We start from the raw sequence: 70481 nt of genomic DNA on the forward strand, positions 1-70481 counted from the left end.
TGCAGGGTAGACCCTGCTACGAGACTTAGATTAATATATATACCCAAGAACACCCCCACTCCCACACACACATACATACACGCAGTGCTGGCGCTCCAGATCATGGCTTCATGGTCCATGTCATGGCTCGTAGGATGGATTGACTATGACATGTGAATGTGGAGCAGCCCTAATTTAGGTGGCCATGTTTTTAAGCCCATAATGGCTGCACTATAAGAGCTAAAAGAACCAGCCAGAGACACTCCAGAGCACTGCAAGCTAGACAATATTTCCTAACCTTCATGTAGAATCAAATATGAAAAGCCAATCTGTTCTTTGTGCTGTATAACTGTATAAACTGTAGTCATAACTTTATTATTACAGTAATGTGTGTCTCAGTCAGGACAGAAAGACTATAGATGCTTCTTAATTAAATATTATTCAATTAGATTTGAATTTAAAAAGAGAGAGGCAGTGAGTAACTTCAGTGTACTTCAGTAATAATTGAAAAGTTCGTAAAATTTGCAGTAGGCTTCCAGACATATCTTCATCACCCTGTGGGTTTCACCACCTACGGCCTCAAGAAGCACTTCACTTCCATAGTTGAGGAAGGACTTTTATACTGCGTTGCATTTGTTCTCATCTCTATGCTCATCTGTTAGACAGGTACAAATGAAATACCTTAATGTGTCTCAGTAAGGTGTTGGGCCACCACAAGCCACTAGAACAGCTTCAACGCACAGATTCTACAAGTCTCAGGAACTGTACTGGAAGGATTAATACCATTCTTCCACAATGACATTCTTTCAATTAGTGTTTTGATGATAGTTTTGGAGGGTACTGTCTAATATTTCAGGTTAAAATCTCCCAGAGGTGTTCAATTGTGCTGAGATCTGTTGACTCTGAAGGCCATAGCATATGATTTACATAATTTTCTTCCTCATTAAACCTTTCAGTGAGCCCTCAACCCTGTGGAAGGAGGCAGGGAAAAGATCCAGTGCCATCAGGATAGAAAATTTACATCATAAACTGATCAGTGAGTAAAACTTTGTTTTAATTTGCAGTGACCCTTCTCTCAAGGGGATAAGTGGACCCAAACCAAAAATGTATCCAAAATGACCTAAAAGGGAGGCAGACTCATTAAAGGAACTGAGGGTGAAATTTGAGTTTCCACCAACCAGCCAAAAAAGTAAGACAGTTGTAGGAATGCCATGGAGGGCCACAGTGAAAACTAAACACAAGGGTCAGAGGAAGTGGTAGTAATCAGGAATGATACACAGTGGTCACAGTGCAGCAGTTCAAACTACAAACGATACAGTCTACAACATGAAGTCAAGAAACATGCAAAAGAGTAATAAACATAATAAAATGCAAAAGATTTATAAACGTAACCATGAGCAACAAACAAATTAAAACAGGTGGTGTAGAAATTTCCCCAGTCAATCTGTCATTATGTTTTTCATCAGTGTTGGGTTCGGTGTTGAAATATAGGAAGGGCAGCAAATGTAATAGTCACGTACAAAGCCTTTCCCAAATAAAAAAAACAGCTTATTTAACTTTTTTTCATGATCTTATATTTTATCATGTAAAATATAAGATCACAAAAAGACATCTACTTCTATGGTTCTTGGTATTTCCCAATTACTGATTATTATTGCTTTTTTAAACTTACTATTTTTATACAATTATACAGACTAAACGATAAGGAGGTTACACATACACAGGGGCGTCAAAGCTTTCGGAAATCCAAGGCTGAACAGTGGCTGAGAGGAGGGCTGTGGCACGCCTGTGTGTCAGTCAGTAAAGTGCTTTGGCCTGTGTTTGTGTTTGATAGGATCAGTAGCACAGTGGGTGGCAGAGAGTCTGATGACTTCAGGGCTGAGCCTTTTAAAACTGCTCTCTGGTTCACAGGCTGATCCTCACTGCCTTCTCCACATGGCTGCCTGGGCCTGAATGTAAACAACCAAACAAGCTTGTGCTCTTTTAAAGACATGCTTGCAGCTTCCAGGCTTAATTAGAAACAGACTGCAAAAAAATCCTCCACTCTGAGATTCTGCTTTTTCAAATGCAAATTTCTATGATACCACTGTTCAGAAGTGGATTTAAACTAAAAGTGTTAGTCATTTTGTTATACCAAAGATCTATCTCTGCTATGCATTTATGATTTTACTGATTGCTTGAAAAAGCATCAAGTCACATAATCATGTTCTGAAATGTTTAGCACTTTGGCTTGACACACAGTTGAAATTTTTGATTTCTGTGAGGCTTGGCTGAAGGAGTAGGGAAATAAATGTGTGGTATAGCTGATTATACTTGGCAACCAACTCAGTGTGTGCGCACACACACACACACTTTTGTAATAATATCCTTGTGATGACCTTCCAGTGCAATTATTAATTCAGCTAATTATAGCTATCCTACACCTAAATCTAACCCTAACCATAAACTCACATGTTGCTCTTTTAAAAAAAATAATAATAATAAATAAATAAATAAATAAATAAATAAATAATAATAATAATAGCCACAGGTTTTTGTTGTGAAGGGGAAGGAGTTTAACTTGTGTGGACCAGTCAAATGTCCCCAGAAGGTCAAAACTGTCAGATATTCCTATCCTTGTGGGAATATTCGGTCCCCATCAACACAGAAAAACATGCCCCCACACACACAGATACACACACACACACACACACACACACACACAGTGTTGAAGGTCATTATAAAAAAAGTGAAAGGGAAGAGAGCGAGTCAGTCCTGGCAGTAGCACTAGGTCTGTTAGTTATGGCTGAATGGAAGAGAGCATACAGGAGGCTTAATTGGTCTAGTGTGTGTGTGTGTGTGTGTGTGTGTGTGTGTGTGTGTGTGTGTGTGTGTGTGTGTGTGAGCGTTGGTGATAATTGTGGTTCACAGGTGGCCACAGTGGTTGCCTCACACAGTCCAGACTGAGAGTTCACATCAGGGCCTGGGACAAAACACACACACATTCCAAAGCACAAATCTTCAGCCATGTTGCTCAGTTGCTCATTCACTCTGACTCATTATTACCGTCATTTAGGCTTAAGTTATTTTCATAATTGCTACAAAGAAGCTTAATGACTAAACTCATTCCGTCATCTCATCGGACAGGGTGTATAGTCAGTGATATGTCTATTCTATTCTATTCTATTCTATTCTTCTATGTGTTTCTCCACAGTGCAGAAATACGTTCAATCTATTTCCTGTTGAGGTTTCTGAAAATGTAGGTTTGGCCTCATCATGGAGCCTGCAGCCTCCCGAGGCATTTCCTTTCTCTGTTGGCTACAGAGCCGAAAGCATGTCGTAACAAGACGCCACGCCGCATACCGGCTTGTAGCATCAAGATTTTCCTGATAATCATCCTGAAATAGCTTGTCAGACATGCAGGCATGTGCATTTAAGCCCTGCAAGGTATTTTCTCGTGAGATCATCTGTAATTAAATCTCACCGTACCCTAGACGGAGCTGGCTGAGAGAAAGCATGCAAGGGCAGTGAGATCTGCTATACCAGTATCAGGGGATCTACAGCTAGAAAATAGGTATCTGACAGGATGGGTGTGGCAAATGGGGATAAAAACCTAGTGTAATCACTGCACAATGGTGCAGATTGTCAGTACACGGCGTTGAGGTTATCCAAAGGTGTTTCAAATACGTTTTGCAATTTTTTTGGACATTTTTCACAAACAAATGTTTTCCTGAACTGAAATCTTTTGCATGTATCTCAACCACATGTAAAGTTAAAACATTTTAAAGTCTGATTAAAACTAAAATGTGGAAAATTAGAAAATTGCATTTATAGATTCTATTTTTGACTCCACTGACCTAATAACACTTGTGACATGTTACCAAAGATTATAGGTTTTATGGTGGAAAATGTGTAATTGCTCTAATCATTAGTATCTTCCACATGAGTCTTTCAGGTCTCATGTTAACATTTAAACTGGCTCCTTATTTACCTGTCATGATGCATTCAGAGGGGGATTAGTGGCTAGTACGTTTGCCTCGCACCACTGAGATTGGAGGTTTGATTTCTGCCTCCAACGTGCATGCGGAGTCTGCATGTTCTCCGCATGTTTTGGGGGTTTCCTCCAGGCACTGTGGTTTCCTCCCCCAGTCCAAAGACATCCATTTTATGCTTGGCATCTCCAAATTGTCCATAGCGTGTGTGCGACTGTGCCCTGCAATGGGTTGGCACCCCGTCCAGGGTGTCCCCTGCCTTGTGCCCAGAGTCCCCTGGGACGACCCTGCGTAATATAAGCAATACAAAAAAAATGGATGAATCTATGCAGAAAGAGTATACAAGTTTAGAAGGGTAATAAACCGTGATTGTTTGATGGCATCATCATTTTAGGGGAAAATATATTCATGTTTTCTTAAGATAGAGGTGTCAAAGTAGGTGTCAAGCCTCAGAGACATCTGATGTGATTTCTCAGGTTGCCACATATACAATCACCATCCACCTTATTAGGAACACCTGTACACCTGCAATTATCCAATCAACCAATCATGTGGCAGAGCTTCAATTAATGTTCACTGACTTTGACCATCCAGTGGTGGTTTTGGGGTCAGAAATATATTGCTGATAAGGAAGATCAGAGAAGAATGGTTTGAGCCGACAGGAAGGCCACACTAACTCAAATAGCCCCTTTTTACAACTGTGGTAAACAGAAAACACAATCTCATCTCAGAACACACAACACATCTCAGAACACACAATATGTTTTTTGTTTTTAGCACCATTCTTTGTAACCTCTAGAGACCTAAAAATCCCAGGTGATCAGCAGTTTCTGAAATACTCATTTCCCCAGTTTGATGTTTGTTGTGAACATTAACTGAAGCTCTCGACCTGCACCTGCATGATTTTGCAGATTAGCTGACTGGATAATTGTATGAATGAGAACATGTATAGGTGTTCCAGTGGCCAGTGATTGCATATGTAGGCACATTCCCGAAACCTTCTTTTCTGCTTCCTGGAATCACTTTCATCATCAATTTTGCCTCTTTATTGTTTTAGAACTAGTAGATTTTTACATAAATAGTGTTTCCTAATATAATTTTCATCAGTAATATATGAGTATATTCTTCTATACAGTTATTTCCCAAGCCTGTTCTGCTGATTTATGTTCTTTTCTGCAGTAGGCTGTTTGGGTATAACTTCTATTTTTGTGTTGCTTTCTTAATAACATTTTGCCCCATCCAGTGATTTGTTACAGTTAGAATGGATGAAATGTTAACAGTAATGACAGTCATTTTACAAGAACAAGCTTTTTCATCTCTTTATGACAGTGGCTGAAACTGAGGCTGCAAACCTCAGTATCATGGAGGTGCTCGTTTCCTCCTCCAGGCAAAGCAAAGCTGTTGGAATTTCCCAGTTTAGGTTGAGCTAAAAATTGGACAAGGCGTCAGTGTTTTGTTTGTGCAGTACTTGAGAGTGTGTGTAGGCTGATCAGAGCTCAGGCTTACTGCAACACTCTTCACACACACACGACAAAGTCCAAGGGTTGCACTTGGTCTGCGAGTGTCAGACCTCAGATGGGGGAAGCCCTCTGGAGGATTGGTTTTGCCACCGTGCAACTACATTCTTCCATCCTGTGACAAAAACACAAACACAGTGCATTTAAAACATTGTGAAATGCTGTACCACACAGTATTTGGAGGTTTGTTTGAATGTTTGTTTGAATTGAAGTGTGTTGAGTGTGGGCTTTTGTGTTGGGTGATCAAACCTGGGCATGGACTTCAAGAGTCATTTTGCAACTATGCAGTACTTTGCTATGCATATAATAATGCAAGCTTTTTAATGAACCACTTAAGCAATTTACCTCTCTGATTATCATGAGATTAAAGGGAAAAGTGGCTGAGAATTTTCAAGAATTCAGTCAGGCAGACTGCATATCAGGGTCACGTTATTTAGATGCACTGATAACACAGATGTATTTCTCAGCCAAAGCCTAAGATCAGTGGCCACCCAAAACCAAGCTAGCTTACACATGCAAACTTAAAGTAAAAAAAAAAGTTAACACCATTTCTCAGCACTTCTGTAATAAGACAGATTTGAGGAACGCTGTGCATAAGTCAGTTTGTAACGAGTAGGCTTAATCCTATAGATTGCACCTATGAGGTCCAATATGCAAAATATTAAAGGATGAACACTAACATTTAACTACTCTAAACCAAGAATCCTAAACTACTCTAAACTAAACTCTGTTAACTAAGAAACCTAAGATACTCTAATCTAAGAACCCTAAACTACTTTAAACTAAAAACCCTAAACTACTCTTCACTAAGAACCCTAAACTAAGAATTCAAAAACAAACTAAGAATCCTAAACTCTTCTAAACAAAGACCTCTAAACTAAACTAAACTAAACTAAGAAACCTAAAGTACTCTAAAATAAAAAACGTAAAATACTCTACACTACGAACCTACATGCTAAGCTAGTAAGCTAGATAGTTTAGTAAATGTTACAGTGTATTTTTACAGGCTTGACTACTGGTCAACAAATCCCTTAGAGACCTAGATGCTGAAGTGCCACTAAAGTGTGACAAATGCTAGCTACCTTACTAACAGTTAACTAGTCAGCTAGCTGATGAACAAAATCTTGGGTGGCATGTTTGTATAGGCTTGGCTACTCATAAAAAAATCTCTGAGAATATGACAATTCAAATCTAGACTCTGGTACTAAAAACCATATTATGAGCTAGTTTACTAGCAGTTAGTGAGCCTCTAGCTATTCTAGCTAGATTGAGCTAGATCCCGTGTACAGATGTTAATAAGGATTAATGTGTACAGAAGGCCATTTTTTGTGCATTAAAACATACTGTATTAAGTAATTTATTGTTAGATTGTTTTTAATGATTTAAAATGACATTATTTTAAACACACCCCAAACATTTTAGCTCCAAAACCTCTCAAGTTCAATGAGCAAGGATTTGTATTATCTTAGGTGATTTTGACTTGACTTTTGACACCTAAATCAAAGCAAAACACAAAAAAGGATGTTGCCTCCCTGTTAATGAATCGAAAAAGGGGAAAAGGGCAATGGGTTGGAATTCCTCTTAAGGCTTGCTGACGTTTGGAGGCTTAAAAAGAGGCTCTCTGGTCAGATTGAACTGCTTGAAGAATATTGACAGTGGCTTATTAACTGAAACCTATTGACTGTGGCTGACTGATGACAGCTTGTCAGGGAGTGTGTTACTGGTTGAGACATAAATAAGTGACCACTGGTTTTACTGAAGGTCAGCTGAGGTAGAGCAGCACATCTGACCACGTAAACACACTGTGGTGAAGGAGCATCTGGGGGATTGAAGGTTTGATGGATAGCATATGAACTGTGGGGTTTTGTGTGTGTGTGTGTGTGTGTGTGTGTGTAAGGGTGAAAGAGAAAGAGAAGGAGTGTCACGGAAATCATTCATAACTGCTTGTAGGTCAGGAAGAATGCAGTGTACGGGTGGTCATTTAGTTTACAGATTCGACTGTGACCAAATGCCTTGCAGAGAAAAACAGACAGGAACCAGGAACCCTCCCATCCATCTAACCGCATCATATCCAGAGCTAGTTCTAACAGAAAAATCATACATGTGTGGGTGTGAGAGAGATAGAGAGGGAGGAAAAGAGAGAGAGAGGACAAGTTTTGTGGGGCATTTTTAAAGTTAAGACAGCAGATCCACATAATTTTTTTCTGTTTAAACCGGTTGCCTCAAACATAAAGTATGTGAGCCTAACCACAGCTTTCCACTGCTAATGACTCTCTCGTTCCCTCTTTTCTACCCATGTTCTTTCCCTATGGCCTAAACAAAACCCAGAGCTCATCAAAGTTGTGTATAACGAGACATTACAATACTCTCTGTGCATCTTATGCAATGTTCTGCATTACTATAAACCACGCTTCGGTAGTGTACAAGATCTGAATTAAGATAGTCATTCTTTCAACTCTTTCCCCACTTCTATTACTCAAAACTTACTCTCTGTGAGAAACTGAAAAACGGATATGTGACTAACGTAAAGTGCCACATTCCTGTCTTCCAGTCCTGCATTAATAGAGGCATCAGCTGGCATTAGCTTGTATCTCAGCACTAGTACTGAAGACTGGATGAGTGGCTCAAGAGAGAGACGGATCCTGGTGTCATCAGACCAACAGAAGGAGAGCAACTGTTGCTCCCACGGCTCACAGAAATACCACTTATGTAGCCTACACGGAGCAGGACCTAGCATGTGTGTAGGAGCCAGAAGCCTGCCTTAAACCCATGTGAATTCCTTATCGTATGCTCTCATGTGCACAGAAGTGCCTACAGCTGTGCTTGAAGCGTTTAGGGCATTGAGGACTTAAGCTCTTTAAGCACTGCTCAGGGTCACAGGGTGAGAACAGTGAGTTTATAGCCCACTGCCAGAGGCCCATAACAACTGATGCTATCAAGATTACGGTCAGTAAGATATGCTGATAAATTCGGATATGCTGTCACACATGAATTATTAACCCTTATGTGCATGCATGGTCTTCATCCCAGCAGATGGATAATTCATAGAAGTTAGCTTAGCAATTGAAAGTGCTTATAATAGTTTCATGTAGCAGTAAAAATTCACACTTGTACAAGACTTTGAACACTTACCTTGAACTTAAAACTTCTTGCACATATATTTTAGGTAAATCAATATGAATTTTCATTCACTCATCTTCATTAGACACTATGTCCTGGTCAGGGCTAAGGTGTATCTGGAGCCTATACCAGGAACACTGGGAGCGAGGTGGGAATACACCCTGGATGAGACGCCAGTCCATAATTTTTCCTGTCAATTATAATAAGCAAGATATCTATTAATACATAAGTACATAACTACATATATTAATACATAAATCTCCTAGAAATTAGGGCTTTATTAAGTCGTTTGTGTTAAATAAGGAATGGTGCTGTTGTGGGGATGTAATCCAGCCTGAAAATTAAATCTGATCAGGTAATATTTCATTAACCTTGCCTTCTTAGCAAAGCTGGTCACTTGAGGTGTGTCAGATATTTTGAAAGGAATGGACCTAGAAAAATATGTCAAATCTAGAACCCTCAAGGCCCTTGACTTGTCGCTTTGGTGAAACCCCTAAGAGTTGTATGTATAACTGAGTGCCTTTCAGAAAGATTTCCAAGCCTTTAAGAAGGCAGAGAAGCCTGAACTATCCAAAGGACCTCTGAGTAACCCAGTTCTCTAAAAATGTAGTCAGTGATGGTTTCCAATGGAACTGCTTCAAATCATCATTTTTTATACAAAAGCAAAACATCTCACAACACACCACAAGGGGGCACTCAAATGTGCATATGCAGGGGTTTCCAACTCCAGTCGCTTATTATCAAGCTGTTCATGTTTCATGCTCAGCGCTCTTTTTGTTTAAAAAGGAACCACAAGATGACCATGTTTGTCTTTTTCATAAGTTTATTACTAAAATAGTTTTTTCTGCTGGGATGTGGATTGCTTGTGGCTTGCATGTTGAGTGTAAAAATGTCAGGGGGGTTTTGGAGGGATTTTACAGGGTTAGAGTACAGGGTTAGGAGGAGTTCAACTGAAGCGAATTCTGCGCATGGAGCCCACAGCGCTGTTCTGAGCTCCCCAATCTGAGAAGCTGTTATAGTCTTTACTCTCCAGGATATAGTGGGATCCTCTGTAATTGGGCTCCTGGTACAGCACCCAGCTACACACACACACACACACACACACACACACACACGTTTAAATGAGACAAACCGAGTAATAATGCATATCTAGTATATTGAAAAAAGATAAGTTTTGATTTTTTCACAGAAGCAGCAAGAAAGTCTGTATAATTTAAATATTTTCAATTTTAAATGATAAATAAAAACAGATTAGAATTAGAGACTCACGCTCCACCCAGCACCCGGATTGAGAAGGCTCTGTTCAGGTTATATCTTGTCATGAGGTTAGGGACGTCGTCCTGGAGCTCGGTCTTTCTCCCAGAGAAACCTTGCCTCTCAAACAGCTGAGCACGTGGAGGGTTTGGATCCTGCAGAGACCACACATTCACTCATTGCTTTCAAGGAAATTTTGTAAAACAGTTTATTGAAACCACACATTTTGAATGTATTCATAAAGGATCGAGTGCGTGTCTCACCTGCTTCACAGAGCGTACAGACGAGATGTGGTCACCCTGGCCACACCACCTGTCTGTGCAGTTATATTCTCCCTGATCAGACATGTCCCACAAATACTGGCGCCCACGGAAGTACTCATGCTCATAGCCCACCCAGCTGCTCACAACAAACACACCCACATATTAGCAAAGTTTATAAGGACATCTGTAAATATGGCTATAATGGTTTAGAGCACTTCACTAAAGAGGGCTCAAGAATCCAAACATATCTTCCAAAGGACAAAAGCAACAGATTCGATCTGTGCTAAATTACAGGCAGTCATCATTAGATATGCCCTTGGAAGTCTTATTAACCACCAGCAAGTATCACTTCCTTGGTAAATTACTGGTTTAACTAGCTTTTAACTGATTAAATTTGCAGCAATTATGAACAATGTGGGTGTTTACACATACGCGACTGACATGATCATTATTTGATTTCAGCTGTAACCAAAGTACTTAAGTCATGTAAAAAGCATGCTACAGGAATTTTACAGTTTTCAAAAAAATCTGATAATCACAGCTATATTTTAGCCAAATTATCAGGTTATTCTGTGAATTTATACCACAAATCTTGTTTTTCATTTATCTATATTGCTGCATGTGTGCAAACATAACTGGAGCTGCCCCATTAGTAAATAAAGAGATTCAAAACAAATTTTTAAATTGTCTTGCCCTTCATCTTCAATAGGTTTGCATGTAGCCTTGTTGATCGTTATCAGATTTTTGTAAGTCCAGTACATGTATCCTGTTATGATTATGAGCCTGCAATGTTTAGTAAGAAAAACATCTCGATAAAGACATGATTCTGTTCAGGTGGTTTTTAGTTGAGACCAAAGTTAAGACAAGTTCTTATGAAATTCAAGCCATGGTAGTTATATGTGAGCCAATTACAGGATGTGTGTGTGTGTGTGTGTGTAAGCATTGTATACTCACGCTCCACTCTCCACCTTCACAGAGTTACATCTTTCAGGGAAGTTCTTGTCACTCAGATTTTGGCAGTCTGAGCTGAGGTCCAATCGCTGGCCGGCAAAGTTCCTCTGCTCAAAAAGGGTCACCTGACACAGACCATTAGTGCACGCATTTTCCTTCTATTCAATTCATGCTTTAGAAAACATTAAACAATGGTCTTTCAATAGATGACTATAAATGACTGGAGTGTTCTGGAGGCACACAGATAAAACCTTCCTGACTAAGAGTGTTGATCTACAATTTGTTTATATATTTCTATAGAATATACTACCAACAATACATCTTTTAGTCATAAACTAGGAATAGCCCAAGTGACCCTACAAGTATTTATTTCATGCAAGTACAGTGTAAAGAAAAGACTCACCTTCCCACTGGACCCGTAAAATGCACGTTGGAGCACAGACCCCAGCTTGCTACAGAGGGATAAAATCACAGTCAGAGCACATTTATACACAACACCATGCAGGGACAGATACATCTACATGGGTATATTAATCAAAGAATAGGCTCCATCTAGGCTCCTACTACATAGTCACTTTGTAGGTGACAAATAAACAGAGCACAACAGGAAAAGATATCTAGAATATCTGGACCAGATTTTCCAAAAGCTCCATAAAATAAAAATGATTCTACCTGGTAGAGAGAGAGAGAAAGAGAGAGATTGTGTTCAACGCGATACTCACTCTACCACTGAACAGTGCAAAGTGCATTTTGTGCTGCTATGCATTTGGGAAACTCAGGCCTAACTTTATTAAGAATTGATTCCTTCGATCTTGCAAATAGTGCAAAATGAAAGAGTCAAATATAGTACATTTTGTCAATTTGACCAAATGAATGTCCTGGCTGTATCTGAGTTGATTAGTTATGACACCGCAAGGCAAATTCACACATGAATCCACTTCAAATCACCCACATACTAGTGTTATTATTATTTAAACTCATTTGGACATCAGTACACATCCCTGCTCATGGGCAGAGGTACATACAGACTCAGCCTGCAACTTTTGGTGCTGCTCTGGCTTCTGAACATACGCAAACATACCTGGTTTGTTGGGCTATTCCAGGGACTTTAGTAAAAATGTTTATTTCAGCTCATGGAGGGAACAAAAATGCTCCTTAAATACAGCAGCATGAGAGAATAAGGAAGTGCCAGAACACTCATTCTGTTTTCATCTGTTTCTCTACAGTTTCTCTGTATTGATATGCTAAACACATACAGAGGACTGTTTTAGTGTTGAAACACACACACACATACACACGTGCACACGCTCACACACACACACACACACACACACACACACACACACTTTACTGCATGTGAAAGAATATAGTGATATGCTTACGAGCATTGGGGCATAACCCTTTCCACACACACACACACACACACACACACGAATAACAGAGTGCAGTGCCAACACTTTTTCAAAACAATTCAGCATGTTTTCTGCACTGCTACAATAATTCTTCTCTCTTTTCAAACAGTATTTAAGCGTTAATGCACAACTTGGGAACATGTAAGGTTCACCACAAAAACATTAATATTACCATATGTTTCAGTGGACATTTATTAATTAAACTAAAATAAATGCTTATCAGAAGCAAAAAGAAATGAACTGAGAATTAAATCAAGAGAATATTTCATGGTCTTGAATTGGATTGCTTATTTGTCCATTCTCTATATTTCAATTACTGACATTTCAGTAAACACCAGTCAAACAGTGACAGACACACAGGCGAGATTCTTTCATATGACAATTTACCAAAAAAAAAAAAAAAAAAACATATGAAATGTATCTTTATGCTTTTAATAAACTCAGATCAAATCAAGACAACATTTTAAATACAGTATTTGATTTTTTTAGTTTCTCAGAAACAAATCGATGTAAAGGAATTTTCATTGTATAAAATATGCAAGTGCAGTATTAAACACCAGTATAACTCAGATATCAATAAAATATCAACCACTGAGAGGTTCAGATAAGTAGATGACAAGGGTTTTGAGAAGGGTTCCAGGGTTTTGTTCAGTAACATTTCAGAAGTAGTGAGTAACTTAAAACGTCACACTTTATGTTTCCTTTCTCTTAACTAATGTTAATATTAAACTATTAATATAAAAATTATTAATATTAAACTAATCACCTGCATTAATTTAATATTAACAGATCATAGACAGCATTAATAAAACACTGTCGATGTTAACAAAGTAAGTTAACACATAATAATTAATGTTTTTTTAAATGTTAGCTAAATGCTCCTGCAATAACATGTTTAATCTATTCAGGCTGAAAATAAATCCACATAAATATGCATAAATGAATTTATAGCATGTTACTTAATGATGGCTGTACTCAGAGTCTCTTTTGCACTCCAGCTATCAGCCATTCATTTAACTACTGCAAAAAGATTAGCAAGGGCATTGGGCTTATTTTAAGTCATTGATGAATGAAATTTTTGTTAATGGATTAATAAATACAACACTTAGTAACTTTAACATTACTCACTATTAATAGTTTATTAATGGTTTGTTAACATTAACTAATTATTAACTAACCTTAAGCAATATTATAAAGAATGTTAATGTATTTACTTACATACATTATATATGGGTGTAATTAGTATGTGTATATTTTGTATGCAGAGGTTTAAATGAATAGAAATTGTCAGTACTGTAGATAGTGTAGATGGATACCTTTGCAGAGCTACCTTATGGGAGATTTATGTGTGTGGGTACAAATATTGGTAATCGATTTTCTCTGGAAAGTTGTTCAAATGAATGCTTTATAAATCATTTTTTGGCAGATTGTACAGTATGTTTAAAGCTTTTACTCCTCATCTCTAGTGGAACCCTGCCAGCTGCTGGATCATCCTCATTAACATTACTTTGCTTACAGCATCAAATCTGTGTTTCTATTGAACCTGTTTGCACCAGCACTTTTCCCTTTTCACCCCACTGTGCGTGAATGGGGGGTATTTGTGCCAGTGTGTGGGTCATGAGGCTCCTGAATAGCATCAGGAGCTGCTGGATGTTTCTCTTCTACTTTGTGGTGGTTGAACAGCACCTTTGGAGTACAATGTGAGGCTGAAATAAGTCTAGAAATTTGGGTTACATTCTGGCATTTTGGGACAAATGCAAGGAGCAGAGCAGGTATGGCTGTATATGTTCTCTCAGATAGATAGATAGATAGATAGAGAGAGAGAGAGAGAGAGAGAGAGAGGAAGGGGATAAATCCTGACTTTGGCAATAACTACTTGTGCTAAAAGAACGCATCTAGATAATCTTTAATTGATCTCTAATTCAAATAGGTTTTGGAGATGTGTTTCATATTGGCAGCTCTGGATAAATTGACTTACATTCTCTCTCTGATAGCATTCTGTGTCAGTGTGTCATATAGCTGGCTGAAATGAACACATGGTAATTTGGTCTAATCTGTGTTTGGAATATGTTTTGCATTTATGAATGATTTCATATGAGAAATAGTGGTCTTTGGCATGTGTGTTTCATATACCTACAGGTTCTGGACCTAAGTCAGTTACAAAATTGAAAAAATCACAGGATGTTTCTAGTGCAAGTGGTGATGTTTTTTTGTGTTTTCCTGTTGTAATAGATGGATATGTACAGTAGATAGATATATCTGAAAAGTTTTACTGTTTTATCTATCTGATAGGTACAATTATTGACACCATAAGAACACAATGGCACAGCAAACTCTTCTGAGTTTGTGCCATGTTCTCGTGTTGGCGTTGTGCGTTTCTGCAGCTGAAGAGTTTGACTGGACCAAGAATGAAAAGGGATCCTTTCATTATGGCACTTTCCCTACTGGTAACACTTTACATTCCAAGGAAGACATAACACAGATTCAACTGTAGTGATTCAGTAATCTATTAAGTGATCACAGATGTGAAATTATTAAACATCATTTTTAAATTAATCTATACAGTGAATTCAGATATTATGCGAAACATCTAGATTTTTTTGTCACTGAGATGTTGTCTCCTTGTGAGTAACTTATCCTGTGTAATACTCTGTCAGCTGGTAGCACAGTGGTGTAGTCAGTACCACTGGCACCTCACAGCTCCAGGGTTCGATACTGAGCTCAGGTTACTGTCTGTGTGGTGTTTCTGGGCCTCCTCCTGTCCGTGTGGTGGTTTCCCCTCTTCCCAAAAACATGCCAGTATGTGGATTGGCTACACTTAATTGCCCCGAGGTGTAGGTGTGTGTGCATGGTGACATATGTCCCCACTTTGCACCAAGTAATCTAAAATGGTTGTAAAATTAAATGAACCAAGGAGTACTCTATCAAATATAGAAATTTAATTTTTATTTTATATTGGCTCCCTCTAGTGGGAGAATGTATTCCTACTCTGTTAAAAAAAAAAGAAGAAGAAGTAGAAGAAGAGCTAATTTGGGTGCATGTGTCTAATGATATCACAGCATTCTCTTGGGGTGCTGGCAGCTCAGCATATCAGACTGAGGGAGCCTGGGATAAAGATGGCAAAGGGATGAGCATCTGGGATGTGTTTTCACATAAAAGAAGCAAAATCCACCTGAACGACACTGGAGATTCTTCCTGTGAGGGCTACTACAAATTCAAGGTGATGTACAACGTACATGTACAGTCTGTACAATGTCTTTATGTATAATATGTACAATGTAATATTGTCTGTATAATGTAATATAATGTCTAATCTTTAATGAAATAGATTAAGGCCTAATGTACATCATGAAATCGATCCTTTTACATATAGGTCTGTGTGTGCAGAAGAACTGGTCCACTACCCTAAATGACTTTTTTACTCTTTCTTTATATTCAGGATGACATCTTGTTAATGAAAGACCTGAAGCTGAATCACTACCGCTTTTCTATTTCCTGGCCAAGGATCTTACCCACTGGAATTAAGTGTAAGACAGATAAAATAAATTATAATTTACCAAAATTACTAAATTGCCACTAAATAAAGAGAAACCCGGAGTAATTACAGACAGGTTGTTCTGTTTAATAGCTGACAAAATCAATGAGAAGGGAATACAGCACTATGACAGTCTCATCAATATGCTCCTGGAGAATCAGATCACGCCCATTGTAACCCTTTATCACTGGGATTTGCCTCAGGTGAGTATTGCAGCGAGTTTAGGTATCCCTGTTTTAAAAATGAAGCATTCTTATTCAGGATAATAAAGATTCAGAGATTATTTCCTTATCCTCTGCATAATCCGTGGTGAAAATGTGCATAGCCGTATTGTCTGGGAATAGAGATAATGATATTTCCACCCAGAGCTCTGATCAAATTTGCTTCCTGTGTGATTTGGAGGGTCAGGAATTCACATGTATATTTTCAGGTTCTTCAGGAGAAATATGGCGGTTGGCAGAACAGCAGCATGGTCAATTTCTTTGATGACTATGCCAACCTGTGCTTTGAGAGATTTGGTAATCGGGTAAAATACTGGATCACCTTTAACAACCCATGGGTAAGCAAAACAAATATCGTCCCTCTGAAGCTGAACTATTTTAACCATGTCTATACATTTTTCATTTCTTTTTTTTCATATGTAGTTTGTTATGCAGCGCTTTTTGTGTATATAGAAATTCCAGGGCCATTCATGGAAATTTGTTGCATCAGAAAAACTCAGGGGCCACCATTTCCTTTAGGCCTGTTCAAATATGATGAGTTCATATCACAAAATCATTTTTCAAAATGCACCTACTGTACATGATTGCAATCTCATTTTCATTGCAGTCAATTGCAGTGGAGGGATATGAGATGGGTGACCATGCTCCTGGAGTGAAACTGAAAGGCACTGGTGCCTACAAGGCTGCCCACAACATCATTAAGGTAAACACAAACCTATAAGTTCCCATTTCTCAAAGCAGGAATACAATCAAGCTACAGATACTGGAAGACTATTATCATACGGCTATTATAATGTTTAAGATTATAAACTAAAGCTGAACCTGAGTCTTTTCCTATTTAAACCTGCAGGCTCATGCTAAAGCTTGGCACACTTATGACATCCAGTGGCGAAGCAAACAGAAAGGTAAAAAAAAATAAAAAATCACTTCATCAACAAAAACTGAGCAATGTCTTACTGACAAGGCTACTAAAAAAAGAGTAAACGTGCAGAAATCCACTGTTAATTTTGCTGGTCAATCTCTAGATATAATCAAGAAAAAATCAGAGGGGAGACTTTTTTTTCTCCGAATTAAAATATTCAGTTTTAGTTGACTGAAATAGTTTACCTATACCTCAGTACAGTAATACAGATGGTTGCACTTAGAAAGCTCTGCTTGACTGCAGGAATGGTGGGCATCTCTCTGTCTACTGACTGGGGGGAACCAGTGGACATCACGAATCAGAGGGATATTGAAGCAGCCGACAGATACATGCAATTTTACCTGGGCTGGTTTGCCGCACCGCTCTTCAGTGGAGACTATCCTCAAGTGATGAAGGAATACATAGGCAAGTTACAGTATCGAAACACATCTTTCTAACAACTAACAGCAGGAAAATGCATAGAGACCATAGCAAATCTAAATATGTGCCATTAGTATTGTTTTATTTTAACTTTCTTTCTTAACTTGTCAACTCATCTGGATTACTGTAATGTTCTTTTATCTCATTTACCAAAGAGCTCTATTACTAGTTTACAGAGAGTACAAAATGTTGCAGCATGAATCTTGACACGGCATCAGGATGAGGGATTGTATAAATATTACACTTGTTCTCATGCATTGGCTACCAGTGTCTTTTCATGGTCTTGTGCCACTGTAACTCAGTGAATTTGTTGTTAGACATATTCAGATATTTTGGTCATACCCACTCCCCTGGCTAAATAGTGGCGAGGCAGCTATTTGTTATTTTGTCTACCCCTGATGAGAGCTCTTGATGATCTGGCCATATTTAAGTAAGGACTAAAACATGACAGGGCATGCTGTTATAGGAAAAAATGACACAGAGGCCATTCATTACCTTAACTTGATTATTTTGACTATAATGTGATTATCTACCAAGGAAAGCATGGCCCAATGTTCCTTAGCAATTTGCTAATGATTACAATTTTAATATTTTTTTATAGTTCATAGTTAGTCTTAAAATTGTGGAACATCCACAAAATAAGGTTTTTTTTTTGTTATAGCAACTATAAACCAAAGCCCATTCCCTCACCAGCCTCTTTTTTTTCTCACTTGAATAACATAAAAAATGCAGAATGTAATCTTACTGAGGAACCAGAAAAAACTCCTCTGTCCTGAGGACCCTATGATGGGGAAAACTTACTGACTCACCAAAGTACAGACACCTGAGAATCCTAAAATAAATGTTACATAAACGTCTTGTCACAAAAAGCTTTACATATATTTTTTTATAACAAGTTATAATACGTTAATTATAACATATTTGAAAGAACCATTTGTAAACTTTGTTGTCAAATAAAGATCTATATAAAGATTATTTTATTCTCCAGGCAGGAAGAGTGCACAGCAAGGCCTGGGGAGTTCCCGTCTGCCCACTTTCAGCCCACATGAGAAAAGCTATGTCAGGGGCACCTGCGACTTCCTGGGAATCGGCCACTTCACCACACGCTACATCACACAGAAGAACTTTCCCTCAAACCATGGAAGTACTTACTTTACTGATCGGGACCTAGCAGAGCTCGTAGACCCGCTCTGGCCTGATCCCGGCTCTGAATGGCTCTATTCTGTGCCGTGGGGCTTCCGTCGGCTGCTTCACTATGTGAAGGTACTGATAATTTTACTCACATACTAACACTAAAGATGTTAGTTGAGCAGAGACAAATTCAAGATGTGAGATATGTGCAATGACGTAAACCTAGCCTCATTTCCTTTCTTCAGATGCAGTATGGAAACCCTATGATATATGTGACAGAAAACGGCGTCTCCGAGAAGATAGTGTGCACTGACCTGTGTGATGAATGGAGGATGCAGTACTTAAGGGATTACATCAATGAAATGCTTAAAGGTCAGTGTGAAATTAGAAGATACAGATTTTACACTTGACTTATTCCAGCTTCAATAATTGAGCTAACAATTCCTATGTTCTTCTCCCCTCAGCGATTAATGATGGGGTGAATGTGAAAGGATACACTGCATGGTCTCTGCTCGACATGTTTGAATGGGATGAAGGCTACTCTGAGCGATTCGGCCTGTACTATGTGGACTTTGGAAGCAAAAATAAACAGCGTTACCCGAAAGCCTCTGTTCAGTTCTACAAGCGCATCATCAGCTCTAATGGCTTTCCCAATCAGAGAGAGGTATGATTTTTTTTTTTTTTTTTTGCAACAGGTACTGACACAGTGCTAAAACTAGGATAGGAAATGAAGGTGTAGCCACAAAAGGAACATCTGGTTACATTCATGAGCAGAACAGCTCCAGCTGGCTGCTACTATATTACTTAGCCCAGGGATTAAGGTGGAAAGAAATACTCATGACATCCTCATTTTTGCCCATTTTTAAACCCCTGCTTTCAACGTATGTCCAATATCACACTAGAAGATGTGAAAACAGACCCCCTAAATAAGTACTTTTATTCAGTTTTATCTGAGAAAAGATATGGCATGGTGTTGAAAAGATGTGTGCTATGGCGTGCACTTTAAGTTGAACTTTAAATGACCGTCAACATAAGATTTGCAGTGAATTTCCCATAAATTATGTGAAAGCCGCTTTACTAAGAAACCCTCCCCACCAACATAAATATTTTTGCAAACATACCTCGGCTTTAAAAAGTACCTCTATAAGATAAATATGGTGACAGAGAACATTAATCTGTGTTAGATGTCTTAATCTGTCCTTTACATAACAGCTCCAGGGTTTCATTTCTGTCTGCTGTCTTTTAATGCTGTTATGTTTTCATGTCCATCACAGATTGAGAGCTGGAAAAGGAAAGCGACAGAAACCTGCACCTCCAGTACCCAGCTTCTAGCAGCAGGTCAGTAGCTTTAAGAAAATATCTTTTTTAGGAATATGTAGGAAACTTACAATAGCCAAAGTAGAACAAAGAACATAAACATTGAAGAATTCCTTTCAAATCTAGCTGGGGCAAACAAAAGAAACCCTTTTTACATTTTTTTAGTCATCCTGGTAGGAAAATTTTGCCTGTTAAGTGAGAAAGAAATGCTTAATTAATGAACAATGAAAAGCAGCAAGTCACAACTATGGATTTCTGGCTTAGTGCACAAATTTAATTAACTTCAAAAAGAACTAAATCTAACAGGAATTTTCTTTTGTTTGCTCCTCCAGCTAGAAGAAAAGCCAAGGAAAATAAGGGGCATGCAGAAATGCCAAAGGTTTGGCCTGCACATGATGAGGTTTAGGTACTAGAGAACGCTTTTGGTATTGCAGGGATTTGCTTGCATCTTGTCCTGTAAATGTTATTGGTTGCACTGATGCAAGTCTATTTTCTTTCCTTGCATTTTTTTTTTCAATCAGTTTTAACGCTGTGATGTTGTGTTTTAGATCCACTGAGCAGCCACATGGAGCTGGTGACGGAGATTGTGGTTCCTACTGTGGGTACCGTCTGTATCCTCCTCACTGCCGTATTCCTCATGTTCCTCCTGAAAACTCGCCTCTGAGGCCTTGAATTTTGTACATGCCAGTCCTTCCTGTCCTTCTTAAGTACATTCCTCCCTTCTTCATCTGTAGCCTCCGGAGTTATCGAATACCGTCTGTACAGCAAATAAAAGACAGTTATGTCATTATACAGTATTACTAACAGCAAAACTATGACAGGAGTCTGCTTGTCTGTATGTTAAATACACAGCTCTCAGCAGATAACTTAAAAGTTTGCTGTTTGATCTGAGGTGAAGGGAGAATTTTGGGATCTCCATGTGGCTATAGACTTTCTGGATTAATTTTTGGTTACTTAAACTTAAAAAACATGCCTTTTTTTTGTTTCGTAATTCTCTGAGAGGTCATATTGAAAGTGAATATACGGGAATACACAGTGGAAATGCGATGTGTAACATTCATATCTTAAATAAAGATCATAACCCTGTATTTTGTTTCATTTTCACTTGTTATATGTCTACAAACAAAATTCTAATCTATCGATCAGTGAAACTAAGCTCAAATAAACAATATGACTACTACACTTGTAGTAGAGACTCCAGTAAAATAAAAGAATTAGCAAAAAAAAAAATCAATAACATTACACATTCAATACACACACTGTGTGTTTGACACAAAGTACACAAAAATAAAAACAGTAATTTATCTAATTCATTTGCCTCCAGTAACTGCTTTATCTTGGTCTGGGTCGTGGTGGATCCAGAACCTATCCCAGGCACATTGGACAGAAATACACCCAGGACGGTGTGGACATCTACTAGCATGTGTAAACTGATGGTGCAGTCAGTAGTGTTGGGTTTCCTCTATACAGTGTGATTTTCCTCTCTAGTTTCCTCCGAGTTCCCAAAACATTCCAGCATTTGGACTGGCTGATAGTGTGAATAAGTGTTATAGTGTGAATAACAGTTTCTTCTCTGAGGCAGTCAGATTACTCAACACCCTGTTGTCTCCCAAAGCTCACCTGGGCTAGTCAAACACCTAACCCAGTATGCCTCACTACCACTGCACACCGCACTTCACAAAGCTGCATCAGACTCCTTATGGAACGCAAAACTTACTGCTGCTACAGATCTACCTATTGCTGCTACACTACCAGATAGTTTACATTTTACAGCTTATGATCTGTATTTTTAGTGTCCTGTGTATTTATTGTTACGTTTTGTGTATTTATTGTCCTGCACTCGTCTCACACTGTTGTGTATTTGCACTGTTGTGTATTTATGTAGTCTTGCTTGTTATGTGTTGCATCATGGTCCTGGAGAAACAACATTTCATTCCAATGTATACAAGCTTTATAGGGGAATGACAATAAAAACCCACTTGACCTGAAGTGTGTGAATGTGTGTGCGCATGATGTCTGTGATGGACCCCAGGGTGTATTCCCACCTTACAGTGGGGTAGGCTCCAGATCCACCACAAGCCTGAGCAGAATAAAGAGCTTACTGATGAATGAATGAATGAATGAATGAACCCATAGGACATCCACACAGATATCAGAAGAACGTGAAACTCTGCACAGAGCGGATAACACCGGGGCGTGAAGCTGTGAGGCAACAACGCCACCCAGCAATAAAGTAAAGTAAAGTAAATTAAATCTGTATCTCAAGCACGTGTTGCCATATTGTCTTGATATGGATTAGAGTTACTTATTTACTTATCATGACCTGATTGCAGACATTTTCACATGACCGGTGTAACAAAACTGTTTTACATTTAGCCATAAGTACAAATGTATCAGATAATTCTCTTCTAAATGCTGAAGTAACAGTCTATAAGGGAAATTTTTATATATTTAAAAGCCTTTTTAAAAGTTTTTTTGTTTTTTTTTTAATTATTATAAAAAATAACAAACCCCAGCCCCTTAGCAAAGTGTAAGATATGCTTCACTAGGTGGCGCCATTAGCAATGAGACACACACTGCGGAATAACAGAAGAAGTGCTCCCTGTGAATCTGATTGGCTGAGAGAAAAACCCGGCAGAAACAAGGAGAAGCTGGACTGGACTGAAACATCCTCTGGCTGAGGTGCGTGAGGTTTGTTTTCGTTTGATTGAGATAGTTTATAAAGCTGTAAATAGCACAGTGTGATTACACGGTGAGATCGGTGCTGCTTTTCGTGCTTACTTCACCTGAACAAACTGTGGTTAGCGCATGATTTGATATCTAGCAAGCTACAAAGCAGCAGCAGGGGTTTTTATTTTCCTACCCGTATTCCGAAAAACCCCGCCTTCTGCACGCGAAGCTCGCTCTCCCAAGAAGACAGCTGATTGGACAGATAACCTGTTGGCGGGACCATTCTGGCCAATCCTAGCACAGGTGACAGAATACAGGTGGGAAAATAATGTAGACTGGTAGAAATCGTATAACAGGAAGGTTTAATCATAGTTATTATTAAGTTAATTTATTCTGAATCACGCCTGATTAGCATTTTTAGCTACAAAGATAACGGTTACCATAGATACTGTAGAAATTGCTCATAAATTTAGATTAAGTTAAAGACGTAAGATGCAAATAATGCATTTTAACACGTGAAGACTAGTTTATTTGGATCACGTGACTTACTCTTCAGGGCTTTCCAAGATGAATAAAATAAAGTTTACTTTACAGCTTGTTTGCTGCATTAAAGTCAATTCTGGTTATGTAATGTAATGTAATGTAATGTGCTTTCCTCTGCAGAGTCCCTGCATGATGTATGATCCATCAGAAAATGGTCAGTTTGGCATGTCTGACTATGACCAGATAGAGGACGAGTCCTTTCCCCCTCTCCCACCACCGCTGTCCCCTGGAGAGGGCAACTTCGATGAGGAGCATGCGGCCAGTGGAGAGGGTAAGATCTGTACACACACAGCTCTCCTTTATTCAGATGATCCTGTACTGAATTCACCAACTGTACTGTGTATGTAGGTGAAGAGGGAGAGCTGTCCAAGCTACCTGATGTTCCTGTAGCTAAAAGGCGAACTGTTAAGAGACCTCAGCCTAAACTAGACTCTCAGAGGTAATTATTATTGTCTACATGACCTCCATAAGCACACAGTGTATCAGGGTTCATGTTCATCACTTTTCTCCTCTTCCGGTTATAGGCTGCTGTCTGAACGAGGACTTCCAGCCTTACGTACATTATTCAGTGATGTCAAATTTAAAGGCAAAGGCCATGAGGTGACTTAACCTTCACTGCAGCGTTACTTCATATATTACAAATCAGTTATCGGTTATTAAATGTAGATCCTCTCCTTCTGTCTGCTTTAGGCTGAGGATCTTAAGGTTCTGATGCAGAAAATGGAGAACTGGGCTCACAGACTTTATCCCAAACTACAGTTTGAGGACTTTATCGACAAACTGGAGGTTCTAGGAAGCAAGAAAGAAGTACAGGTATGTCTGGCAGTCCATCTCCACAAGCACATGTGATTTAACTTTAATCAAAATGGCAGTTAGGCACATGTAGTATGTTAGTACAATACTGATTTTTCCCTGAATGTAAAGTCCCTTTAAAAAACACAGATTATTGATTGAATCTCTTTGAACAGTTAAAGAATCTAACCCATAATAAAGTCATTGTTAAATGACTCTTCTGTTAAAGTTCTGTTAAATGTCATAATGCAGTGTGTGTACGTACAATTGTACATACAAAAGTCACATTACACCAACAGCTTTGGATATACAGGACCTAACAATTAAATATAAATCAGCTCAAACATGCCTTTATTATTCATTATTACACAATTCAATTAGGTTAACATAACAGAAATATCAAAAAGTCTGTGAGTAAGCATGTAGTATGTCAATAAATGCAGAGAGTATAAAATCTATATTAAAATTATTGTCACATATTTTTTTTACCATTACAGGGAGGAAAAATGAAATTTGCTCAGTAACATAATCAGAAACAAGGAAACATGTCGTTGTATCTCCAGAGCCAGGAGTAAATATAAGATGAACAATACTATTAATCAAAAAGCCTTCAACGACCATGTCCTTTTCGAGTAATGGCATGTTTGAAATTGTAAACTGCTACATGACTTTACTCTCCTTTAGACATGTCTCAAGCGAATCCGACTGGACATGCCTCTGACCCACGAGGATTTCAATGGAAATGATGGCGGTGAGAAAAACGTTAAGCTTTAGCACACAGTGATTTCTCTTAATGCACGTGGTTTCTTGCAGTGCAATGTAATTATTTTCTTTATTTTGTGTTTAGATGAAGCAGAGGTCCGCTTACAGGAAGACGCAGACCCATTTGAAGATAGAAGCTTCTCTGAAGATCCGTTTATCCACTCCACTCCTGCTCCTGCACCACTCTCTCTTACAGAGGAACAGCAGCAGCGTATCGAGCGCAACAAACAGCTGGCCCTGGAAAGAAGGCTGGCTCGACAAAAGCAGCTAGGTGACTAGTTACAGCATAAACGTGTGTTATGTTAAACACTGTGTGATGCAACATTACGATATTATATAGTTGCATTGTACGTGACATGTTATAGGCTGTATTACTACATTGGTATGATTTGCTACATAGGGTTAATGTTTTGTTTTGTTTTGTTCACTGGCAGTAAATCATTTATCTTTTATTTTGAAATGCTTTGAACTAATGAACTAATTTATCATTTGTGTTTTCTCAGAGTCGTCACAGTCAGCTTTCCCAGATGAACTTGCTGCAAGTCCCACAGCACATCACCTCAGCCAAGACGACCAGAGAGAACTGGATCAAACCACAGGAAACACTGACACACTTTTAGAACAAGATCCTGTGGCGTCTCAGAGCTCCCCTCAGTATGACAAATGTGACAGTCCAGTTCCAGAGATAACAAATGGAGATAATGAGAGCGATTGATCAGTTTTACTCTCTGATTGCGCCAGGAAGTTTTCATGATAGACGCAAACTAACTGCCAACAAATTGTTCAGAGTAAAAAAAACGTTCAGTTGTAGCTGTTAGACCATGATATGCACTTCCTCTGATAATCCAGCCAAATGCTAATAAGCTGCTTGTATTGTTCTTGACATCCTCTGTGAGGATCTATAATGAGAAAAGACTGGCTCGGTTTATGCTTTCCTTACTTCCTATAATTAAATATAACCATAATTAAAATGCAGAACTATTCAGAGAGAACCAGCTGCTGTAGCTTACTTCCACACAGCAAGGTCTAAACTGATGGAGTCTCACCTAAGTCTTAGCAGCTTTATCCTATTTTATATTAAAGCATAATTAATCCAACTATCACTAACAAAGGGTGTTTGATAAAGAGGAGAGTAAAGAGTTTGTAAGCTTGTTTAGGAATTTGCATTTTCATAATTCTCATGCATTTTCTTTACATGGTTTGTTTTGGGTGTTCTTTTTTTAGTATAATTTACCATTCTTATTTTATTGCAATATTCTAAATAAAGTGTTCATATCTTGTTTAATGATTGGGTGTTAATGTCACCATGAACTGAAAATTTTTATTTGCAGGGATTTTGGTATGTTGCTACTTTACACTAACCACTCTATCCTGGTCAGGATTGCAGTGGATCTAGTGCCTATTCCAAGAACACAGGGAGTGAGGTCACACCCACCCTGGATGGGACACCAGTCCATCACAGGGCACCATGCACACACATTCACACACTCATTCACACCTAGGGGCAATTGATAAATCAGAATGGATTGTGGGAGGAAACCAGAGAACCGAGAGGAAACCAACACAGTCATGAGGAGAAGAAACAAAACTCCATACAGACAGCAACCCAAGTTCAGGATTGGACAGAAACCCTGGAGCTGTGACACTGCATTGATACCCACTTCATAACTATGTCATAACCATGCCACCAAGCAATTTGGTTGCAAAATCTGAGTTGGGGTTGGGGCTGCATATTCATAGCACCTAGATTCTTGACATGTGTAAACACTTCTGTTATCCAGTGACGTTGTTTCCCAATCCTGTTTTTCCAGAGAGTCCATTATTTCATATCGCAAAGTAGGAAGAATACTTTTAACCTTAAGTGGCACGTTGTTCAAAATTCCTAGAGTGAAATAAGAAGTTTTGTGTCACAAGATTATATTTGGATAAAGGGGAACAAAAGGTCACTCCATACAGCTTATGAAAATATTTTTTTAATAAAACATTCCAGTTAGACTCAGTGCAAAATATCAAAGTTGTAAATGTACAATTTATACATTCTTGTACAAAATACATACTGAACAAAACACCACAACCAAACCATAATGTTAATTTGTTAATCAGTGCCACACTAAAATCACTAAAATGGATTTAACCAATTAAGGGCCATTCTTTAGCTTAAGAGCAATATCCGCGTAAATCCTTGGCCAAAACACTCCAGTGCTACCGTATAGTCCAAACTAGAGTAAATAAAAATAACATTTCATAATATCTAAGCAATAAAATCCAAATGTTGGATTCCGGACTGAATTGAATTTTCTCAGTAAACCTAAGCTGAGGTTGTGCATGTTGGTAATTCAGTGTTTTGTATGTGACAGAAAGCTGCATCAGACAGGGCAAGTTCACTGATCTCCTGCAGGATTGAGTAGAGATTTGGCCTTTTACTCTGTCTGAACTCCCTCTCCTCTTTGCTCAGTCTTGGTCTCCTCATCTTCTCTTCTTCTGCCTGAAGAGACGCCTCTTCCCTGCGCACCACCTCCTCAATCAGCTCAGACGGGACCCGACCACTCATCCGAGACTCGGCCACGCCCGAATGATGGGGCTTGTTCCTGATGAGTTCCAGACGCAAGTTGTCAGAATGGCAGCGGGAAGTTTCCACAGAGATACGCACCTGAAGAGCATAGGAAAAAATGATTAGTATGTCAAAGGGTTGTGCGATATCAGTAGGTGGTGACTAAAGCCTTCATGGCATCAATTACATGCATGTTTACATGTACTGTATATTAAAGTATTGAAATACCACTGCACTTAAACATGTGATGTATAAATGGTTAGCTCCTCTTGGACAGGGACATTTCCAATTTGCATATCATGAATATTCATGTCTTGGCATTCTTTGTCATTTTAAATAATTCCTAAAGTATTAAACATGTTAAAATGTACTATTCTATATACATGATTTTACATTTAGAGGTACAAAGTTAACAGGAGTGTGTGTACTCACTGTTACATGGTCAAACAGGTGAAAGGTGTTTGTCCCTGTGCTGGTGCAGGAGCTGATCCTGTCTGGATACCTCTGCAGTGTCCCCACCTGCCACACACACCCGCCGTCATCCCCCACACTCACCACCTGACTCTCCCGATTCTTCAGGTACGCTGCACCCTTCAAACCATACCTGCAAACACACATACTTAGAGGGCAAATCTTCTAGGGCTCTTTCTTACAGCATATCAGGTATTTGTGATGGTTTATTGGGAAACGGGTTTGATTATAATACTATTACAAATAGAAAGTAAACAACAGTCGAATAAAGTTTACCGTGGGACAAAGACCAGTACGCCGTTGGCCCTGATGGCATAGATAATAGCGTCGGCCACGCAGCGCTCATCAGTGAGTGGGTCCTTATCTCGAAAGTAGAGGCACTGGAAAAGCTCTGTGGACTGCTTCTGAGTGTGCTGAGCTGCCTACAGGTTACAAAGAAATCTGCTGTCACTCAGTGTTATAACTAGTAATTATCTAATAGGCTGAATATAATATATTTTCAGCTGGTGTCATACAGTGCTGTCATCTATCTATTATGTCATACCTAGTCATATTGGATTTTATATATTTAATAGATAGAAAAAAGTTAATAATAAGAATGATTATACAAGGCCTTATATAAGGACTTTATAAGATCAAAAACAGTACATTTGTATCCATCATAAGGATGATGTTGGATTACTTTGAACATGATGTTAACTCAAATACACCAGCCCTTGTGTAGGAATCTAAACAATTTACTCGGTTTCTGTTGTTGATATGATGAGCAATTTCCTCCAGATCCTTGTTGCTAGCTAAGCTCTTGTGAAAGCACTCCTCTTTCTCTGATTGGACAGCAGCCATGAGAAGACGGTGCACTATGATGTCAGCATAGCGCCTGATTGGAGAGGTGAAATGGGTGTACCGATCCAGAGCAAGACCTGCCAATAAGAAACAAACAGAGCAAGTAAGAATCAGATGTTTCACTCTGTGTCTAGATTATATCAATATATGGATTCATTTCCTGGACAGGGACTAAGTTACAAAATAGTCCAAAAGTTTGAGTCCACTGCCAAGAAGTGTTTTTCATTCCTAAACCTTCATTTCTAAGGCGAAAGTAAGACATTATTCATTATTGTTATTCTTTCATTTAAATGCATTTAAATAGCCTAACTGTATAAGCCATTTGCTTTATTTTCATGTAATAAATTTGATTCCACTTAACATATGTACATTCATGACACAAAAAAGCTTTTTTCTTAATAAATGTAACTGACAAATATGTTATTCACTGACAAAATAAAAGTTATACTAGACTATAAATTGTTGTTGAGGATGTTTTTGGAGCAGCTTTTTAGTCAACAAAGATCAAGACCTTAAAGTTGCAGTTTATAATGTTTATTTATTTATAATGATTATAGGCCAATAATAATTATATAGAAATTTTAAAGATATCCTAGAAAACTAATTAGTGATATTGACATTTAATGAATTTCTTCCTTCATTTTGGTCTTAATTTAAGTTTTTCTGCCCCAGAAATCAGCTCTGGTCCTCGGCCGCTCGGCTTCACCACTTTTTACACAAAAGGCAATTTATAAGGTTTATGTAGTTTCAACAGATAGGGTGGAGTCAGTCAGTCATGGAGAGAGGAAGGCATGTTAATGGTTTTACTGCAATTGCAATTTAACTTTCAAGTACCAGAGAGCTCTGAATATTACAGACTGCTCCTTTAGTAGGTGGAACCTGACCTTTACCTCAACTATCAACTATCAGTTTATAAAGAATGGGGGTCTAACTAAAAGTGAATGTATGAGGTTTACCATAGTGGTAGTACTGATCCTCTGGGCAAGATCCAGTGGAGAAGTACAGGGCATTAGACATGGCCTGTGTGGCCATCACCCTCAGCAGCCGGTTTACCAGGGGGTCCTCTGGATCCACTGCCTGATCTAGAGAATCAGCCAGAGCCTTGTTCGACCTAAATACAAACATGCATCAGTTTGCAAAAACATTAATAACACACTCCAGTTACTTTATGCAGCTCTAATTTTCCAAATCATTATGATAAATTCTCTACCTTGTATCAATGCCAAAGCCACGGCTCTTGGCACTGTCAATCAACTGGTTGAAGAACTCCTGCCTGGGTGGCGGGTGACGCCTCAGCAGTGCCTGGTGTGGGAAACATTCCTGGATCTTACGTGCCACCCAGTGATTGGCATAGATCATGCACTCTGCCACTGTCTCATGCACCTCCAGAGGTTGCTTTGGCACCAGAGCAGCGATGTTCTTGTCCTCATCCAGCTGAGCCCTGACTTCAACACCCTCCAGCTCCAAAGCGCCGCCCTTATCCCTCTGTGACCGCAGGTGCCTGGCCACTCGAGTCAGCTGCTCCAGGGCCTGCAGGAGCTCAGCCAGTTTCTGGTCCCGTACAGAGCCCTCGAGCAGGGCCAGCTCAGGCACCTTGACATTTTCCCCATTTAACAGGCTCTGGGCCAGCTCATAGTGCAGCTGGTAAGAGGACCGGATGAGTGTTCGGCCGTACCACACGCTACACACTGCCAGAGACTCAGCATCCAGCTCCCATATAACACTCATGGCATATCTATAGGATTATGTAAAGCATTAGAGGATAGTTTTACATACTTTAGTAATCCCCATATATTTACTGTATATACTTCAATAATTCCCAAATTGTTGGGTTTGTTCACAGTAGTGATTCTGCCAGTCTTGAGATTTAAACGTACAGATCTCATCTACCACTGCCTCTGATTTTTAAATATAATAGTACTATAAAATAATAGCATTTTTATTATAACTGAGTTTCAAAGAGGTTAAGGAAATGTTAGAGGATTCCTTTGAAATTCACCCCAAGGTAACTGTCCAAAAGTCTTCATTTCTCAGAGCCTACATTCATGATTCCTTGATGGACCATAGAAATGTCTAACAGATGAAGGTGTATTGTCTGACTCACCTGTCCACTCCCCCAAGCAGTGAGCAGAGGTCAGCACTCAACACCGCTGGCAGCATGTCATACCTTCGGTCAGCCAAGTAATATGTTGTGGCTCTGAATCGACAAATAACATGGAATATAAAATAGTCTAGCATCTGATCAAAAGTTGATTTACTGATGGTTCTTTTTTGTTAAGGGAAATCAAATGTTCAATAAAATGGGTGCTATGTTTAGCTACAGTCCCTCAGAAATGGGTATGGGACAGCTATGGGATATTAGCCAGATGTTCTTTATTTGAGATGTAATTATTATCACAAATTCACAATCTCATCACCTGGAACGAGCCTCCAGATCAGTGAGAGAACCCTCTTTAACAAAGTGTGTGACATCTGCGATGTGGACTCCCAGTTCCAGACGCTTCCCCCCTGGCAGGGTGCGCACTGACAATGTGTCATCCACATCCTCGCAGCCCAGCGGGTCAATACTGAACACCAGGTGTGTGTCACGCAGGTCCTTCCGAGAGCTTATCTCAGCCTGGTCCATCTGCCAAGGCTGCTCCTTGGAGTTCACAGGCATCTCTCGCAACTGGAAAAATACAGGTACATGAAAGAAATAACAAAATGTAAAATATTATATAGTTATATATGCAAAAAAAAAATTATTCACACCTCCACCTGTGCACACACGTCATAAGGAGAATGCCAGTCATTTCTATGTCTATTTTCATAAATGGTGCATATATTGCTAATAACTAAGATAAATATAATACATATCCATTATTTTAAAGTACAATGGACAGTTTTATTAGTGTCAAATCTATTTTATTTTTTCACCCTAATACAATCACTAATAATAACATTATGGCAGTATAATCATTGATATCAGGTTAAAGGTTGGACTGCGTGAGCTAATTAAAACATTTCAACTACATGTCTTTGTACAATCCCTGTGCTGCTCACCTGGGCTTCAGAGAATGGGGGCACATGGATGCAGTTCTCCACCAGTATGGTCTGAATTTCAGTCTCCACCTCACCGGCCTTGCCCAGGACTCTCACACTGTGACCACTGGGGTAGAGGGAAGTGCTCTCCCATGAGTCCACTCGCACAATCACCCTGTGATCCTTCAGCAAAAGATTCAAACACCTTATTGTCACATAGTACCACATATGCTTCTGTTCACACTGCAAGCCAAATTCCTGCTCACATCTGATTTTTGTTAAGTTCTTCACATGATCTTTTTAATGACAAATATTGACAAGTCTGAAGATGTCATGCAAAATAATGCTCTACCTGGTATATCTATATTGAAGTAAATTAACAAAACAGAAGTCACACTAGTAACATTGTTTTGGATTCGTAGATAAATCATTATGAGAGTGAGGAGACAAATTCAAGATGGGGGTCTGTGTGTATTGCTGTACTATATATTACGGTATAAAAGGAGCACAATGCTTGTTGTCACAGCAACAGCTATTGATCAAGCGAGAGATTTAGCAAAGAACATCAAGTTGGCATCACGGCAAAAAAGACTACATGATTTAGACCTTATTAATTCCAATTTGAGACACCTGTGTGGTACTGAAAACCAATACATGGCACCCAATTCTAATCAGTATGTTTGGACTGTTTAGATGCAGTGCCATGTATTGGTTTTTAGTACCACATAGGTGTCTCAAATTGGAATTAATAAGATTTAAATCGTGTAGCCTTTTGCTGTACTCACTATCATAAGGAACATATCTGTGTCACACTGATTGTACACAGTAACTGGACAGGTCCATATGTTACAAACCACATGACGATGTTTGAAATAAATGTTATGACATGTATTGTAATCTATTTACAAATATGTAAAAAAAATAATAATAAATAATTTTTTTAAAAAAGCAACAAATTAGAGCCTCACCTGCAGTGCTTCAGCCTGCTGGGTGCTGATCCGGATCTTTGGGATGCGGCAGTCCCAGGGAATGACCAGAATCTTCTGAGAGTTTCGGGACTGACTCTGCAGCTCCTCTCGGGGAGGAAACGTTACCACATAGTCCCTCCAGTTTCTCTGGATGATACCCACTATCCTGCCTAGAGAGGAAGACAAAGAGTGAGAGGAAAGGAACACTAATCATTTTTGGAAATGTTGTTCAGGATGTTTTCCATTTATTAGTGCTTGACATTTAATCATATTTACCCTACTTTATATCTACCTGATAATGCTTTCAGCATTAAATCCACATCACCATGAATCAGTTTAACTCAGCATTAAATCCACATCACCATGAATCAGTTTAACTCTGGCAGTAGCTCAAGGTTCTCTAAGACAAAACCCAGTTAGACTATTACTGAAACCCCACCTTATTGATATCCAGCGCACTCATGAAGTCCCATAATGCACTGCTGTAGTTGTTGACTAAACAATAAACACTAGTAGGTGCAGAATACCTGTGGGATTTAAATTTAATGTTTGATTTATATGTGCACTTTTTTGGGAGGCCAACTGATTTTTATTAGTCAAGAACAGTTATAACTAGTAATTTGCTGATTTCTTTCTAGACAGTTGGACAGCCTATAGTGTGTGGTTTTATACATTATTTCCATGGTAACTGCATGAGCCTTGGGTAACAGTAGACGTGGTAACAGTGTGTAGTCACAGGTAGATGTGCAGGTTTCTGTAATTACCCGTGGGCATAGGCTGACTCTGAGTGTCCTCTCCTTTCTCCTCTCCTCGTCCCTCTGTTAAAGCCATGCTCCGACCCTTCCACTCACCACGTGGCAACAATTCTACAGCAACCACATCACCATGTATCGCCCGATTACGATGCTTCATTCCATTGATCAGAACATCACTGTTAAGCTCTGGGGACACATGTCAAAAACAAGAAAACTATAAGCCTGCCTAATTCAGCTAAAAGTGGACAACTGGATATTGAGTTTTTGGATTTGCCTACCTGCATTCTTGCTTGCAGACCCCTCAAACCGCACAAAGGCTTCATGCTGTGTGCGGTGCTTGTTCACATTCAGTGTGCCCTTGAAACAAGAAAGAGAGGGATGCACCAACATCAGTGATAACTTTAGACCAAAGACAAAACAAAAACAGTCCTTTTCCTCATTAACACTGTGTAAGCAGCACTGATTGGCACAAGAGGCTCTCACCTGAATGTATCTGCCAGATTTGATCCCTGCCTCCAGAACCTCTGCAGGTAAATGCTCAGAGTACTCCTTCTCTGCTCCTTCACTCTCTCTCTCTTGTAGGGTCTGAGCAATGGAGGCATACAGCTCTTGAGCTGCATGCAGGTCTGGCCAGAAACTCTCCAGATATTCCTACAAAATCAAGGACATGAAGAATATGGTGCATGTATAGAGTCTATGCACAGTACTGCTACTTCAATTTCAATTATTAATTCAAATTATTGTACAAATAAGTTAATTTTCAAACAACTAACTCCAACATGTTTCCTATCATCAAGTTTAACCAAAGAGATTTTTTGTCCAATACATTCCACTGGTTTGCAGTGATGTATATTTGCTCGTAACAATCTTTACTGACTATAAACTCACAGTCTCATATGACCAGGTTCTAATTACCACACATTAGTAAACTATGAGTGAAGGATCTGAATGTGCCAATCAGTAATCAATGATTAGAGGAACTTTATTATGAATTATTCCCCTTACTACAATGAAACCGACTGAAAAAATTTATTTATAAGAATAGATTAGTAAGTAATATGACACAGTGAAATACATAACAGGGTTCAGACACACAGGAAAACAAAATATACACATCATACCCGAGTTGAGATGACGTAAACGCCACTGTTCTGACTGCCATATTCTTTAATGGCTTCCTGGTCTTCTGTGATCATAACTACTGACATCAGACCAGCCAAATGGTTATAATACCACACTGCTGCATGGTACACACACCTGCAACAAGCACGAATGCATGAGATCAGTTAACTACTCACCAGACAAGCTTATAACAAACCAACCTGTCTTACCTTGTCTGCCATTTCTCTTGCGTTTCTCCTCTGCCCCGGGCACAGTAGGAAAACTGCTGAAACTCATTGGCAAACAGGACACAGTCATAGCGAGGGTCCTTCAGGAGACCACGCAGCCTGTTATAGTGCCTATACAACAATGGATGACAGCAGCAAAACATCAACACTATCATGAGATACATGTCAAATTTTAGAGATTTTCCATACAATCTTCTATGCAAGAGAAACATCCCATGCACTTGAGCGGTCTACTTATCAATGATAATACTATTTATATAATGCTCCTGAATTATGCATACAGTGTTTAGTGGTGTACCTGCGCCCACGTGTGTTTTGTAAAGCCTGGCATGCGGTCTGCGTAAACACGACCCCACGAAACTCCCTGAACTCCAGAACCTCCAGGAAGTCCCTCACCACTCCAGCATCCGGCACCACATAATGAGTCACGTCTCCGGACAGCACCTTGCCATCTGCATGAGTATAATTCAGTGTTTAGCATTAGTATAAGTACTATAAAATATCAATTCTGTGTGCAGGAGTGTCATAGTAGCATTGATGAACCACAGCTCAGGGGTTCCACTTCCATCCTGAGCTCAGTTTGTGTGAAGGTTTCCTGTTCTCTCCTTGTCCACTTGGGTTTTCCACCACATCCCAAAAACAGGCCAGTAGGTGGACAATGCTAAATTGCCCCTAGGTGTGAATGTGTGTGCATGGGGACCTGCGATGGACTGGTGTCCGAGTCAGGGTGTATTACTACCTCGACTCTGGATCCACCGTGACCCTGATCAGGGAAAAGCAGTTACTGAAAATGTGTTTATTCTTTACCAAAAAGAAGCTGACCCCTTCAGGGATCAGACGGTCCTGACGGTCCATCTGACGATCCATTTCACACACACACACACATACAATCAGGCAGGCACACTGAGCCAAACAAGAGAGAGTGAACGTGTATTATAAAGTGACATGCCTGAAAGGAAAAAAAGCAGTTTGGAGATATTTCACAGCCACAGCTCATAGTGAAGGAGGCAGAATGTGACACATCGCAGAAGTTCACAAAACACAAGCAACAACAGCTGTTGTTTTTAATAAATTATTATTTATTATTTCATTTGTATTGAACTAATCCACATTATCAGTTGATCTGAACCTTTATCTAATTAGATTTATTTATTATTTATATAGGAGATAATTGATTTTTTCAGTGTTAATTCTGTAATTAAACAGAACTCAAACACAGTCTCGAATTGTTTACTGCACATATAATTCATGATATCTATATTTCACTGCATGATATCTAACTCTCACTGCAGAAATAGCAACTGCCCGCTGTTCTACAGACAGGAAGACTATATGTATTATACATGTATTATATATGTATTGATATGTATGGTATCGGGACTGCAGTACTTGCTGGTGTTTGTTATTGAGTGGAAAGTGGTGTGCATCACTCCAGCTAGTGCTGCTCTCACCGTGCTGCCACTGCGCCTGACACTGCGCCTGACACAGCGCGCTTCCGCACGGAACCTGCTCCCTCAGATAGTGCTCTCGGACCACACGAACCTTTCCTCCGCGGGAGCTCTTTAAATGTAAGATTTTTTCTGTTTTAATCATCTCCGAAGTTCAATTCATTCCCGCGTTCAGGCTAATCAACAATAATACATAACAAACTTCCGCCCTTTTTTTTCTTCACTAGAGTAACAAAGCAAACTGCGAAGTACCGAAAACCCTCTAGCGCCTCCTACAGGCCTGGAGGAAGAGCTGACTACTACCAAGAAGAGCAGAAGAGGAATAATAATAATAATAATAATAATAATAATGATAATAATAATAATAATAATAATAATAATAATAATATAGAACAGCATGTGATATATGCATTAGTAAGCTTCAGTCCCACATGTGGGTCTTAAACTGTTGCCACAAAGTTGGAAGCACACAATTGTCTAGAATATCTCTTCACTGAAGCTAAGAAACCCTGTCCTCAACCCCACTGATCGCTTTTAGGATGAATTAGAACACCAACTGCACCCCAGGCCTACTCAGTGCCCCGACAACACCAGTGCTCTCGTGGCTGAACGGGCAAATCCCCACAAGCCACGCTCCAAAATCTAGTGAAAAGCCTTCACAGGAGAGTGGAGGTTATTATAACATCAAAGGGGACTAAATCTGGAAAGAGAAATTCAAAAAGCACATACAGGTGTGATGGTCAGGTGACCACAAACCTTTGGCCATATAATGTATAAATCAAAAGGATATAGTAATGTGCTGGCACTTTGTGCTTAGAAATACTAGTTCTGCTAGTAATCTGCTTTATTGTTAATTTAGTTTGAAATGAATAAATTACTCAAATTAACTCCAATCACTCAAATCAAGGTGTAAAGTCTACAGTATAGATTCTCTTGAGGGTTTAGCTAAGATTTATTAAAAAGTCATTACAATGCCATTAAAATAACTAGCCTACATTACTAGCTACATGAAAATATTATCAGGCGTAACTTCGAAATAATTTGAGTATATGACAGTTCACCTACGTACATATTGACAAAAACATCCCATGAGCTGCAAATTCGGAGACTATAGGAACGGTAAGGAAAGCAATAAGATTCTTTGTTGTTGTTGTTGTTGTTTATTATAGAAATCTTCCTGTTAGACTTTTGAGGTGATTGTTAGAAAATTGTAATGTATATACAGCTATTTAATCATTTAATCTAAACATTATTAATATGTATATATTAATTATTATAACAATATTCCATATAGCATATTATACAACCTATAGTGATATAAGAAGGGGTATTTCATAATAGTTTATTATCAATTTCAACCATTTTAATAATTATTACATGGGTTACTTTATGATATAAGCAGACACAAGGCTGCACATCATTCCTATATAGAAACTAAAACATCTAAAGTATAAAAGCTACATTCATTACTCTGTTCTTTCCAGCACTTTACCTGACATCTGTCTAAAAGAAAAAAAAAAACAAAAACACCTTATACGCTTTGGATCTTAGCTCATCTATAGATAAAGTTCTTTTGGCAATTTGCTTCTCTTTGTCTTGATCAGGATCCTTTACATACATCAGCAGAATACAGAATAAATGAAGTTTGAGTTTATGATATCAGTCTGTTTGGCATGGAACATTTTTTTTTAATTAGTCTGTCCTCGTGGAAAGTTAGTCATTTGGATGTTGTCGCTTTGCAGTCCAGGATTGTAGTATGCAAATCCATCAAATTTCAAATCCAGAGGCTCATTGTTGTCCAATCGGAGAACTGTAAATAGAAGAAATGAACAAATTAAGGCAAGTAATCATACAGAAATATTGGTTATCATCACTGCAGCAAGGTGTGATCTGAATCAGATAGGGGATATATAAAGCTTAGTGCAAATGTTTGCGCAGTAAAGACAAAGTAAAGAGGACAAAGTAATTAAGCAACAATATATTTAGTGTGTTTGGTTTGACAGATGTTCCTTCATGATTATAAATCACAAAAAAGGTCAAATAGTTTTTGTTAAGAAATTACCAGTTTAAAAACCCAATTAGACGTTTGCATTTCAGTTTCTGAATGTGATATTCTGTAATATTATTCTCTAATCCCACAAATTCTTCCAGCCAGACTGGATAATCTTTGTCTGGAAAGAGAGTCATGACAAAATTTATTTTCAAAGATATTTTCCTGTTGGTTTTGCGTTATAGTTTGGATTGTTGTCTTGTTGAAAGGCACAGTTAGATCTCATTTTTAGGTTCTTGGAGTACAGTTTATTTCTGATAAATTGTAAATTAGAGTTACATTTTCCTTTCTTTTCATTCACATACCATGAGGGGATGCAAAGACTTTTGCACTAGATTGTAAAGTATGAACTGTGATTGCTATGTTGGTTCCTGTATAGGTGTTAATGCTGTTTAATTAAAGCTACCATCCTGTAGTTTAATAGTTATTGTTTCAATGTTTCAAAGATCAGTGAGGATGATATATAGTTGGCTGTTACCTGGTTCAGGTGGCATGTCCTCCACCAGTTTCCTGTGTGAGAAAGCTCTGTAGTTCCTTCGTTTCACAATAATATAGACCACCAGGGCAACAAGTGCCACTCCAACGCCGATACCCAGAATGGCTCCCCATGCCTGACTTTTGGTTTGTTGCTGTTGAATATCTGAAGCCAGACCTGCAAAATAATTATACATGTTTAGATTACGCCAACAACTAATTGCTGATCACAAGACCAAATGTTGATAAAGATATTAAATAGATCTTGTGTTATTCTGATTATAAATGAAGCAATGTTACATGTTTTCTAAAAGTTGGCCTTTGCAGTAATTTGTCAATATCTTCATAGTTATCTACCCAGGTTTAGGGCATTGCTGGTTTTGGAAAACACCTTGCTGCTTTCTTTGAGTGGATATAATAAAGTTAGCTCAGTGGTTAGGTATTCATAGACCAGTGTGCTCCTGATCTGGGGGCACAACCCTTCCCAGGACTTGATGAGAGAACACAGCACTCATTGTGCTTTAAGGTTAGGTGTCAGTAACCAGAGAGCTCGGCCCGGCACAAGAGACAAACCAGCCCTGAAACCGAAGCCTACGCATTGAGCCGGTGGGAGTTGTATAACTGAAATAAGACACTGAAAATGTGGGACAGCTTGAGGGGGAAAATGAGGAGATGTGTTGTTTGACTATGGATGCACTTTTTCTTCTTAAAAAAACAATATCAGTGTCACAGAAAGAATAAAGCATCCTATTTCCAGGTTGCTATTGAAACTTTTTTGTTCGTTGTTGATCTCATTTCCAATTAAGATGGAACCATTTCTGTATTCAGAGCAAAAAAAAAAAAATCAAAACTAGAACGAGTTCATTACAGTGTATGAGTATACAGTAGGATGTCCCCTGAGGGATCAAATGTGAAAAAAGTGTTAGATGTTAGTTTTCCAGGACCAGATTGCATGCACTTATTTCATATTCACCAGCTTTTAAAAGACACACACACACCGCCCTGTCAAGTAATGCTTGGAACTTAGAGAAAGTGAAATTAATGTATCAGAATATAAGAACAAAACATTTTTCAGCTCTTAGTTAATCATGTGGGTTTCATTTTTACCTCTATCCACATTTCCTCTGACATCAAGAGATCCCCCAGTTGCATTCATTTTTGTGGTGGACGCAGTGCTAGATTCATTAAACAGTACAACACTGGTGTGCATGGTAGTCGTTGTAAAGACAGTGGTATTTGCTGAATTTTCACTAGGAGATTTTGTGTCATTTGCATCTTGTGGTGGACTTGTAGTCGTAATGTTCCCACTCACTGTTGATGTTGAATTCTGAGTGTTAAAAGCAGGAGTAGAAGTAGTACTAGTAGTTGTATTAGTAGTAGTAGTTGTAGTAGTAGTGGTAGAATTTCCAGGACTTGGAGTTGTGGTGTCGGTCTCTGTGAGGTTTACATGGTTGCCGTTGGTGGTCGAAGGTCCCAGGTATGGGTTCAGTGTGACCAGATCGCTTGTGTTATTTTCCTGGATCGAGATTGCATTGGCTTTTGTTGTGTTACTGCTGTCGCTGAGTGTAGTCTGAGGTGATGCGGTCATATTCATGTTATCATTATATTGTTCTGTTACTGCTCTGACAGTCTCATTGCCAGCTTGATATTCATCATCCCCACTAAATGTCATGGAGCCTGAAGAAATCCCGAGTTCCTCTTCAGGTGAGATTACACCTTTTCCTCTTTTCCATTCATCAGGTATCCCACTGACTGGTGAAGGAGTTAATTCTCCATTCCCTAGATTAGAGCTTTGAGTGGACACCAGCTGGAGACTCTGGAGTGTCAGCAGCAAAGCAAAGGCAAAGCCTAAAGACATCTTACTTGTGTGCTTTCCCTGATTAAAGAAACAAAACAGTATAAAGAAGGAACATTATTGGTTTGCTTTTGCTAAGATCAAATGTTTTAATCAACATGTATAATCAACACAATCAGCATTTTCCTTCTTTTTCCATGTAACATCATTGTTTAATATTAAAAATATTTTTTCAGTAAATAGGTAAAAAAAAATTCAGTGTTGGGCATAACAACATTGTGATGCAAGAGAAGGTATTTGGCTTAAAAGCCTGCTGCATGTCCTGAGTCATCTCAGGAGGAAATGAAATCAACAAAAAAGACAATTATAATAAAAGCCTCTATGTTTCAAAATCAAAATTACACACATCAACTTACTTCAATAACACACCCAAGATTAGCTTCTGCTAATCTCGTGAGGCCTCTTAAGGAAATTCAGAAGTGAATCTATGCACCATTTCTGATCACCTGATTCCCCAGTGCACAATATACAGATACAATATAGAGGTACACAGGTAGCTACGAATTTCCAGTATGACTAGTATTGCAATTTGAACTGGATGAAAGGAACAGACAAGAGCACAGGTCACCAAACTGGTTATCGGCTCAGTTATAGTTTGGTTTCTTACAATAATCAGACGGCCATGTTGTGAAACACCCAGTGGACAACCACTACATAACCAGCACAGTTATGTAAATATATACTTAATATATAACATTCCCTTAAAACTTTAAGGAATTTGATACACATAAACAGTAAATTTAAGATTTAGGTTTTGGGTTTGTAATTTGTTTCATACTTAAAAAGGTTAAATGAAAATAATAGATTTTTTTCCCTGTAAATAGAAAGGGAAGTATTCAGGGAAGGCTACGGAAGGGTAAAATTGTACTTGTTTGAATATATGGAAATCTGCGTGATGTGACCTTCGTTAAACCATTGTTATCTGAGTTACATTGACAACATAATACACTCTAGCTTTTTCAACCCTTCTCACAACAATAATAGACATAGCAACAAACAACACACAAAGCTATTTAACATACAGTATTTTAAACCTTTTTACATCAGTATATCAAATAAATCAACACTTGTATCATTTCTGAGAGATGAACTCTGTTAATTTTGGAAATATCTATCACCTACTTAGCATTTTCTTTATATTGTACTATTTCTTTATTTGTATTATCCTTTAAAGTCAAAATCCTAGTTACAAAAAAGAATGTTGTCCTACCTGCATTTGTCACTTAGCAAAGGTGAGGCAACTAAAGAAAACCGTTTGGATAGGATGAAGATGAATTGAAACAGGCAGTCGGCTTTCTGTCTCACCTGAGGTTAACCAGGTACTGACTTTACTTGAACTAGCACCTGCTGGCCACACCTCTGTATCAACCCTACCTCACGCAACACGTCACGCTAATGCACAGAGAGGCATGTGAGCAGTCCAGAGCTCTATTTTTTTTAGAGGTCGTGCATACGTCTTTCCTCCATTTACAGACGTGTTCTACTGGAAGAACATGTTTCAGAGATATTTTGTCAAAACCTCCAACACATAATTTCCCTGTGGGTGGGAGCACCTGCTGAACAGGTCTCTAAAGCATTGCAGCCATGCCCTGTCTCCATGGCAGCAACCGGACCAGGAGGATCCTCTTTCCTCCTGCCTCTATCTATTCAGTATATCTGATAAGAACAGTCAGAGGGTTATTTTTACATAGCTGATGCTGGCATGAGTCATAAGATTATTGTTACTATTGTACTTGAGGGTAGGGCAGTGAGGAACCAAGCCCAGATGAAACGTCCATTCTAACCACACAGTAAACAGAAGCAATGAAAAGAGAGTGAGAGACTTTTCTAGAGTATGAACCTGTGTGTGCGTGCGCATGTTTGTTGTGCATGTCTAGAGTAAGAGGAATGTATTTATCTCTTTTTATCTCACTGTGATGAAAGGAAAATAACTGGTCTATCTGAGAACAAATGCTGTTCTACATAAAATGTTGGTATAGCATTATTTAGCCACATATAAATAAGTCAATGAAATTATCTCACAAAGATAATAATACAAGACGTGTGTATGTGTACATGTTACTTATACGTTATATAAAATATATATATATGTATGTATGTATGTATATGTGTGTGTGAGTGTGTGTATATATATATATATATATATATATATATATATATATATATATATATATATATATATATATATATATATATATATAATTTCTGTAATGTTACACTATTATGATGTTCAGTGTGTATAATAGAACTAATACTACCATTATATAAAATCTGTGTAGCATCATATAAACTCTGTATGTATATAAATATTTAATTGTGAATATCAGTGATTAAGACAATCTGCATTTTATTTTTTTTTGGTTAAAATTCTTATGTCTGATGTGAATGTGATAACTGGGGATTAATTAGCAGAGAAAAGCATTAAAACATGACAATGAATTAAACAAATGCTTGTAGTTCTCTGTGAGTTCAAACAGCAGAGGGCACAGTTTACTAATGACAGTTTGTTTATAGAGGGTAAGCAGACATTAATGATCTAATCTTATGGTCAGAGTTGAATAAAGGGTCTTGTGTAAGACTTTCAAACTAATAAAATGGATAACATTACTGTGTTTAAAGAGTTTATGCTGCACATCAACCATTTAATGCAGTAATAATTGCCTTGTGTAATATTTTAATTTATAAAATTTATATTTATATGATACATTTATCCAGAGGGGAGAAGGATTTAGATGGATGGATAGATGGATAGATGGATAAATAAATAAATAAATGGAAAAAAATATTGAATTGTTTTTCCTCAGTTCATTACATGCAATTGCTTGGTTTTTTTTTTTGTTTATTCAGCCATCTCAAATACGGAAACACTCTCAAATAAAAAACATAGGACTAGCATAGGAAAAACACTGATACATATCAAGTCAATATACAGTTATTTCTAAATAAAGGCATATCATAAAAAGATATTTTAAAAGAAATTTTACAATATTCATATTTCTTCTGTAAATGTCACACTTTTATAATGTTGCATACATTTAACATGTACACATCCATTATATAGAAACATAGTATATATTAAATATTATTAGCAGAAATAATAATCAGCTGGGCCTTGTAAGGATAATACAAAATGTCCACCAATACAATAGTACAATGTGAACCAATAAAAATCTTAGGCAACAGAGACTATATTACTATGGCTGCTTTCAGTTGGATATATTCTTTTGAAAGGCCAAGAAACGTCATTTTCTTCACATTCATGACCTTTAAAGGCAGCACTGGCTACTTTACCCAAATCATTAAAGGCAGTACACAAATCTTTCTTTCCAACACTTTATAAAAGCATTATGAAACTTTTTTCCAGAAGGATTCTGTCATATAAAAAATTAATCAAATTAAATTAATTAAATTAATCATCATTAAATTGATTTGCAAACTGCTTCCTGGAAATATAAATCTGAAAATATACGTGGATCTGATGATTAAACTACAGAACAGCTTTCCATAAAACGGCAGCTGTGCTGCAAAGTTTTGATTACTCAGAAAACACCCAAAGCAATTATATAGAGTTGAGTTATATACTGAGGCTGAATGAACTACCAGTTGCCAGTGGCTGTGCATGACAACATCTTTTAGGAAAAGGTTAGATAATTAGTTGAGGTGAGTTCTCTGTTTCAGCCAAAAGAGTTGTTTTTAAGGAACTCACTCAGAGGCCCGACGTAATATAAATCCACAGGGGATCTGAGATCTATACTGAATTAAAGAGCTGTGACAGAAAATGGAAGTGAGGCAAAATACTGAAGCAATGCAAACCATAAAATCGAATGATTCCGTGTACTTGACTGAATTAAAGTTGACGGAACTATGTAACTGAACAATTACAGAATATAAGCACGAGTCCCAGTGCCATGAGTTTTCATGAAAGAGGAATTAACCTTTATATTCCAAATCTTTCATCAAAAAAGTATATCCAGAATGTTGTTTCATTCCACACTGACCCATGAAGACTCGTATTATTTTGCCCTTGTGTTTTTAATTTTCTTCTTCTTCAGTCATAAACAATTCATCACATGTGCACACAATGTTCCAAGTCTGATTCCTGTTTTTCATAAATCAAGCAGTGGTTTATTCAGTCCTTGGCTTCATATCAGGGTGTATGTTGGTGTCAGAGTGGAGATCTGGCTCGAAAGAACTCTGTATTAAAACGGTAATTTGTGACTCTGGATTTTATCAAAACTGGTTGGATATGTGCTAGGAATAATTTAATAACTGATTAAATAATTATGATGTAAACAATGTGCTTCTGAATCTGTTCACTGTTGCAAGACAATAAAATGCATTCTTAATGTGCGTGCCATTATTGATTTATTTGCAGAAGAGAACCAATTTATTATTCAGAAGTGAATTACTTTTTTTGGAAGATCCTCGAGTGGTCTGGAATGTAAAAGGAATGTTCAATGTGATCCACCATCTGCAATGTTAATCCCTTTTACATTTAGACACTGATAAATGTTACCAGGAAAGGCATATCACATTTGGTAAAATGCTCAACCAGGAGTTACAAACAGCAACTTCTTATTACACATTCCACTTTACTCAACGAAACAATATTCACCAAGTAAATCATCACGATCATAGTGCTGCCTCCAGGAACGGAAAGCTACACTGTGTTCTCTAACCACATGACTCTCTATGGAGACAGAATAAAATTAGTTTAAGACGTCATTTTTACAAGCATAACAATACTTTTATTGCAAAATGTATTAAACCATCGAGGGTGTGACATAATGGTCCAAAGATGTTCAGCTAAAATGAAAATCATTCAGGCAAACTTGCACAACATGTTTTTATGGAGAGTAGACATTAGATGATCCACAGTCTGCTAGTCATGCAGCTCTCCTGGCTGTCCATCAAGACTGAAGTCTGCAAGAGCAGAAAGACTTTCCTCATTTCCCAGCACGCTGTCTCTCTCCTTATATTTTTTTAAACACAGCAGCTGGTTTTCCATTTATCCCCATATTACATAAAGGCTGGAAAAATGTGGGAGTAGAGAGAAGCACTCCAGTCAAGCATCATTTGCGAGGAGAGATCAGTCTACAATTTTGGATCCTGACATCAACCTCAAAAAAATAATATCTCATTCTGCTGGTGCCCGGATTTCCTCTGTCAGGAACTATTACATGACTGGTTTTGTCTACTGTATAAAATATTGCAATGTAGCAGTGTAAAGCTTCTGATTTGGCGTAAAGGTAGCAAGCCCGTTGGTGTCATCACACTCTTTTTATTTAATTTAATTAAACTTAAAATTAAATAACAAAGAAAAAAGGAAAGATAAAGACAATGTAGAACACCCAACAAACTTAAAAGGCCATTCAAAAACAACTAAATACATTTCTCGTACACAAATATGCCTAGTATAGATATATATTTAAATCCTTAGTTTATAAATTGAAGTGAAGTGAAGTGAAGTGAAGTGTGGCCAAGTATGGTGACCCATACTAGGAATTTGTGCTCTGCATTTAACCCATCCAATTGCTGTTAACTTGTAAAATAAGAAATAAACGACAATCCTAGTTTTGTAAGTGTTCATTAGATTTGCATGCATTAAAAACTGATTCAAAAACTGTTCCAATGCAGACCAAGCACAGACCCCAGCTCTCCTACTGAGGGAAAATGACTCCCTATGCTACATATGCACATTTAAACCTACAAAGAAAGAGAAGTGAGATAGAAGACATTGGGAAAAGCACTTCCAGATTCTGAAAAAGATTTCCAGATTTAGCCAAAGATGGACAAAGTAAAGGAGTGAAAAGTAAAGTGAGATTTCAGCATCTTAATGCACTAATGCATGCAGCCAAGAATGATGGAGGAGGAAAAGGACATTTGGAGGAGTTGCTTTAGTTGAGGATTCTGCAGTGAAAAACTTGATGATCTAATTCCCTATCCATGAAAACACCCTGTCTTTCAGATCAGAAACTGCATCAGCTGAAATAATTCTTCAGTAATTCTAGCAGTTTATTCTGAACTGAGAACCAACCTGACCTGAGACATGCTTCTGAGAAACCTCACATATTACTTACACACACATACACTTTACAAATGGCTGATCTGACAGATGGCGTTATTTATTTTTTATCCATATCCTTATTTGTCTTAGTGACTCATCTATCTCATGCTGCTAATGCAGACACTACAGCAGACTTGCAACAGTGGTTTAATAATGAGGAAAATCTAGCCAGAACAGCAATATTCAGTTTTTTTTTTTACACTTTGGATGTGTATAAGAAGCTTTGTGATTGGTAATAGGGTGGTTGACAATTGGTACAAGAACTTAATTTGACGTATGATCTGTAAAACCCTCCAAGTAATTATTCATTTGCTTGCAGCAAATTTAATTTCATCAAGGATTTCCTCATTTCATGCTCAATAAATAAAAGGCGTTTCTCTGTTGCTTAGGTTTTTGTTTGGAGGCATGACTCCCCCACCCCCAGTTCAGTGTCTGTCAGTATCCAGCAAGTGGCTCAGTTCATCTCTGTCCACTGTGAAAAGTCGTTACACATTCTTGCAGCTTTTCAGAACTTGCCTGGGCGTGCTCTGCTCTCTGAAGTGCTCCAATAATAATGTGGAGAGACCAACACATGCTAAATAAAGGCTAGCTTACTGTTCTTTTCCAGTACCGAGGCTTTAAACAAATGGTTCAATCTATTTTGGGAACACAACACACTCTTGTTAGCTGAAGCCCAGATCATGTCATGGAGCTCATATCAAGGCCTGAAGGAGTTTCCAGAGACAGATGGACAGGAACAACCAGAGGGCTTAAGTGGCTTTTTCAGCACCATATTTTCAGTATTAGAATATTATCCATCAGGATTAATGGTATGATATACACATCTGGGTTGGGTCTGACTCACGGGAGTAGATTGTGATTGATGCGTACTTTGGTCACAGCACGGTAAGTCGAGATTTCTCTGACTAACAGACCTGTTTACCAAATTTCAGTTAAACGATTTCCAGATGTGACTGTGCATCATGCAGTGATGCATTATTGGTCATCAGGAAAGGACACGTAGACTTATTAGCAATAATGAATTCCCTGTAATCTCATTTTGAGGTACACAGCCAGCCTTGTTTCCAAGCTATTAACTTCATCTGTCTGAAAAAAACAGCAATCATATAAGGACTTTTAAAACTTCTGTCTTTTGCTGTGTTCTGTCACTTCTTCTATGATGAACATTTTAATTTTGAAGCAAATTTTAACACTGTCTCTAGGCTTTTGGTGCCTGTATAGTCCTATAAAATCTAAACAGTATGTGTGTAGTATAGTGTATGTATAGTCCTACAAAGACTGACATCTGAATCTCTGAAAATTTGTCCTCTTTTTAATAGTAATGTCTCCACAGGACAGTGACGATATCATGGCGTGTTGTGGTGTGTGTATAGCAGGCACTGTGCTTGGCACAATGAGGGCATTATGGACTACAGATGATGGAGACAGCTCTAGTCCCACGGCAGTACTGCTGGCAGACGCCTGGAGGTTTGAACTCCACCGCAGGCTGAGCATGCTCCAACCATTAGCACACTAGTATGGGCACACAACTCTTAACACTTACTGCATATGGAAGGTATGCAAAGTCCTCCTCCTTCCCTGGCTAAAAAGAAGAAGCCCACTAAACCACTGACTCAAGACGTTCTCAACAGCTCCATTGTTTGAATGTATTTCACACCTGTGGGTTTTTAACACACACAAATGCATGCACATACATAAACACACACAAATTCACGCACATACAGAAATATTATCCTTTCAGTACAGTATTTGATTCAGTGATTGATCATTTGGGTACTTGACTGCTAAATCAAAGCAAAATATTAATCATAGGACACATTTGCTGATTTGTTCTAGTTTCTAGCAGCATAATTAGCATCCAGCATTTTGTATTAGATAGCATCTGTCTGTATTATTAAATAAAAAGCAAGAAAAGGTAGCTAAGAGTTTTGGCAGACACTGCCCTTCAATCACCAGAGATAAAGACATATTCTAGAGTCCACCTCTATTGTAGCAACTGTAATTAAACATACGATAGGCTTTTGGTTGCGGCTATGTTGACCTGTAATGAGTTACTGCAGTTTTGGTCACTGTCATTTATTTTGATTCAAGATTTGTGCTATCATTTCACCTGGGCATATTGATTCAGTTTCCTTTAAAGATAAAATCTTTCAAAGTGTCTCATTTATGTTTTTAAATAGCATCTGATGCCTGTTAATAAATGAGACCTACACTGTCATGTGATTTCAGGCTTGATGTCTAATTGTATCACACCTTGGGGTTGGGTGAATTATGATGAATCATAATGAATAAAGCAGCCATTTTTGAATATACACATTCATACATACAACCACATATAAAATTAAATATTGCCTTTAGAAGAAGCTGGAACTATACATTTATAATAAAGGAATTATGCATTACATTGTTGACAGTCTGGGAAAAACTTGTCAGATGTCATTTCATCTAAATTCTGGACACCAGCCAAACTGATGTGGAAATGTTTTTATTTAGGTTAGTTTCTAATTTTGACTTGGCTGTCTGCCTGCAAAGATCATTCTTGGAAATGAGCCAGGGTGAACAGATGATGGTGAAGCTCATGTTTCAATGCTGCAAGTGACTTCAGGTGACCTAAGGTGATGAGTCAGCGACTGATGTGGATGATGCTGATAATCAGAGTGAGAACTCATTTACCACTGTAAACTTTTAATTTACCATGGTAAACTTGTAAAATGTTTCCATAAGTAGATTAGGTTATATACTCTACATAGAGGTAGAATTGGAATTGGGATGGACTCTTGAAATGCAATTTTCACCATTTGCACTTTTGTGGGTAATCCAGATTTACTCCAGAAAAACCTGCCATTTTCAGAACTATATATAGTAGAAAATGTCAAAATTTGACCATGTGAAGGGTTTTCCTAGGCCACCACATATACCACTTATACTGTATGTGCTCCTTAGGGTAATTTTATACGCCAGCATTGCAAATCAGATATGCCACTGCAATACTTTCAAACCACCTCCAATGTTGACATAATTTCTGGGTTTCTCTTTATGTCCTGCCTTTTTCAGTGGCAGATTGAGATGTCTGATTGGAACCAGAGCAACACAAAGTTTGACACATGGTCTTGGCTGACCTCACTACAGGAAACACAGTTAACACACCATGCACATAGTTACTCCTTGAATTTTAACACCATTTACCATTCACAATCCATCTCTGAAATCTCTAAAAAGAGCCTTTAATGTCATCAAATTTCTATCACAAATCTAGAACCATGATTGCTCAAGTCATTAGAATCATCCTCATGACTCATCTAAACATAACGTATGTACAACACCGTTTAAGGTGTTTCAAATGCTTCTGATGTCATTAGAAGACTCTGACGTTATTATTAAGGTGTCTTAATCTGGTTGTTTGTTGCTGTTACTGTCACATACCAGATCTTCCCAGATTCACATCACCGGAGCAGGCCTAAAGGCACATGTTCCTTGTTTCTTGTAAATGTTGAACCAAAACAGTATCACGGATGCCAATCAGATATCAGAATATCTCATGATATATTGCTCTGCTCAAACACACCTGATTAAATTCACCAAGTAAGTACTAGATTTAAGTGTGTCTTTCACCAGACTGTGTTCCAGCCCTGTCATTTCCACCAAGTCCTGTATCATTGCCCCAGTAAAGACACACTAGTATCCACAAACTGGTCTTAGTTTAGTCAGGTTTTTTGTAGTCGTAGGTTCTTTGTTTCATATTTTCTGTACATAGTATCTTACAGTCCAGCTCTGGTTTACTGATGGCTTTCTTTTATACAAAACAAAACAAAACAAAACTTGTCTGAATGACCTGCCTTTGAAATCCATTCATTCATTATATGATTATTGTAAACTGTACAAAAGCGGGAGTGTCATAAATATTCAAGCAATCTCTAAGCTCTGTGCACATAATGGGTAAATGTTACAGTTTAAATTTTAGGGTGTATTTCACATGCAGGTCACACAGAAATACAGCATAATAATTAAAATATTTTAGATATATATAAATAGTCATGGTGGATCTGGAGCCTAGCAACACTGGGCACAAAGTGAGAGAATTCATCCTAGATGGGACACCAGTCAATCACAGGGCACTATTCTCACACACATTCACACTTTTTTCCACTTATTCACTCTGAGGGGCAATTTAGCATAGCCACTCCACCTACCTACATATTTTTGGACAGTGGGAGGAAACCGGAGAACCCAGAAAAAAAAAAAACAATGTGAATATGGGGAGAACATGCAAAACTCTGCACAAACAGTAGTAGTGACCCGAGCTCAGGATAGAACCGTACTTGCTGCGCTACCACGCCACCCACAGTGATCAAAAGTTGTTGATAATCATACTCTCAGAAAAGTATAAACTTAAGGAGTAATCTTTCACCATATTCATTGCCTCACTGATAGTTCTTCACTTCACTCCTTCACATGTCTGTGTATATTTGTTTTAGTTAACATTTGGTTTAGATTTAAAATATATCTGTGAAGTTATTCAACCAGGATGTTTCCTAGTGTTTTCTAAGGAAATCATCACTTCAGTGCCTAACTCCTGAGAATGACCTAACTAGGCTTCAACTTAATTGCAGCAGTTCCCCAGTTATTTTCTTTGCCATGAATTGGAGCCTCCAATTCTACACCGGAAAGTTTTGGATGAGGTCTTCTCGGGTCATTGATCCTCTGAGTTGTTGCAATCTTCTTCCAGTTAATCTGTCTGATTCTCTCAGACATTACAAGGTCTGGCAAAAGTGAGTGAGAGAGCTAGGAGCTTTTCACTGGGGCGAACATGCAGTAGCATAGGTGGAAGACTCATGCACATGATACATGCACAAGATAAAAGCTAGGCAAAAGCAAAAAGGATTTGCAAATGTACAGTATTGTACAATGGTTGCACAGGCATGGTGTGTCTCTCTATTTACCCATCTCTTACGCATGCATTTGTTGTATAGCTGGTTTTGGAGTTTCTTCCCTGAAAGAGCCACATACACATACAAACATAGTAATGCAATAAAACAGAAATAAACAGTGTTTCAGTGGTTGTGTGGAAAATCTCATTTGACGTTATTCAGATGGTTCATATAATCCTAGCACTGCTAAACTCAGACATGGTATTCACAAAGGAATAACCATTAGAGTTCATGATCAGGGAGACTTACTGCAGTCTAAAGTCAACATTTGGAAATTACATTAAAGGTCAGCATTTTGCTGATTTGGCCTCATTTTGCCCGAAATACCTCCCCGGAACAACATATGAAATATCTTTCACACATGTGAACACACCGCAACGTTGGAAACAGATACCATCAAAACGGGTCGTACCATAAATCTCACTGACAGCGCTTGCTGCTGGTTTGTTGTTATGGTGAGATCATTGCTGTAGCAACATTATTTATGCTTGGCATAAAATTCCAGCCATAATTTACATAAGAAAAGGAATTTGACAGGCTCTGAATTTTCCTGTACAGCTCTGTTGTAATAAAAGAACAAGCTGAAGCTGTTTTTTGGCTAGATTTACTCTTTGGTTTGTTTCTAATGAAGCATCCTGTTTACAAATTTACTGATTAATTGTGAAACGGGATGAATAAATGTTAATAGAATTGTAGTCTGCTATTGTTGAAATATTAACTAGAAGTAAACTTTCCCTAGCGGAAAAGGTATGTGAAGCAGGCTGTGCTTGTATAACAAATTGTTCTTCAATTAATTTTTTTCTCTCTTCCACATTTCACAATGACAGATGGGGAACAAAGAGGCCCCTCATATCCTCATGGATGGAAACTAGCACCCTGCCAGAGAGATCACAGTTTGCCCTCGCTTCTGGGTGCCTGCTGGTTGATTCTTATCTGTTAGTCTTTTTTTCTTCACTTCTTTTTTTGCCTGTCTTTTCTTTTTGACATATTCTAACATTCTTAATAGACAGAATTAGGAGTCTGCAGCCTTTGCATTTATGTGACAAATAATTATTGCAATACAAAATCTTGATAGAAATCTTTTTTTTTTTCAGGGTCCTTTCTCTGTCCTTATTACAGACGAAAGGCTTGATTCAAAAGATTTGCTGCCATGTGCGAGCAACACAACAGAAATGGTACAGCAGTATCAAACCATCCATCAACATACATCTATACAGAGGAAAATGGTCAAAAAAAGTAAATGTTGTGGAATGTGGAAAAGTTGTGGGTGGTAGTATATAGTGAATGTTTCAGAAACCCTGCTGGAATTGTCAACATTGTCTGTGAACTGTTCCCCAAGCCACACCCTGTCATCCTGACAATATTATAATTCTTTTATATTATCGTGCAATTATATATATATATATATATATATATATATATATATATATATATATATGTAGATGTACACACACACACAAACACACACAATTTAGTAGCCAGACATTGTGCCATTGTCAGGATGTGGCTTCTCAATAGCTCCATGACACTGTTGAATGAAATAGAAAGTACATTGCAATTACTTACATAGTTTTTTTCCTCAGATTTTTATATCCCATTTCAGTCCATGACACAACAAATCCTATTTTTTGCCATACCACTGTTGATATATTACTGGTTTAAAATCACAAACAAGACAAATGTTCTGTTCTTTTAATATACGAAACTTTACTGCCTTTTGTTCAGCTAAGAGCTAAAAAAAAGTGCCTAAAGATGCTAAAGTTTAATACACAACTCAAATTCTTTCTTAAAAAAATCGAAAGGAAAATCAAGCATAACTAGAACATCATGATAGTGACAGTACTCAGACGCTCAAAGGTCAACTGCAGTGACTTCAAATGATGAATTCAAATGATCTACTGAATGTTTGTGATACTCAGTTGAAAGACTGAGAACTATCCTAGCATGGTTCATGTGATTGCAGCTGAATTGAATTTACTAAAAGTGCATAACATACCAAAAGCGAATAAGTAAACCCATCACTCCAGCTCTAGAAAGTGCTGTTAAGAGTCTAGAGAGTGCTGTTGAGTCTACTTCTTTCCATGTTCCAACACAACAGATTCAAATCAGGTGTGCTGAATCAGATTCAAATAATTATCAAGTCTTTCTTAGGAAGAACAATTCTGCATCACTTTAGGACATCAGGACTCTGAATCAGGATAACTGGAATAAATGATTTTTAGTTACTACGACAATTTTACACCATGTGTTTTGTTAAAGAGGCAATTGATTATTCCTACAAAAAAGAAAGATTAATGTTTAAAAAAGAAAGCCTGCATCCAAAAAAGATTTTGCGGTGCCAAGATTTCAAAACAAAGATGTGCACATGAGGCACGCACAAGGAAACATGGGTTTCATTTGAGCTTTGGCCCCTGACAAGGAAAATTCAGGAGACTCAACAATAAAAATGTGAGAAAACATCAAGAATTCCTGCTCACATCCTCAGGTCCATTGAATTTTTTAAAAACTAGGCTCAGCTGTAGCTGTAACTGTCAGCTAAATTGATTACGTTGAACAGAGTTAATGCAACGTGTCACATTCAAGGTTCTTTTAATTCCAAATGTCCATCCTATTTCAGAGTCGATCACTTGTCTCTTAGAAAAGTGGGATCTTTAGGGGTTCATTGGATAATTTAGGGTTCTTGGCTGCCTTAAAGGTTTTACTTGGAACCTTATTGTTCACTTTGTTTTTTTTTTAATCATTTATGATAGAGAAACACTCAATATAGAACCTTTAGGATTGCCGTCAGAATGACAAACCAAAGAACCCTTAAGGGTTCTGTATTTTCTAAGAGTGTCCATGCTCAAAATGATTTCACTGCAGCATTTTAAAATAACTATCATTCATGAGCCACATTTAACATTTAATAGCTGTAAAACGTTTTCCATAAGTGGTCCAAAGAAGAATGGTTCCGAATAATAAATCTATTTGGATTAAACCCAAAAGTCATGTGACAGTTCAACAAAATTTGAAAGGAAGTACTGTATGTACATGTAGCTCTGTATAATATCTTTACTTGCAAAATTACAGGAAGCACATTTGCAAAAGGAAAATTAACCAAGCTGTAAATATTTGCGTGTATCCATAAATAGATAAGTATGTACTGTAAGTAATTGTGGTTCTATGAACACCAGCTGCGAGGGTTAGTGAGAACTACCTGTATGATTAAGGTGGATGAGGGACCTACAAGTAGGGTGTCACTTAGTGACTCAAAATGTTCAGGAATGGACCTGGTGTATTTGTATAGTGTTGCAGTGTCTTTAACCCCATACTTATGCTGGAATTCACTTATGGTATCTTATTCTCCCCTCCAGCCATTTTCAGCATCCTTGAACACTTAATTTTTCCATGCAATTCAGCAGGGTAGATAGAGAGAACTGATGGATGGGTGGCTCTGCTCTATAGCAGCTGGTTTGCCAACAAACTGCAAAAAGCTCAGTTTTAAAACCTAGGCAGCTTAGTTAATCCTCATTAAAAAAAACTTTAATGTGTATAGGAAAATTTTTAATAGAAGTAAAAATCTGATTGAACTGTTTACTAAAAAGGTTTATTTATTGCAAATGCATTTGACTCATGGATGATCAAAGGCTGTTTTTTAATAATACTTACAGCTTGTTAATACACTCAACTGCACTTTCAAGTTATTTCCTGGAAATGGAGACTGTTTTTGGAGGATCATCAGTTTGTCAAATTTTTTTATGTTTTTAAAAGCAAGAATAGGTAAAATCTCTATTCAACTCTCCCAGAATCCACAAGTAAAAATTCTACAAAATATCAGTCACTTTCAGTAACTGCTTTATCCTGGGCAAGGTCATGATGGATCCAAAGCCCATCACTGGGCACAAGGCAAGAGAATTCACCCCAGAAAGATGCCAGTCCATTTTAGCTCTACAAAATATAACACTAATATTATGCAAACAGAGACTATTTAAAGTCTGGATGTCCAACCACTGTCTCCTGCCAACTGCATTTTATGTGCTTTTATTTTTTTCTCTTATGCTTCCATAAATTACGTAATGTCACTGTTGATTGTTTCCTTTCTTTCCCCAGTTCTGTATACACAATTAAGCCATCATGGGCTAATGAATGTCAAAAGGAATAGCACTGTAGTGCAACCGCTGTTTCATAAGCCACATGTGTTGGCCATTATGGTTTAACGATGGTGGCTTTCTTCTAGCAGAGACATGACTACAGTCTCTGATCTCATCAATACGGTATCAGCACTGCAAGATGTTAAGAAATATCACTCCAGGGAGAGCTGCACGCTAGGAAGCAGTTGGTCTAGAGGACGACTAGAGTCAGTGTTCTTTTATGCTTTCAGCCTCTTTCTCTCTACTATTTTGCAAATATGTCAGACTTGATGTTTTGACAGTCAGGAGGTCCCTTCAGGACTGTAATCATGTCTGTCATGTTTGTCCTGAGGAATTACCTCTGTGATTAGCTCTGTGTTCCTCTGAAGTACAAATGAGGTCTGATATATTGCATGAACTCAAACTTAGACAAAATAACACCTGTGACCCAGTGCTGTGCTCTTTACAAGCTTTCAAAGGTTATCCTGTTGGGTGTTGGCTTCAGGATGGGATTAGTTCTTTGGTTGATTGAGAAATTAAGTCCTTCCTAAAAGGCAAAATGCAAACACCTAAAGCTACCAGCATATGATCATTGATGATCATGATCATGATCATATGACCAGCATATGACGATTTGCTAAAATATTCTGATTACATCAGATATGAATTGAAGTTTTATAATAACTGCAGATTTTTATGTGGCCCTTTCCATGAACAGATAACATACATATTATAGCCCTGAAAAATCAGATTTCACAGGCTTTATAGATTAAAAGCATGACCTTAAATATTAATAGACAAAACAATTTGTTCTGTCTTGTTCTGGACTTCATATCTAGCTTTTTTCCCTTTTGTAAAACTACAAAGTCCTAGTAGCAGAACAACAATATTTCATCTCACAAAAGCCATAATTCAATTGGATTTTTTAAAAAATATTATGAGGTCCATGTCTTTTGGAGTCTGTGTGTATGTGCTAGGGATGTATATGTGCAATGTCTGACTGAATAAATTTGGCTTCAATATGTTTCCATATGAGAAAAAAAGTTTTGAAGACCGACAAATCGAAAGCCAATCCAGGGGCTGGCAGTGAAGCACTCAACCACAAGTCCACTGGAAAAATCTCATGAGCAGTTGAGTATGAGTATGAACTGCTCCAGGATCTCTAGGCTCTCTCTGGAGGTCACTCCTGTATTCCCTCCTCTTTCATTACACTGTATGCCCTTGTGAGCACTGAGACGAGAGCACACCCACGCACGTTAAACAGAAACACTACAGATACTTTCTGAGATGTTTCATCACATTAGATGTGACTGCTGAGTAAGCTTTGACTAAAAGCCACATAATCTAATAGCAGTATGCTTTGCTCTCTGTAGCAGTAGAGCACACCAATGCAACTGCCTTACTCAGTTTAAGAGTGCTCTTAAGAGCATAAATATCTCCACTAGCTCCTGCTTTATCATTGCGCACTTAATAACTGGGTCGTAACAATAAACTTCAACATAATTACGATGCCGTCAGACATTGGCTCAATATTTTTATTAATCCTATGGCTGATATCTATTTTCCAGTTGATGTCATTTACTTGAAGCACTATGCTATGTAAATATAAATGTCTGGATTTAGTCCCACAGTCATATTGTGGCTTCTGGTATTGTGTCATGAGGGCGTTTAATTGCAGGATAAGTAAAACCAGGTTTATATGAGTGGGCAGCTGAGCTGCTATCTAGACGCTTGCTCTGAGGTTAGCGCTGGCCTGTATGTAGGGAACATATGTGTGATAAAGTGAAAAAGGCTGCTTTGGGACTAAAGCATTCATTTGCTCTCTTGTTCCATCATTATAGCCCAAACTTCAAGAGATCTGTAGATCCTCCTGGATTTAATAATGGTGTGTGTCTGATTTCTGTGCATGGGAATATCCATTGGCTGTTCAGTCTAAATGAAAGTTCAACTGTTACTAGAACACCAGATGCTACAGTAGCGTTCTGTATTGCCTGGTGTTGTAATCTAGTCCATATCTGGTTTTTCAGCCACAAGAAAAAGGTCTGTTCAGAGGGCGTGACTTTGTAGAGATATACAAAATGCACTGGTTTCGCATATTTTTGTTTGTTCTTGCATTTCCTTATCTAAGTTCCAGTTCTGGCTCGTCCATAGGGGCAGCTGGGGAAGAGCCTCACCATATATATCAGTCATTCAACAAATGTTAATGCTTCCCCACATAGCTTCCATAGAGTTATTATTACACCTAGTGGTCAAAATGGGAACTACATGAAGCAAAAGGGGAGGCCCATTGGGGCACGAATCACACTGCCCCATGCTCACGCTATGAACATTTTCAGTGCAAGAGGAACAATTTTTTACACCAAATTGATCTTGTTTCAAAGCACTCAATGGATGCCAAAATCTTGTTTTACAGCAAATAATCAAAAATAAATCGAAGAAGTAAGATTTGGCTGGAATTTATTTCTGTTGAACAATGGTGTGTCTAAAACTGCTCAAAACTAGTTGCTATATTGTATGCTAGATGACTGTATGCTATCAATTCTCAACTGCCTATTATGAGGTTACTCTTAAAATTCACTAGACAAGAGCTTTTAGCATTAGTCAAGTGTGATAGCCTCTTGACTTAATTTAATTTGAGGCTATCTTGGTATTACTGTTGTCCTGCTCTACCAAAAACTTACAGTCATGAGCCACTGCTGGTGAGATCATGCTGTCTCTGTAGCTTACAGGATTCAAAAGGGGAAAACAATATTGCTATGTTCTTTTTTTCCTGATGGTTCTGTACACAAGCATCTTTTATTGCATTCTTACACAAAAGCTTCAATACCCTTGACTTCTTGTAAGATGGAAAGATTGTATGTCTAGGGAGACAGTGTTTTATTGACTTTCTGTAAGGATTAATGATCAATCAACCACCCTTCATAAATCCAATCTGGATTTCCAACCAGGCCCATAGACTTTGTTCATATGAGATTGAATGGCATATTTTCCACTGCCCATTTCCTTGCCAAGTGGATGGCTTGAATTCAGCATGACCTCAAAGAAACTGCACAGAGTTGTGATTTACTTAACATTCTAGCTACAGACAAAATGTTGACTTTAAAGATATTAATGATATATCATCTTGGTGATGTGTCTGGAACTAGAACTCGGTTAGAAATAGTATCCTCAGCTTGCAATCTACCAAATCCACTTGTTTACACAGTTATGTTTATCTGTCAATTATGTGCTCACTGACTGCTGATTACAATAGCTCATCAGTTCAGCTGAACAGCTAGCCAATGGAAACTGGAGACTGCATAGCTTGCAAGACTACTGGCTAATGTCTAATAAATACTTTCCGTTACCTCAGTTGTTAAAACATTTGATGCTTATAAAGTACTTAAAACACAGACTGAGATGTGTTAAGAAGAGTCTAAAACCTGATTTGCGAGTAGAGAGAGAGCCAGCTACTCAGAGTGGATGTGTATGGGAGGAACCTCGGGGGAACCAGGTTCAAAGGGGGTTTGGGATGTCTAGGAAAAAGGTACTTTAGGTAATTTAGAAGAGGCTCTGGCGAAAGCAAGGCTGGGAACAAGTGATTCTGATGTAGTGAAAAGTGAAACTAAGCAATCACATACACACACTCAGAGTGTCTACTCCTCTCTCTCTCTCTCTCTCTCTCTCTCTCTCACACACACACACACACACATTATGCTCTGTCTATTGGTTTTATGCCTTGGAAACACATTTGCTGTGAGTTTAGGGAGGAAACAGTTTTCCTGCTTTTGTGCTTAGACATCTTTTTTACATATTTATGACTTCTTTCTTTTCCTCTTTCCATCTCTGGACCAGGATCACAATTAGTACATGATAATATTTTATATTCTGTGTGTGTGTGTGTGTGTGTGTGTCTAAGAGAAGGAGAGAAGAAAGAGAAGAGACAGAAGGTTTCGGGGACTGTGTCTGTTCACACACACCTGTCAGAACAAACTCCCCCCCCCCACCCCCCCACCCCCCCAAAAAAAAAAGAATGATGTCACTGCCTAAGCAGCTCCTGCCTAGTCTCTTGCTTTGCAGAGGTCGTAACCTTTCATCATCACTCAGCAGCTCTTTCAGGGTAACTGTCACGGGGGAACAGCTTGGTGAGAAGAAAGCGACTGGTGGAAGAGACCTGTCTGCACCAATGTCTAAGTAAAGAAAGTTCTTTTGCTAACATTGCTGAGAAAAGCAATGTGTTCAGCGTCAAGACCTTCAAGCAATATTTAAACTAAGAATAATATTGGATGTCTAATGGAATAATAAATTTAAGTGTGTGGTGCTAGTGTGTTTAAATATATGACATCTGCTGGGGTCATCTGCTGTGACTAATTTAAGTGGAGGGTCAGAGGGTTATTGGTTCTTGCCATTTCAATACAAAATTCAATGTTTAACTGTTTCAGAGAATAAATATGACTTTCATTAACACCCTCCAATACACTCCTCAGTCCCATAACTCCATAGCTGTTCTGTAGTCCACTGAATAATACGCTTAAAAAACAAAACTCCTGTAGATTTAAAATAGCACTAAGGGGAAAAAAGGTATGCTACCTTCAGCATGCCTCAAAAGAGTTAAATAAAGCACTCACATCTCTACTGTATATTTTTGTTTAATTCATTAGTACTAAAAGCTCCTAATAGCCCCTGCTACTCTAATAACAAGCTCCTGTGTGAGATATAGTCCTGCTGCCAGCTCTGTGCTGCTTTCTAAGTGTAGCAGTGACGGGTTGTAATTTGAGAGCAGGAGCAGGGGGATCATTAGTCTAAACCTAGTGCTGTCTCAGAGAACCAGATGTGCAGCCAGTCAGAGCGAGCTAGGACTGCTCGCGTATCATCTCAGCTCTGATGAATTCTCACTGCAGCGTGTAGGCACCAAGTCAGAATCTATTAGGGAGCGAGCTTAACGGGAAATACAAGCAGCGGGGCTCTGCACGAGCTTTCAGATCAGAGACGAGTCGCAGCGCGTCTGGATATACGACTGTCAGAATGTTTGTCATACAAGAGAAAAATCAGGCTGCAGTCAAACCCTAACGGAAACTTTTTAAAGATCGAGGGACTTTTTTTTGCTGAATGAAGAAAGTGAATAATGATGCTGTCTCTTGAATTACTCGCGGCGGTTTGTCTGGTTTATCTCCGCCTCGGAGCGGCGTATTTAGGCCCGCTGTACCCGGAGATGTCCAACGGCACCTTCCATCACTACTTCGTGCCGGACGGCTACTACGAGGAAAACGACGACCCCGAGCAATGCCAGATGCTTTTCCGGGTGAAGGATGAGACCCGCTGCGTTCTGGAGGAAGACAACGACGCGGTGATCCGCGACGACTTCACCATCCTCAAGCGTCACGTGGAGGACGCGGCGCGCGTGCTGGAGGGCATTGGCCGGAGCGTGGCGCTCGACCTGGACGGAGAGGAGAGCTACGGCGAGTTCCTGCGGCGCGAGAGCGTGCAGATCGGCGAGGCCTTCGCCAGCTCGGAGAAGTCGCTGCTCGAGCTCGAGGTGAAGTTCAAGCAGAGCCAGGATCAGGAGCTGCGCGACGAGCACCGCATCAGCGACGACTTCCTGGCCATGGTGGCGCACGCGCGCGACTCGATGCGCGACACGCTGGACGTGGCGCTCGCGCTCAAGGACAAGCACGAGCTGCTGTCGCTCATAATCCGCAGCCACGGCACGCGCTTGAGCCGCCTCAAAAACGAGTACCTCGCGCAGAAACGAGTGTGAACGCACGCGCGCGCGAGATCTGTCCTTAAACGGGGAAATAAAGCAAAGTCCATTACTTGGGCATTTTGGCTAACACAATGCAGCTATTTTGTGCAATAACTAAGAAGGCAGTTCATTTAGAGTATAGATGAGCTGCAGCTGACTGGACAGGATTCAACCAATTCCTTCTTGTCTATCTATTAAAGGATCACATGATACTCAGGCATTGTGACAATAAAAAGAACCAGGGTTTAAACACCTGTTCCATCATTTAGATGATGTCCAGGTATTTATATGTATACAACGATGATAATAATGTTTTTTTCTTTTGCTAGTACGTGTCCAAGTGATTTTAGTCATTACTTGAATGTGCATATTCTGCAAAAACCAAAATACAACAGATTAATAGTTTTTTTTGTTGTACACTGCACATCTTATCTAAAAATTCATATTCATATTTAGTTCCTCAACATGCCCAGATGAATCCCAAGTGTTGCGTTCTCACCTGCAGTGTTCACTCTTCCAGCTGGATTGAACACAGTAGGTGTTAATTTAGTACTGAGGACTTCTCTGTGTATTTGCAACAGTTAAACATGCTGACTAACCTCCTGAAATACACACTGCTTATATTATATTATGTAAAATAGCATTTTAATATTATTATTAAAAGGAGGAGAGAATATATTTGTAAAAGCTTTTGTTCCATGGGAAACTTTTTAATGTTAATATGAGCTTTGAAAATGTTATACTGTGAGTGTCTATATTTTTCATGCAAAAACAGACTACATTGTAAGGTATTCATGTCAGCAGGTTTTGTAGTATGAATATATTTGTGCAATTATTCATTGAAAGGAAAAAACAAGACTGAGATGACATCCTCTGACCAACCAAGATAACTGCGGGCAGGAATATTGGACTTCAAAGCTTCTACCATGAGTAGTTGCATTCCTGAGAGGCTGTTTATTCCACTTTGTAATTAAAAAAAAACTTTAAAGAGGGAGTGTGCTTGTGTTTTAGTGTTGGAATGCTACAAGCTGTCTCTTACAATGTAACAGACAGAATAAATGTGGAATCTAGGACCATAAAATGCTATGCAGGCAGACAGATTTATAATTGTATGAAGAAATCTGTTTACAAAAATGAAAACACTACAGGCTAGGGACTTGTGCTGTTGGGATGAGGATTAACTGTAACAGCAGTAACGGCTAAGACTTTCCATTCTGATCATGACGTGTATAAACTACACATAATTCTCCTAAGCTTGTGGAATTTGTTTCTCTGTGGGCTTTTATGGGATTTCAAAGTGGTCTTCCTGCACACATTTCATTTAATCATTGAAATTTCTGAGAGAGCGTGTGCCAAGGCAGCATCTGCATACAGATCAGAGAGATTACAGACAATGGCTGAGAAAAAGTTTTTGAGAAAGAGTGAAAGAGGTGGATTTCTCTTTAAAGCCATACAGGTGCTTGGGGAGCTCACAGTCACTGAAACAGCTGCTGAGGACAACTCTTTTTTTCTCTGTACAGACGAAGTGTTTTTGCTTCCCCTCATAAACATGTTATTTTAGGACAGTCGTAAAGTGGAAATTGTCACTGGTCAGTATGAAATGTTCATGCAGCAGAGTATATTGTGAGAGTGTGGGAGAACACCATTAGGTTACTGCATTTCAGGCAGATAATGCAATAATACCAAAAATAGAATCTCCATAAATATGCCAGTGTTATTACATCACAACAAAATGCACAATACAGAAACAAAAGAGAGAAACAAACAAACCAACAGATTAAATAAAGTAGTGCATAAATAAGGAAAATGTTTATTCATTTATCTATCTATCTATCTATCTATCTATCCAATATTATAGCTATCTATTCTATTCTATAACTGAGATGAAATCTCTATTTCAAGCAAACACTGGCTGAGAAGGCAGAGTAAGTTACCACTAACATTATTCAAACACAGAACATAACAAATAACAATTAAAAACAAAAAAGCACATCGGTATAATTAAAAACAAGAGCATTCATACTGAAACTATTCCCTAATAAATAGATTAAAATCTGATAATGAAATGAATTGCATTAGTTTCAGATGTTTCCGTAAGTCATTCCATGATGATGGGGCGCAATAACTAAAAGCTGTCTTACCAAATCCCACTGATGGATCATCTAAATAAATATGACTGTAAGAATGTAAATTGTACACTATATGGCCAAAAGTTTGTGGACACCTGATAATCACACCTAAATGTGCTTATTGAGCATCCCATTCCAGATTTATTCCCCCTTTGCTGTTATTATAACCTCCACTCTTCCGGGAAGGCTTTAAGCAAGATTTTGGAGCATGGCTGTGGGGATTTGTACTCATACAGCCACAAGAACATTAGTGAGGTCAGTCACTGTGTTGGGTGAGAAGACTTCGTGCACAGTTGGCGTTCCAGTTCATCCCAAAGGTGCTCAGTGGGGGTGAGGTCAGGGCACTGTGCAGGGCACTGGAGTTTTTCTACTCCAACCTTTGTAAACCATGTATTCATGGAGCATGCTTTGTGCACAGAGGTAATGTCGTGCTGGAACAGGTTTGGGCCTCTTAGATCCAGTGAAGGGACATCTTAATGATACAGCATACAAAGACATTTTAAACAATTGTATGACTCCAACTTTGTAGCAACAGTTTGGGGAAGGTCTAAATATGCGTATGATGGTCTGGTGTCCATAAAACTTCTGGCCATATAGTGTATGCTTTTTGTTTGCAACAATACTGATAGGTAAACGAGGGACGTTGACCAAGAATAGTCTTATATACAAAAATACTCCAGCCCATCTGTGTTGGCAGTGAAAGCCACAGGCAATCAGTCGTTTGACAGAGATCACAATGAATTACATAAACAACTTCAGATATACATAAATAAAATACTCTTGGTGTTGTTCTTTTGGATGCTCATGTTAGGGATCACCACAGCAGATCACCTTCCAATGTCTGCATATTGATCTGGCGCAGGTTTAACACTGGATGCCCTTCCTGACGCAATCCTCCCCATTTCTCTGGGCTTGGGACCGGCACTGAGAGTGCACTAGCCCGTGGCCCCAGTGGCTGGGGTTGGCACCTAGCCTGGGGCTCAAACCCACAATCCCATGCGAGTCCCATGCTTCTCAGACCAACTGATATAACTGGACACCAAATAAATAAAATACTCTGTCAAATAATTTCACAAATGGTAAAGCCATAAAGATATCAATAAATATAAAGAAATAATGCATCATTTTGCTATCAAAATATTTATTGGTTTATTTTTATTAAATTAGATATTTTGATTATTAGATTAATCTTTATGACTTCATTCTGATAAGCACTTGCAGATGAAGTCATAAGGAGTTTACGTATTGGGGGTGTGTAGTGATAGAGAAGGCACTGCAACCTTTCACACACTTCCCTCCACACACACTCACACACACACTGTCCCGGTGTGCCTCTTCCTGCGTACACACTCATTCAAGCTTCTTTTCCTTTACACACGGTAAGTTTCCTTTCACATCAGCTGCTGCAAACGATCGTATTTTCCTCTTTTCTCATCACTCACACATGCTCGGATTAATACCACACACACACACACACACACACACGCGGACACACACCGACATCATAACACTACTACTCTTACTGGTTTAGCTGCGGCTGTTGTTTGCTAACATGCTCGCCTGTAAAGTACTTCTACTAATAACCTGCTTACATGCAGTTTCTGTTTATAACAGTTTAACTAGACATATATAAAGTAAAGAATGGGAGATTAAATTGCTTAAACGCTCTTTCCGTTTACAGATACGGGTAAATATAACCGGAAAGAGAGCCGGTGCTTTGCGCGACCTTTCACCTACTTCTGCCGGCGGGCGCGTGCGGTCATGCTCTGACGTCATACGGAGGCAGTTTACATAACTTTATTATGCAGTGCGACTCTGATGAACCTAAAGTTCACAACATGTAGGCTAACTATACACGTAACACACGTAACACGTAACATAGCCTAGCAGTATGCACGCAGGGTCTGTTGTTTCTTAGTGTCTCCTTCTGAATGGTGTCTGAATGGGGCAGCTGGGAATTCTGAGCTAGCCTGCACTCCAGACTTATGGTCCTAAAGAGTCATTCATGGCCATTTGATGCTACTTTGTTATTCATTGCAAATCCAAGCTACATTTGATCACACCAAAGGACTATTCAGACTGGATAAGGTTTCCAGTTTACTGTAATGTTAGCAGAAGGCTGTAGTGATTATGATCATTTTGAATGGGATAAGTGATCTCTGTGTAAATCACAGTGAGCTCATGATGTACACATGGTTGTCATAAAAATCCATGCATACTACATATGCCTCATTTTAATACAAACTGATTGTTTTGACTTTTATTATGAGTGAGTATGTAGTGTGTGTGGGCATGCAAATTGTGCTTGATCATTAGTAGGTGATATGATCATAACATGTACACTACATGGCCAAAAGTATGTGGACGCCTGACCATCACACCCATATGTGGTTCTTCCCACACGATTGTATAGGATGTCTTTGTGTGCTGTAGTACTACAATTTCCCTTCACTGGAGCTAAGGGACACAAATATGTTCCAGCATGACAATGCTACAAAGCGTGGTTCATGAAGACATGGTCTGCCAAGTTTGGAGTGGAAGAACTTAAGTGAGCTGCACAGAGCCCTGAACTCAATCACACTGAGCACCTTTGGGATGAACTGGAACGCTGACTACGTGCCGGGGCTTCTCGCCCGACATCAGTGCCTGAATAATGCTCTTGTGCCTGAATCCCCACAGCCACGTTCCAAGATCTAGTGGCAAGCCTTCCTAGAAGAGTGAGGTTATTATGACAGCAAAGGGAGACTAAATTTGGAATGGGATGTTTAACAGGCATATATGAGTGGTACAGTTTACACAGACCTTGCAGAATCTGCAAAATGGTAATAATTTAAAACATAAAAACAGTCGTTGATCATCCAGGTAACAACACACAGTAGTAAGAATCAAGTGTATTTAAACTTTTTAACTGGTTCATTTGTGTAAATTCAGTTATTATTTTGTCTTATGGACTATATGTAAACATCTGTTATGTGAAACAGCTTATTGAAGGCAGTACTAAATGAAAAACAAAATGCAATTTTTATGCCTCTTATTTTTTTAATTATTAACATTTTGCACGGTGTATGTAAACTTATGACCCCAGCAGTATGGTCAGGTGTTCACAAACTTTTGGCCATATAGTGTATGTAGGCTTTACATACATACATTAGGATCTAACACCTTAAAAAAAAAAAACTCTGACAAGTGCTTTTATTCATTGTATATGTTTTATTGTTCTGCATTTTAAACTCAGCTAGTACTTGGTTTTGTTTTGGCTTTGGCAGGAGTCTGTTGCTGTGGATGGTCCCACGTGGATCCATCCCCTAAAGACTGTACTTTGCAAAAACAGTTTATGCTCAAGGCTCACTCTTGCTTCAGTTTATAATCTCACCTGGATACTGTAGACTTGTGCCTAGGTTTCTGCTGTAATCATAAACACTATGATGCTCACACTGAACATCCTTTCAACACACTTAGTACTGTTTGACCTCATCATATACAATTGTGGATGAGTAATTTATAATCCCACTATCTTGTCGCCCAGAAGAGGATAGGTTCCTCTGGTTTCTCTCAAGATTCCTCCTCATGTTGTCTCAGGGAGTATTTCTTTGCCACTATCGCCTCTAGCCGCTCATTAGGGATGTAAATCTACATGCCGATCTCTGTAAAGCTGCTTTTTTGACAACAACTCTGTTGTTAAAAACGCTATACAAATAATACTGAATTGAATTGTGAGGATAGAAAAGGGTACACCCTGGAGTGTCTTTATACTGAAGAAATAGCACAAAACCTCTTTTTTCCACTGGATATAATGGAATCTTTAACAAATGTCAATTTGGAGTGGATTTCACCTGGGGTTATTTTTACTGGTCATTTTATAGAAGGTAAAATACGGTATAATCTTTCCTGACACATGCACATGCACTGAAATGACGAATTCAGACAGGACTAAAATTTTATTCCCACATCTTCCCATGTAAAACTAGTCCTATCTGAATAGGGCTATAAATGTAACAATGTCATATATATTTGTGTGGCACTGAACAGTTGATTTGACTATGCAAATAAGGCACATTTACTTCAAAGAGGCAGTCATATGCTGTTAAGATAAGAGTTCAGCTCCAGGTTTACAGTTAATATGTGTAAGGATAAATGGTCCTGGGGGACCTTTATAGAAGTGTTATAATGTTTGGTCATTATTTGCTGTACTTTAAAAATCAATGTATATTGTGCAAACCATGCTAGATTCATTTTGTAACATAAAATTTTCAATTTCTGGCCTTTTTCATATTCATACCATGTGGCTAGTTATATCCCAAACAATAACTTCTCTCAGCAGTTTCCCAACTTTTACAGTACTGCTTTTACAGTGAATAAAGAGATTATCATCTCGTAATAAAGTTGTTGTAAATTTGTGTGGTTATCATAAACGAGTCTGTAAAGCAATTATGTAACCACTTAACCCTTTTTATGTGTTTCCATGAAGACAGACAGCTTTACACTGCTACAAGCTACACCGCAGATCAAGATGTTCTCTAGTCTGGCTCGCTGTGCCTCCAGTGCGGCTCTGCATATGCTAAAAGGAGCCAGTCGTCCCTCCAAGCCAGCAAAAGTGCTTTGTTTTGGGCATCAGACACTGGCAGCGGTCCCGCTGCCCACTGTTGGAGGGAGCGCAGTGGTTAGACATGCTCAAGCGCTGGACCACAAGAGGCTGCTACAGGTGGAGTGGGATGATGGAAGCTATAGTTTTTATCCATTTACCTGGCTTAGGGATAACTGCCAGTGCCCTCTGTGCATGCTGCAGTCAGCACAAGCACGGAGACTGCCTCTCACTGACATTGATGTGCACACTGGAATGGACCAAGTGCAAATAACTGAGAATAACAAGGTACGTTTTGTGTATCTATCAGGAAAGACAACCAAACATGAGGTTTTTGACTATATACATCTCTATATACATATCTATATACTTATCTATATATGTGGCAGTGTGCAAAAAAATTTTTGCTGAATTCTGGAAAACAGCCAAAATGAAAGAAAGAGTGAAAGAAATTTAAATAACAGAACTGACTGAATTAATTAGCAATTATTTCCTCACTCATGTTAGTACAGGCAACGATAGGTTGAGTTAAGAGACAATGGAGGTCTGTGTTTAAATTCTGTGGGTGACTTTTAGCTCAGATGAGAAGACAGAGGCTGATGTGTATGCTGTTGATAATCAAAGTGATAATAAGCATTTCATATTATAAACTTGCAGTTCTTCACAATGTGGCAGTTTTTAAATAAGTAGATTAGGTTATATATCTAGATGTAGGTGGGGCATCTTTTAGTGGAATTGAAATGAAATCTTTAAATGCGATTTTCTCTTTTCACTTTTGGGATTAACCAGACTTTAAATTGCTAGAACTGTACTTCTGGTTGAGATATGTAAAAAAGGGAAACATAGTTCAGTTGAGGAACATCTGTAGTTTTCAGAACTATATAGAGTAGACCATTTCCCAGGCCTCCACACATATACAGTACACTCTACTACATATATGCTACTGTATGACGTAGGCTACTCTACGTAGGCATGACTAACATAGCACCTATCCACATTGTTTTGTGTCTATAGGTCTCTATCACGTGGCCAGATCAACATAGCAGTGAGTTTGAGCCTGACTGGTTAAAGAAAAGATGCTTCTCACCTGAAGCAAGACAAGCACGGCAGAATGAACTTTTTCTAAATGGTGAGTTACAATTCTGGTGATTTCTGTGTCTTACAGTTTGCCTGCTGTGTCTTATGCATCTGAAGAGTTACTTCATTCGTGGCACATAATACATCTACACCACTTCCGAGTAGGTTACTTTCTATAAGCACTACTAACCTGCAGTGACTGGCCAACACAGTCCCAACATAGTATAGTAGCAGATTTTGAATTAAATATAGTTCTGAATGTATAGAAAATGGTAGTGTGTGATTTGGTATGGAGCTTCCACCTCACTCGTGCAGGATTCACACAATCAGTGCCTGATTAAAACTTTGGTAAAATGAATGAACTTCAGAATGAGTCTATTTTACAACATTGCAACCTGTCAGACAACAGATAACATTATGGTATCGCTTTTGATTTTCAAAAATGTAAAAAATTGTGTATGTACTACAGACAGGTGACAAAGTAAAGGAAAACCAGTGGCTATGTTGTGGGTCCCCTTAGAGAGAAGACTCTCTGCAAATCAGTGCAAAGGTTTTCTGACTGATCACCTTTATCCTGTGATGAATCATTTCTATCCTGATGGGCGTGGTCTGTTCCAGGATGACCCCGCCCCCGCCCCCGCCCCCACCTACAGAGCACGAGGGCTCACTGAATAGTTTGATGAGTGTGAAAATGATGTAAATAGTTTTTAGAGGTTTTCATTTACACGGAGCAGCAGGATGGATCCAAAATGTGCTCACCTCCACTCTGGATTTAATTTGGTCTTCCCAACGGCCACACTTTTAGGGCAGGATAGAGGTTTTCACAGTTGGTTTAGGTTTTTCTGTCACAGTCTCTACACTGTAATCACATCACTGGGGAGAAATGAACATCTTGCCTGAGCAGTGCCTCTCATTCAGGTTAAAACTGCATCTAGAATCACTGGTCTTTCTTGACAGTTGGGTGCATAGAAATAAGCACTGATTTTAGTTGGAACTGCTGTGTTTCTTGAATTCCCACTTTGCTTTAGATTTTTGTGGACATTTTGTGCAACTGATTTAAGCTCGGGCTGCCTCCGAATTCCTCTGGAAACATTTTGAGTGCAATTTTTTAAAAATAATTTATGAGTGTATAATTTAGTGTAGAACTGAAGTTGAACTCAGTAACAAATCTGATGTAATGTGTGATAAAGTTACTGGTAGTAAGTAATTCTGATGTACGAATCATTTTAAATAAATATTTCTCGATTGATTCTGATAATAACTTGGTGTGTAATATCAGTGTAGTAGTTTCATGTGTGGTTT

General features: G+C 38.5%; 7 protein-coding genes across 15 annotated transcripts in view; 4 read left to right on the forward strand and 3 right to left on the reverse strand.

Annotated features, from left to right (window-relative positions):
- Positions 1 to 9402: 9402 nt before the first annotated feature.
- Positions 9403 to 12209, reverse strand: crybgx (crystallin beta gamma X). Its single transcript, XM_053229561.1, has 6 exons — positions 12137 to 12209; positions 11459 to 11507; positions 11059 to 11180; positions 10105 to 10240; positions 9857 to 9996; positions 9403 to 9666 (listed from the first exon to the last, which is right to left on the reverse strand). Exons 4-6 carry the CDS (start codon positions 10186 to 10188, stop codon positions 9534 to 9536), a joined length of 357 nt encoding a protein of 118 aa, XP_053085536.1. The 5' UTR covers positions 10189 to 10240; positions 11059 to 11180; positions 11459 to 11507; positions 12137 to 12209; the 3' UTR covers positions 9403 to 9533.
- A 1894-nt stretch (positions 12210 to 14103) lies between these two features.
- On the forward strand, positions 14104 to 21101 carry lctla (lactase-like a). 3 transcript variants are annotated; one of them, XM_053229495.1, is made up of 15 exons: positions 14104 to 14239; positions 14760 to 14914; positions 15527 to 15687; positions 15907 to 15994; positions 16096 to 16205; positions 16433 to 16561; positions 16831 to 16926; positions 17074 to 17128; positions 17389 to 17554; positions 18558 to 18828; positions 18942 to 19068; positions 19161 to 19360; positions 19971 to 20034; positions 20346 to 20419; positions 20562 to 20694. In XM_053229495.1, the coding sequence occupies exons 2-14, from the start codon at positions 14788 to 14790 to the stop codon at positions 20417 to 20419; spliced, it is 1668 nt and encodes a 555-aa protein (XP_053085470.1). In that variant the 5' UTR covers positions 14104 to 14239; positions 14760 to 14787; the 3' UTR covers positions 20562 to 20694. The 3 variants fall into 3 exon arrangements, with proteins under 3 accessions (XP_053085470.1, XP_053085468.1, XP_053085469.1); XM_053229493.1 differs by lacking the exon at positions 20346 to 20419 and having other exon boundaries at positions 20562 to 21101; XM_053229494.1 differs by lacking the exons at positions 14104 to 14239; positions 20346 to 20419 and adding an exon at positions 14316 to 14506 and having other exon boundaries at positions 20562 to 21101.
- A 1460-nt stretch (positions 21102 to 22561) lies between these two features.
- On the forward strand, positions 22562 to 26065 carry tipin (timeless interacting protein). Of its 5 annotated transcripts, none has more exons than XM_026937652.3 (8): positions 22562 to 22695; positions 23347 to 23497; positions 23575 to 23665; positions 23751 to 23826; positions 23917 to 24039; positions 24703 to 24769; positions 24866 to 25051; positions 25284 to 26065. In XM_026937652.3, the coding sequence occupies exons 2-8, from the start codon at positions 23356 to 23358 to the stop codon at positions 25493 to 25495; spliced, it is 897 nt and encodes a 298-aa protein (XP_026793453.1). In that variant the 5' UTR covers positions 22562 to 22695; positions 23347 to 23355; the 3' UTR covers positions 25496 to 26065. The 5 variants fall into 5 exon arrangements, with proteins under 5 accessions (XP_026793453.1, XP_026793452.1, XP_026793454.1 ...); XM_026937651.3 differs by having other exon boundaries at positions 22645 to 23000; XM_026937653.3 differs by having other exon boundaries at positions 22645 to 22986.
- A 672-nt stretch (positions 26066 to 26737) lies between these two features.
- On the reverse strand, positions 26738 to 36435 carry dis3l (DIS3 like exosome 3'-5' exoribonuclease). Its single transcript, XM_026937377.3, has 17 exons — positions 36190 to 36435; positions 35037 to 35190; positions 34721 to 34849; positions 34511 to 34646; positions 33873 to 34040; positions 33668 to 33746; positions 33399 to 33575; positions 32635 to 32804; positions 31688 to 31849; positions 31063 to 31313; positions 30750 to 30842; positions 29856 to 30380; positions 29602 to 29756; positions 28544 to 28722; positions 28079 to 28224; positions 27764 to 27935; positions 26738 to 27430 (listed from the first exon to the last, which is right to left on the reverse strand). Exons 1-17 carry the CDS (start codon positions 36329 to 36331, stop codon positions 27089 to 27091), a joined length of 3180 nt encoding a protein of 1059 aa, XP_026793178.3. The 5' UTR covers positions 36332 to 36435; the 3' UTR covers positions 26738 to 27088.
- Positions 36436 to 37319: 884 nt separating this feature from the next.
- muc15 (mucin 15, cell surface associated) lies at positions 37320 to 41980 on the reverse strand. The gene is made up of 4 exons (XM_026937475.3): positions 41776 to 41980; positions 39818 to 40586; positions 38715 to 38888; positions 37320 to 37996 (listed from the first exon to the last, which is right to left on the reverse strand). Exons 1-4 carry the CDS (start codon positions 41779 to 41781, stop codon positions 37875 to 37877), a joined length of 1071 nt encoding a protein of 356 aa, XP_026793276.3. The 5' UTR covers positions 41782 to 41980; the 3' UTR covers positions 37320 to 37874.
- An 18438-nt stretch (positions 41981 to 60418) lies between these two features.
- Positions 60419 to 62385, forward strand: fibinb (fin bud initiation factor b). Its single transcript, XM_026937435.3, has one exon. It carries the CDS (start codon positions 60774 to 60776, stop codon positions 61404 to 61406), a length of 633 nt encoding a protein of 210 aa, XP_026793236.1. The 5' UTR covers positions 60419 to 60773; the 3' UTR covers positions 61407 to 62385.
- Positions 62386 to 64764: 2379 nt separating this feature from the next.
- bbox1 (butyrobetaine (gamma), 2-oxoglutarate dioxygenase (gamma-butyrobetaine hydroxylase) 1) overlaps positions 64765 to 70481 on the forward strand; it is a 17566-nt gene continuing 11849 nt past the window's right edge. Inside the window, exons 1-3 of one of the 3 annotated variants that reach the window (XM_026937788.3) lie at positions 64765 to 64899; positions 67989 to 68390; positions 69117 to 69231. In XM_026937788.3, coding sequence (XP_026793589.3) covers positions 68031 to 68390; positions 69117 to 69231 — 475 coding nt within the window. In that variant the 5' untranslated portion in view covers positions 64765 to 64899; positions 67989 to 68030. Of the gene's footprint in view, positions 64900 to 64983; positions 65361 to 67988; positions 68391 to 69116; positions 69232 to 70481 lie in introns of those variants that run through there. The other 2 variants (XM_026937789.3, XM_034299845.2) reach the window with 2 other exon arrangements.

Source organism: Pangasianodon hypophthalmus, chromosome 25, assembly GCF_027358585.1.
Source record: "Pangasianodon hypophthalmus isolate fPanHyp1 chromosome 25, fPanHyp1.pri, whole genome shotgun sequence".
Taxonomy (NCBI): Eukaryota; Metazoa; Chordata; class Actinopteri; order Siluriformes; family Pangasiidae; genus Pangasianodon; species Pangasianodon hypophthalmus.

Excerpts from the sequence above, each read along its gene's own strand:
- crybgx (XM_053229561.1), bottom strand. The coding sequence starts at position 10,188 with ATGTCTGATCAGGGAGAATATAACTGCACAGACAGGTGGTGTGGCCAG. Across the intron at positions 9,997-10,104 it reads CTGTACGCTCTGTGAAGCAG|GATCCAAACCCTCCACGTGC; the intron begins GTGAGACACGCA and ends TGGTCTCTGCAG. Across the intron at positions 9,667-9,856 it reads ATCCGGGTGCTGGGTGGAGC|CTGGGTGCTGTACCAGGAGC; the intron begins GTGAGTCTCTAA and ends GTGTGTGTGTAG.
- tipin (XM_026937652.3), top strand. The coding sequence starts at position 23,356 with ATGATGTATGATCCATCAGAAAATGGTCAGTTTGGCATGTCTGACTAT. Across the intron at positions 23,666-23,750 it reads CCTAAACTAGACTCTCAGAG|GCTGCTGTCTGAACGAGGAC; the intron begins GTAATTATTATT and ends TTCCGGTTATAG. Across the intron at positions 24,770-24,865 it reads TTTCAATGGAAATGATGGCG|ATGAAGCAGAGGTCCGCTTA; the intron begins GTGAGAAAAACG and ends TTTTGTGTTTAG.
- muc15 (XM_026937475.3), bottom strand. Across the intron at positions 38,889-39,817 it reads CAGAGGAAATGTGGATAGAG|GTCTGGCTTCAGATATTCAA; the intron begins GTAAAAATGAAA and ends ATTATTTTGCAG. Across the intron at positions 37,997-38,714 it reads GGACATGCCACCTGAACCAG|TTCTCCGATTGGACAACAAT; the intron begins GTAACAGCCAAC and ends TTCTATTTACAG.
- dis3l (XM_026937377.3), bottom strand. The coding sequence starts at position 36,331 with ATGATTAAAACAGAAAAAATCTTACATTTAAAGAGCTCCCGCGGAGGA. Across the intron at positions 30,843-31,062 it reads GATCTGGAGGCTCGTTCCAG|AGCCACAACATATTACTTGG; the intron begins GTGATGAGATTG and ends TTGTCGATTCAG. Across the intron at positions 28,225-28,543 it reads ATATCAACAACAGAAACCGA|GCAGCTCAGCACACTCAGAA; the intron begins GTAAATTGTTTA and ends TGTAACCTGTAG.
- fibinb (XM_026937435.3), top strand. The coding sequence starts at position 60,774 with ATGATGCTGTCTCTTGAATTACTCGCGGCGGTTTGTCTGGTTTATCTC.
- lctla (XM_053229493.1), top strand. The coding sequence starts at position 14,788 with ATGGCACAGCAAACTCTTCTGAGTTTGTGCCATGTTCTCGTGTTGGCG. Across the intron at positions 16,562-16,830 it reads TCACCTTTAACAACCCATGG|TCAATTGCAGTGGAGGGATA; the intron begins GTAAGCAAAACA and ends TTTTCATTGCAG. Across the intron at positions 17,555-18,557 it reads ATGAAGGAATACATAGGCAA|GAAGAGTGCACAGCAAGGCC; the intron begins GTTACAGTATCG and ends TTCTCCAGGCAG.